General features: G+C 45.6%; 2 protein-coding genes and 1 long non-coding RNA gene across 5 annotated transcripts; 1 reads left to right on the forward strand and 2 right to left on the reverse strand.

Moving 5' to 3' along the window:
* Positions 1 to 21,701: 21,701 nt before the first annotated feature.
* Positions 21,702 to 23,412, reverse strand: LOC135376481 (uncharacterized). Its single transcript, XR_010417705.1, has 2 exons — positions 21,940 to 23,412; positions 21,702 to 21,876 (listed from the first exon to the last, which is right to left on the reverse strand). It is a non-coding gene; the product is annotated as an uncharacterized LOC135376481 (long non-coding RNA).
* Positions 23,413 to 24,083: 671 nt separating this feature from the next.
* Positions 24,084 to 53,735, reverse strand: LOC135376482 (ensconsin-like). 3 transcript variants are annotated; one of them, XM_064608996.1, is made up of 8 exons: positions 53,624 to 53,735; positions 46,914 to 47,194; positions 45,652 to 46,255; positions 45,182 to 45,245; positions 43,108 to 43,271; positions 41,199 to 41,315; positions 32,599 to 32,784; positions 24,084 to 24,291 (listed from the first exon to the last, which is right to left on the reverse strand). In XM_064608996.1, exons 1-8 carry the CDS (start codon positions 53,645 to 53,647, stop codon positions 24,217 to 24,219), a joined length of 1,515 nt encoding a protein of 504 aa, XP_064465066.1. In that variant the 5' UTR covers positions 53,648 to 53,735; the 3' UTR covers positions 24,084 to 24,216. The 3 variants fall into 3 exon arrangements, with proteins under 3 accessions (XP_064465066.1, XP_064465067.1, XP_064465065.1); XM_064608997.1 differs by having other exon boundaries at positions 32,599 to 32,717; positions 45,182 to 45,248; XM_064608995.1 differs by having other exon boundaries at positions 45,182 to 45,248.
* Positions 53,736 to 59,339: 5,604 nt separating this feature from the next.
* Positions 59,340 to 59,903, forward strand: LOC135376483 (uncharacterized). Its single transcript, XM_064608998.1, has one exon. The coding sequence runs from the start codon at positions 59,340 to 59,342 to the stop codon at positions 59,901 to 59,903; it is 564 nt and encodes a 187-aa protein (XP_064465068.1).
* Positions 59,904 to 72,089: the final 12,186 nt, after the last annotated feature.

Raw genomic sequence — 72,089 nt, forward strand, 5'->3', positions numbered from 1 at the left:
GTGCGCGTTAAGTGCTGGAGGAAAACAACATAGCTAGATAATCAGAACGACGAGCCATCCCTTTAATGGCAAATACACGTAACAGTTATAGCGAGTGCTGAACGTTCACAGGACGGCGACGCGTGAAAGCTCTGTCCACTGATCCAGTGGCTCGAACGGAAGAATGTGAACGTTAGGAAAGAATATGACATAAGGCGCACCCACCACGTCATTGAACAGTATTTTTGCAGAGGCTGTAGTTATGGATAAATGCTGTAAAATAATTTAATTTCGCAGCCCTAAATTTTCGCGAATCGAGTAGGGATATATTCGCAACAACTAAATTTCGCGCGCTCCTCGAGTTCCTCGAATTTTCTCCATTCGCAAAATTCGCGAAAATTAAAGCTCAGCTACGCCGATTTTCGGGTGTTACAGAATGGAATGGTACTCACACGATGTGTTCATAAGGGAACACTGATTATGTATGCAAAATAGTTATCCCAAACTCCTCGCGGTTTTCGAAAAAGTGAATTTTTAGTTTCACTGACATCCCGTCTTGTGGCCCGCAAACCCTGTGTCGACGACACATTCGTGGTCTGCCCGCGCTCCGGCTTGGCATGACTTTTGGCTTGGCTTCTTCCGCCAAGCCGGCCAGTTTCTTCTGTCGAGCCGTCTGCGACTATTCTCTAGAGAGCTGGCCTGAGATTTTTCCTCTCCCTCGCGCGCCACGCCCACCCGGAGCGCGCCAATGGGAGGACGCGTGAGCGGCGTCGGCTGAATGCCATCTGGGGGCAGAGGTTCGAACGTAGACGGGGACGTGCTTTTACCGATGCTACATCCACTGGGTTGTTCCATCCACCACGGCCGTGAGTTGGCCCGTGAGATGGCGCTGCTCGATCTGGGACGCGCGTTCCTTAGAACCGCGAAAATGGTAGGGGATAAGTACTGAGTCATGGTCCCATTTCTGTCTTTCTTTTTTTGCTTCTTTTTCTGTTTTCGTGGAATGAATTGACGGATTTTGACGGGTCCTGTGTTCGCTTGTTTTTGCTTTTAATAAACGTTTCGGGATCGGCGTCTTTGAGAGATGCCCGCGTTTGTTTGTTTGTTTTTGCTTTTAATGAACGTTTTATGATGGCTTGATTCATTGCCTGTTAGGCGCGGACTTCGAATGGCGCATTTGCAGCGTTTTTGAGCGTTGCCCGCGTTTGTTTGTTTTATTAAATACATGGAACACGCGTTGTTAGAGTGATCTTGATAAGACGTCCTCGGAATCGTTGAGCCCGTGTTTGGGTGATAGTAGGGCGTTCTTTGGCGTGTGTGGGTGTCTGTGCCTTCCCTTTTATTGAGCATGTCATGCGATTCGTGTGCGATGCGCTGTGGACCGGGACACCCCAAGCAGCACAATGTACTGAAAGTCGAGTGCAATAGGGGTGGTCGGTATTCGTCTTGTCAGAGTACTTCGGTTTCACGACCCTGTTCAAGGCCATCCACCTACCCGTCCACCCCTATTGCACTCGACTTTCAGTACATTTTACTGCTTTGGACGGTCGGTGAGAGGTATACCCCGTTTTTGTTTCTTTGTCGTTTCGCGGGACAATGCGTCATTATGGACTGTTTCCCTCTGCGTTTCTTCATTTTTTTTTCTCTCTGTTTCATACCCCATTTTTGTCTTCACTGCGTCAAACGACACGTGTTGTTACGAAAGGAATTTGATGAGATGCCATGCCCGTGCCGTTTTTGTGCGTATGTTTAGATAATGCCGAGAGAAGACTCTGGTTCTTTTCCCCCTTTTACTGAACATAATGCCACACATGTTGTTACAGAAGGACTTTGACGAGACGCCCAGGCCGTTTTTGTGCGTATGTTTGGTAATGCTAGCTAATGACGAAAGAATACTACTTTTTTGATGGTTTCTTTCAAACTTTCTTTCAAACTTTTGGTGGCACCGTACCGATGTCAATCGACTGGGCGCGCATCATCTTTCTATGTGAAACCAGGAGACGCATGCCACTGACCACAGCAGGCTGCGAAATTAATGCACATGACATTTATTGCAAGGAACTGCATGGACAGGCTTTTGTTGGCGATGACAACAGTACATGTGGTCGAGGGTGGTCCTCTGAAACCCGTGCCGTAATGCCTCGGTAGTGGAGTACACTGTTGTTTTTATATGCTCTAGCATGTCATGATGCGCCCTCATGCAAAATGACATCCCACTGTCATTTTATAGGATTAATGGTTCCGGGACATTTCATCGAACGTCGTTTGGTCGAAAGCCGTTTGATCGAACGCGGGACATAATGGTCGAAAGCCATTTGATCGAACGCCGTTTGATCGAAACGGTAGCGGTCGTTTGATCGATTTTTTTATTGGTTCGCTTGTAGCGTTGATGTAACAAAAACATGAAGAAAAACAAAAGAAAGCGTCAGTCCTAGATGCTGTTATCCTAAGGAATATTTAACTCTGTGCAATACGCTTGCGCATAAACATATTCCTCATCCTAACATACTTCTTCGCATCCAGAAAGCGGTCCAAGGGCCTGGGTTGTTCACCCTCTCCCGTTCGAGAACTTGATAGTTTTTTCCTCTCTGACAGATAGTGACTAAAAATGGCATAGATGCCTTTCACCCCTAGTCCCCCAACACGTTGTCAAATAATAAACAACTTTGACAAATAAATAAATAAATGACATTCTTGAATGGTTTATTCGCGTCGAACGTGGACAAATTTTAACAATGTATTATTAATGTTTGTAGTCAATAACTGATATTGTATAGGAGAAAGAAGTTTTAGTTTATTTACTTTGCGCCTATGTGCAAGTGAATCTCAATTTGGTTCTTGTAACGTACATGGAACCGAAGAAGTCCCTCGAAACCCAGACAATATAAGCCGGGGAGCTGATCTTTGTACACTGTCTACTTTTTTCCTTCTTCTTCTTTTTTTTTATTGCGTGCATGTGTAGGGATCCCAGACTGCAGATGCATACTCTAACCAAGGTTGAACTAAGGTTTTATATGGCTGTTAATTTAATATGATTATTTTGTACCATGACGAAACTTCCTTCTTAGCATCCACAGACTTCGAGTGGCTTTCGCGCACATATGGCTATCCCATTTCAGATGGTCCCCTTTAAATTTGTCGCAAGCAATGAAAAGGGTGCCCAGAAGAGGCACAGACTATCGGCTGCTCGTAACCTGAGGCCATTTGCTTCAATATGTGTCCTACGGTTCGCCAGATTCTTCCGCATTGTTCTATTCAGCTGTGCTGTTCGTGCATGACAAAGGTCTGCAAATAACCAGAGGTCTCCCCTGTTTAGTTAAAAAAAAGCAAGACACTGATTGCCTGCTTCCGTATGCTCGAGTCAAAAGTTCCAGAAAAGAGGTGCTATAAGGACACGCTGCGAGCTTTGAACTCCCTTCGAACAAATGTCTTTCGATCAAACGGCTTTCGACCAAGCGGCGTTCGATCAAAAGGCATTCGATCAAACAGCTTCGATCAAACGGCGTTCGAACAAATGGGCGGACACCGGAGTGGTTATAGGAATGGCCCTATATGGATAACGCGTCGCATGCCGATATCCCGTAAGCCGAACCCCCAACCGTTTTATAACCACCGGCTTAGCGCCGATATCACGATGTTGGAAATCAGTGCTTTGTCGCCGGATAAGTGAGTGACAGAGGACGAAGCATCAGAGATAAAACGTGAAATTTAATTTAATTCAGTTAACTTCCCCGCGCGCAAACAGCTTTGTGATCATGTATCAGCGTCAGCCTGTGCTACATTCAGGATATGATTGCGCGATTGTTGCGAATATTTGCATTGTTGCGATTGCGAAGAACTGCAGAACACGCCTTCGCCAAGAACCTAAAGTGCGGATAAACTGATTCTAACATAACAACAACAATAATGACGTCTAAAATGCTAATACGCAATTTCTAACGTCTATATTACCCACACTATAATTCTAACATGACCTAACGTCTAAACTGCCAGCAGACTAATTCTAAACTGACCTAACATGTAGTATATAGTATAATAGTATAGTATAGTAATAGTAATAATAATAGTAGTAATAATAATATAGTAAGTATATAGTATTAGTATAGTATAATAGTGCATATTCCTCTTGTATCATGAAGCGTAGCAATGTATATATCACTCCTCATAGCCTCATAGATTGTAAATGGAGGCGCTGTCTATGTACTGACCGTTCCACGTCGTATTAAATTTTCCTACAACAGTAAACATCTAAAATGGTGGCAAATTCATTCTAACGGTGAGCAGTTGTCCTACGGGCAATTGTCTGGTGAGCAACTGTCCGGTGGCGTTCCATGAAACTGCATTCGATAAAATGGCGTCGATGAAACGTTGTTCGACGAACCGGCGTTCGATGAAATGGGCGGACACCCGATATGCTTGCATTGCTTTTCTCAGTGCGCCGTGGTACGCAAGAGGCAAATAGGCGCATCCCAAACTAACGAAATCATAACAGACATTAGTCCAGCGTCCTTACGTCCAGTACGTACATCAAGTGTACTACAGGAACTCACGGCAACAGGACATCGGAGGGAGTTATAAAGTTTGAGATAGGACGAGCTTAAAAAGGCACGGTGCTAGGCACGTGTTATACTTGAGCATATAATGGAACCAAGAATTCGTTCTATTTTTTCCTCTTAAGCCGTTCTGACCTCTTATCTTTGCACAACGAACTTTTTGTCAGTCAACTTTGTGTTGTGAAGTCCGTCTTTGGGTCGCTCAGTGAATGCGAATTATTGTGCTACAAGGAGAAAAGAGGGGTCAAAACGCCGAAAATGGTGGGTGGTTTACGCGGAACCGGCGCTTTCTCTGTTTCAGTATCTCTTCAGCTTCTAGAACTTGGCAGCGTAGCGAATTGTAGTCCATCGTTTCCGGTCTGAACTGGTGACTTGCAATGGCGTATGTGCCCGCAGTGTTATTCAACATTCCGTCCCACACAGTCGAAAGAAAGGAATGTCATGCCATGAGGTAGCGTATTACACAGAGTTAAATATTCCTTAAGATAACAGCATCTAAGACTGACGCTTTCTTTTGTTTTTCTTCTTGTTTTTTGTTACATCAACGCTACAAGCGAACCAATAAAAAGTCGATAAACGACCGCTGCCGTTTCGATCAAACGGCGTTCGATGAAATGTCCCGGAACCATTAATCCTATAAAATGACAGTCGGATGTCATTTTCCATGAGCACCATGATATGCTACAGCATGTAAAAACAACAGTGTACTCCACTACCGAGGCATTACGGCACGGGTTTCAGAGGATCGCCCTCGACCACATGTACTGTTGTCATCGCCAACAAAAGCCTGTCCATGCAGTTCCTTGCAATAAATGTCATGTGCATTAATTTCGCAGCCTGCTGTGGTCAGTTGCATGCGTCTCCTGGTTTCACATAGAAAGATGGTACGCGCCCAGTCGATTGACAGCGGTACGGTGCCACCAAAAGTTTAATGAAAGAAACCATGAAAAAAGTAGTCTTCTTTCGTCATTATCCAGCATTACCAAACATACGCACAAAAACGGCCTGGGCGTCTCGTCAAAGTCCTTCTGTAACAACGTGTGTGGGATCGTGTCCAGCAAAAGGGGGAAAAGAACGAGAGTCTTCTGTCGGCATTATCTAAACATACGCACAAAAACGGCACTGGCATGGCATCTCATCAAATTCCTTTCGTAACAACACGTGTCGCATGACGCAGTGAAGACAAAAAGGGGGTATGAAACAGAGAAAAAAACAGAAGAAAGAGTAGAGGGAAACAGTCCATAATGACGCATTGCCGGGCGAAACGACAAAGAAACAAAAACGGGTCATACCTCTCACCGGCCGTGTCCCGGTCCACAGCGCATCGCACACGAATCGCATGACATGCTCAATAAAAGGGAAGGCACACACACACACACACGCCAAAGAACGCCCCACTATCACCGAAACACGGGCGCAACGATTCCGCGGACGTCTTATCAAGATCACTCTAACAACGCGTGTTCCATGTATTTAATAAAACAAACAAACGCGGGCATCATCAAGGACGCCGCAAATGCGCCATTCGAAGTCCGCGTCTAACAGGTAGGGTTGCCACCAGGCCGGTATTATACCAGCACGGCCGGTTATTTGCTCGCTCTGCCGGTTGCCGGTAGGAAGGTGATACCGGCAGCCTTTTGCCGGTATTTGTGGCTCAACACCATTCATAGGGGCTTTTACGGGGTTTTCCTTTTAACATTCCACTACAGCTTGAATAAATCGGGAACACAGACCCAACTCCGTAGTCACCAGTCCTTTTCTTAGTTATTCATTATTATTATCATTGTTGTCTTCAGCCAGTACGCTCGTTCTTTCTCTCTCTCTCGCTGTATACTCTTCACCCATCACTTACTTTCCCGCGAACAGTTCCCCCTTTCCCTTTAGTCCACCTCCTCTCCCTCAGCCGGTATTTTTCACTACAAAGGTGGCAACCCTACTAACAGGCATTGAATCAAGCCATCATAAAAGGTTCAGTTAAAGCAAAAACAAACAAACGCGGGCATCGCTCAAGGACGCCTATCATAAAACGTTTAAAAGAAAAAAACTAGGCATCATAAAACGTTCATTAAAAGCAAAAACAAACAAACAAATGCGGGCATCGCTCAAGGACGCCGATCATGAAACGTTTATTAAAAGCAAAAACAAGCGAACACAGGAGCAGTCAAAATCCGGCAATTCATGGAACCACCCAGTGGACGTAGCATCGCCAAAAGCACGTCCCCGTCTACGTTCGAACCTCTGCCCCCAGATGGCACTCAGCCGACGCCGCTCACGCGTCCTCCCATTGGCGCGCTCCGGGTGGGCGGGGCGCGCGAGAATGATGAATTAATTTTCGTAATAGGAAGACAAAATTGAGAAACGAAGGTGCGTTTCGGGGGCAGTTGGATGTGCTCGTTCTGAATATCACAACCGTTTCAACACATCGGGAAATCGGCGTAGCTGACCTTTAAAGCTCAGCTACGCCGATTTTCGGGTGTTACAGAATGGAATGGTACTCACACGATGTGTTCATAAGGGAACACTGATTATGTATGCAAAATAGTTATCCCAAACTCCTCGCGGTTTTCGAAAAAGTGAATTTTTAGTTTCACTGACATCCCGTCTTGTGGCCCGCAAACCCTGTGTCGACGACACATTCGTGGTCTGCCCGCGCTCCGGCTTGGCATGACTTTTGGCTTGGCTTCTTCCGCCAAGCCGGCCAGTTTCTTCTGTCGAGCCGTCTGCTGCGCAGATTGACATTGGGGAAGTGATAAACAGTTCGCTATTAGGGAGCCTGTATATTTCTGGACTTCACTAAACCCACGAGGAACGTGAGTTTTGCTTCCTTCGACTGCAAAGCATTTGCTAGGCCAGTACAGACTTCCTGGTGTGATTCGTGTTCTGTGCTGCGTGCCGAGAATGTGTGAGCGTTTTGCTCCCGTCTGCAAGAACACTTCAGCATGCAGTTCCAATGTTTCAAACCACAATTTTCCGAAAGGCGAAAGAGAAATCTATTGACTGCAACAATCGGTTACAACTCCGACTGGGTGCCACCTTCGAAAGCAGTGATTTGATCTGTTCATCTGGCTCATACGAATGTTACGGAAGCAATGCGCAACTTGTTTCACAAGAAGCCGAAGATGTCTCGTCCGGGATGCTGTGCCAACCTTATCGGCAGCAGGAGATTGCAGGGGCAGGACTAGGCAGCAGATAGAGGTAAGACGCGTAATGTTAGACAAGTCAGTCATGCGGTGCAAATTGCATCACGTAGAAGAGAAAAATACGCTCAGCTGTCAGTTACTGCTTCATCCTTTAGAGATAACGCCCCAGCGGGTGTATTCTCAGTACAGATTTGGAATTGCCTTATTTGTTAAATGATTTCGCAGGCATTCTGGCACCACCGAAAAGCTTGCACTCCACGTCTCAACTATCACCGTCTGGGTTTCAAGCTGAAGGCTGTCACCAGTGCCAACCAGACGCCCCTTCAAAGTTCATCTGTTTTTGTTGACGGAACAGTGACACTTGGTACTGAGACATTTCATTTTCTGATTAATCAAGTGCATTCCATCACTTGTGCTCGACTTCTTCTGTTCGTATACCCTTGCTGTTGCTCGCTAGCTTAGAGCAACCATGCCTGAGGTACCAGCGCTTTCAAAGTACATTTAAGCAGTATCATCGTATCATATGCACGGCAGCACATCTTGTGTATTTTGAGTAAGGTATAAATTCAATGTTCGCTCAGCTGTTGTATTTTGGTCACAAATAAGGTTGATTGATTGATTGATTATGTGTTTAATGGCAAATAAGGTGTTCTTCCAGAGCGCTCAAGGGCAGTTCAAGCAGTTTGATGTGTGCAACAGCACATACTTTTTCTCAGTTTTGACTAAGGTAAATCGAAATCTTCCAGTTGATGTCTTTCGGTAATAAATTATGTTTTTCGAGACATTCAAACAGCATCATGTGTGCAACAGTACATACTTTTTCTCAGGTGCAGCAGAAGCTTGTGTTGCATTCAAGTGGTATCATGTATACAAAAACTTGTTTTATGCCTTTCTGTAGCTGCTGTACTAATATTGTGAGTAGAGAGACATTCCTGCATAACATATCGGAGCATCTTGTGTGCTATTGTTGGTATGATCTGCAGCAGTATATTGATAATGTTAATTATTCAATGACTTCAGCTAACATTTACATTCTTACTTCCAGGTAAACCTGTCACGCAGATGCCCTACCCCTTGGTATACATAGTTCAAGATTGTACCGAAACAATCCACCTTGAGCATTATTCTTCAATTGGCAGTGGCATTACTATCACAACACACCACATACTGCATGTGTATGGTGCGTGTACAATGCATCAAACCTATTCTCAGGTACAGGCCAGCTGGTACGCAATTACAACATGAAACAACTGACACAGAGACTGTAAAGTCATGCCTTTTCCTCCGCGCCTCGGGTTTCATGTTATTATCCTCACATGCAGCTCAATTCGCCTGTGCTGTGCAGCATGAGCAAAAGCATATATTGTTTGTGGTCACATGACACCGAACACAAATACAGTGAAACCTTCCTATGTTGGACACCCGCGGTGCAGCCGAAGCGTCTCCTACTTATAGAGGTGTCCGAGTTACAGAATATGACGGCAACAAAAAATGGAAGAGATCGCAGCTGTGAGAAATGTCCCCCTTCTTCAATTTAAGGTCCTTAGTGGTACCTTGTGGTGGTGCCTGGTAGTGGTACCTCTACCCACTCTTCACTGATAATTATTACTGATTTTAGTATATTCAATTCTGTTCAGATTCTACTCAATGGCATTACCTCTGGAGCTTTTCGAGCAGCAAGGACTTGTCTCTGAAGCGTCAGCCCACCTCTGATAGCTTTGGTGCAGTGCTCGTTCAAAGGCTCTAGACAAACTGAAGACAAGTGCTCACATAAAGAATTACAATGTAGACTGACAGCACTTGTTTTTGGACTCTAAAAACTAAAGCAACAAAATGTTGTGACCAGTATAGGGAAAAAAGGGGCAAAAGTCAAGGCCACTGGCCCATTTGGGTTTTTTTGGTGCAAAGATGGGCCGATATTGAGGTAATTTGGCCAGGATTTTGTCCGACTTTGCAGGTAAAACCCTATCCTACTTCCAAGATAGGGAGGTGTCCGACATAGAGAATTTCGTCCCCATGTAGTTTCAATGGGAGCCTGCCCGTGCAATGAAATCGTGGGGAGTTGTCCCAGGTAGGGAGGTGTCAGACTTTGGAGGTTTTACTGTACTATAGAGCATTCTACATCATGTAATCTAACAGTTGTTCACGTTTGTATATTTTAACCATGGAATTTACCCTGCATGCACCATACCATGTCCAAACACGAACAACTGCTAGAGAGCAGCATGTACTGTTTCCGTATAGCACTTATGGCTTGCGTCCTGTGATCGAGAACAGTGATGTCTTTTTTCTGCTACAACCAGTAAACTACAGTAAAGATTTAGAAATACTGTGTCATACCATAAAGCACTATGGGAAATGGCAGTTTGAAAAACTGGAGAAGACTGTCATTAGAATGGGGGACATGTTCTACGGTGAAAATTTTTACAGTGTGTGCTGTACCACGTATTGCACTGCAGGCCTACCACAGTATGGTAACGCTCTGAATACTAATTTGCTCAAAAAAGGAATGTGTGCGTTTCTTGTACTAACTTCCCCTTATGCAAGGTTGTAGAAAAATGTTTTCCGCTAATGGGGAGGGAGAGGACATCATTCTGGAGTCTCGTTGACCTACAATGTGTCGTGTGTGAAGGTCATTTTGAAGAGTGTAGGTGGTAAAAGACTGTGTTCCCACATTCTTGGCAGTGTTGACTAATAACCATAATGAACTAGAGAGTACATTTGTTGCTTCATATATTTGTGTCATGGCAAAGTATGTAGAGATACATCTGTCTCAACATGCAGGTGCCAAAACTGCTTTTTGTGCCTAAAATATGATGAATAGTCGTCTGTTCAACACCACTAATCATGTGCCAGCCTCCATGACAACATGATTAACATGTCCCATAGATGTGTGCAATGCTGAAGATGATTGTGTACCTTCTATGGATTCTTGTTTCAAGAAAAGTACTGTGTGATTTGCTAACAGCACCTAGCTGTACCTTCACAATTCTACATAAAAATATGTCAAGTTTCCGGAAGGAAACATCATGAAGGTCCACAGCGAAAAACCCTGAGACGAGGGATAGGAAGGGACATACACAATGTCTCAACATAGCGTGTTTATGTCCCTTCTTGTATCTCCTCTTCAGGTTTCGCCATCATGGACACTATCACCAGCTCGCTTGCTGTTGAACCGTTCTTTCAACGATAAGGGTCACTTTCATGGACTGGATGGCAGCCAACATGCTGTCAATAAAAAGAATAATGGAAAGAGCTAAATATGATCCTTAGGCTGTGTGTGGTCATTGCTTTCTGACAAATGGTGACTTAGAATTTCAGGACAGTGCCTGCAGTGGTAGTATTCTTGTGTTCTCACCCTTGACGCCCATTGTGTGTCATCGGTCACCTGTAATCTGCTAATATGCACATAGCTAAAACAAAGTATATTTGTATTTCTTTGAATACAGTTGGTACAGCACATTGTTTTTTACATGTTCCATGGAAAATATAAATAAAAAATTCTCTACTCTGCAAGTCTCCTGTCAGCTCTACAAAGCAGCTTCGAACTTCACTAGAAGCCACGTGTGAAACCTGGACCAAACTAGTGGTGAGGGTCCATATAGGTCATAGATAGATACTATTGTTATTATTACATCATAGGTCAGGCTTAGGTCCTGGTTGGTAGCAACGCATTTGAATCTTATTAAAAATTGGTGCAGGAGGTGACCAACATAACTAAATACACCAACTGAGTCTCACAAATTTTGTGGTGTTATACTTTTGAAACAACATTAATACGCCGCAGTGGTCTTTTCTCCTTTGTTCCTTTTAACCTAGAAATATTAGGTCTTCGGCATCACCAGCCTTAGTTGCTGAGCATGCAGTTATTTACGTTGAGCACTGCAGTTTCATATTTGTTTCTCTGGACAAGCAAGCCCGCTTCCCCATTTTGATAAGAGTCTTTCAGCTTTGACAGGGCATTTGTGGACAAGGAAAACATTTGGACTATTGTGTATTTTGCTATGAAGTGCACCGTACAAGGCAGAGAACACCATCAACCATTCCCACCAAGGTTATTAAATTTGTGATAAAGTACATATACCTTTTGTCACTGACTAATTTGGTGGCAAAGTTACTTGAGTGGCAGTTGTGGAATTTTAAGCACGTGTTTAAAAAAAAATAGGATATGGGAAGTGCTGACTGGTTGAACATGTGGAGTACCCAATATAATAATTGGGGGTTTACGTCGCGAGACAACTGAGTGTGGAATACACAGCACAGTGTAATGTTCCTTATTCTGGCAATGTTAGCATGGTTCAAGAAGTGGGAAATGTTGCACTACCCTTAATAACATCCGTTGGGCCCAGCAAACAGGATACACATACCCTGATCTGAAGACACTATGCCTAACTCAAAAGCAATATGAGATCGACCCGTACGTGTTTATTTGCGAAACTATTATGAATGAAATATGGCCTGTGTGGTATAGAACAATGCGCACACTCAAGTAAACATGCAAAAAATACGTATAAGGGCTCTCGACCTACATGCCGCGATGCGCTCTACGAGATAAACAACACACTACAAAACTACATCCAACACTTTTTGTGCGGGGCAACTCTATTGAGCACTTTCATATAACCCACGAATGGTTCAACGAGTGCAGTTCGAGTGGTCACGATACATTCCTACGTCGTTCATTGCAGTCGCGTTATGATGCTGCACAATATATGTATCTCGTGTAACAAGCCTGGCAATCGCACGATGTGCATGGGCAGAAATACGGCCTTCTTTCTTTGAAGACCAGTCCTCTGCAGGTATATGCTCAAACGATCACCAAGTCTCACATTGTTGCTCAATCGCTGCCTGCACTTGTAGTAAAAGCAGCAAACGGGTTGACGTGAATAGCAGCTGAACGGTTGAACTGCGAAGCTCTCGAGCACATAATCATAATTTCACGCCGAAAATGATGTTGAGGTGAGTTCGCGGTTGTTGTTTCCATCGTTCAATAGTTCTCGGGATTACCTCGGGCGAAACGCTCATCGTAGCCGGCGGCCATAACTGGATTTCCTCGCAAACGGGAGAAGACGCCAGGGAAGTCAGAGAAAGCCTCAGCTTTCATCCAATCAGACGCACGATTCTCTATCTACGTAGATGGAGCAGGTTTATCCCATCTACGTCACAAAAATGGCTGCGCCCATGGCTTGTTTTGGTTTCTTTGATGAATTAATTTTCGTAATAGGAAGACAAAATTGAGAAACGAAGGTGCGTTTCGGGGGCAGTTGGATGTGCTCGTTCTGAATATCACAACCGTTTCAACACATCGGGAAATCGGCGTAGCTGACCTTTAAAGCTCAGCTACGCCGATTTTCGGGTGTTACAGAATGGAATGGTACTCACACGATGTGTTCATAAGGGAACACTGATTATGTATGCAAAATAGTTATCCCAAACTCCTCGCGGTTTTCGAAAAAGTGAATTTTTAGTTTCACTGACATCCCGTCTTGTGGCCCGCAAACCCTGTGTCGACGACACATTCGTGGTCTGCCCGCGCTCCGGCTTGGCATGACTTTTGGCTTGGCTTCTTCCGCCAAGCCGGCCAGTTTCTTCTGTCGAGCCGTCTGCTGCGCAGATTGACATTGGGGAAGTGATAAACAGTTCGCTATTAGGGAGCCTGTATATTTCTGGACTTCACTAAACCCACGAGGAACGTGAGTTTTGCTTCCTTCGACTGCAAAGCATTTGCTAGGCCAGTACAGACTTCCTGGTGTGATTCGTGTTCTGTGCTGCGTGCCGAGAATGTGTGAGCGTTTTGCTCCCGTCTGCAAGAACACTTCAGCATGCAGTTCCAATGTTTCAAACCACAATTTTCCGAAAGGCGAAAGAGAAATCTATTGACTGCAACAATCGGTTACAACTCCGACTGGGTGCCACCTTCGAAAGCAGTGATTTGATCTGTTCATCTGGCTCATACGAATGTTACGGAAGCAATGCGCAACTTGTTTCACAAGAAGCCGAAGATGTCTCGTCCGGGATGCTGTGCCAACCTTATCGGCAGCAGGAGATTGCAGGGGCAGGACTAGGCAGCAGATAGAGGTAAGACGCGTAATGTTAGACAAGTCAGTCATGCGGTGCAAATTGCATCACGTAGAAGAGAAAAATACGCTCAGCTGTCAGTTACTGCTTCATCCTTTAGAGATAACGCCCCAGCGGGTGTATTCTCAGTACAGATTTGGAATTGCCTTATTTGTTAAATGATTTCGCAGGCATTCTGGCACCACCGAAAAGCTTGCACTCCACGTCTCAACTATCACCGTCTGCGTTTCAAGCTGAAGGCTGTCACCAGTGCCAACCAGACGCCCCTTCAAAGTTCATCTGTTTTTGTTGACGGAACAGTGACACTTGGTACTGAGACATTTCATTTTCTGATTAATCAAGTGCATTCCATCACTTGTGCTCGACTTCTTGTGTTCGTATACCCTTGCTGTTGCTCGCTAGCTTAGAGCAACCATGCCTGAGGTACCAGCGCTTTCAAAGTACATTTAAGCAGTATCATCGTATCATATGCACGGCAGCACATCTTGTGTATTTTGAGTAAGGTATAAATTCAATGTTCGCTCAGCTGTTGTATTTTGGTCACAAATAAGGTTGATTGATTGATTGATTATGTGTTTAATGGCAAATAAGGTGTTCTTCCAGAGCGCTCAAGGGCAGTTCAAGCAGTTTGATGTGTGCAACAGCACATACTTTTTCTCAGTTTTGACTAAGGTAAATCGAAATCTTCCAGTTGATGTCTTTCGGTAATAAATTATGTTTTTCGAGACATTCAAACAGCATCATGTGTGCAACAGTACATACTTTTTCTCAGGTGCAGCAGAAGCTTGTGTTGCATTCAAGTGGTATCATGTATACAAAAACTTGTTTTATGCCTTTCTGTAGCTGCTGTACTAATATTGTGAGTAGAGAGACATTCCTGCATAACATATCGGAGCATCTTGTGTGCTATTGTTGGTATGATCTGCAGCAGTATATTGATAATGTTAATTATTCAATGACTTCAGCTAACATTTACATTCTTACTTCCAGGTAAACCTGTCACGCAGATGCCCTACCCCTTGGTATACATAGTTCAAGATTGTACCGAAACAATCCACCTTGAGCATTATTCTTCAATTGGCAGTGGCATTACTATCACAACACACCACATACTGCATGTGTATGGTGCGTGTACAATGCATCAAACCTATTCTCAGGTACAGGCCAGCTGGTACGCAATTACAACATGAAACAACTGACACAGAGACTGTAAAGTCATGCCTTTTCCTCCGCGCCTCGGGTTTCATGTTATTATCCTCACATGCAGCTCAATTCGCCTGTGCTGTGCAGCATGAGCAAAAGCATATATTGTTTGTGGTCACATGACACCGAACACAAATACAGTGAAACCTTCCTATGTTGGACACCCGCGGTGCAGCCGAAGCGTCTCCTACTTATAGAGGTGTCCGAGTTACAGAATATGACGGCAACAAAAAATGGAAGAGATCGCAGCTGTGAGAAATGTCCCCCTTCTTCAATTTAAGGTCCTTAGTGGTACCTTGTGGTGGTGCCTGGTAGTGGTACCTCTACCCACTCTTCACTGATAATTATTACTGATTTTAGTATATTCAATTCTGTTCAGATTCTACTCAATGGCATTACCTCTGGAGCTTTTCGAGCAGCAAGGACTTGTCTCTGAAGCGTCAGCCCACCTCTGATAGCTTTGGTGCAGTGCTCGTTCAAAGGCTCTAGACAAACTGAAGACAAGTGCTCACATAAAGAATTACAATGTAGACTGACAGCACTTGTTTTTGGACTCTAAAAACTAAAGCAACAAAATGTTGTGACCAGTATAGGGAAAAAAGGGGCAAAAGTCAAGGCCACTGGCCCATTTGGGTTTTTTTGGTGCAAAGATGGGCCGATATTGAGGTAATTTGGCCAGGATTTTGTCCGACTTTGCAGGTAAAACCCTATCCTACTTCCAAGATAGGGAGGTGTCCGACATAGAGAATTTCGTCCCCATGTAGTTTCAATGGGAGCCTGCCCGTGCAATGAAATCGTGGGGAGTTGTCCCAGGTAGGGAGGTGTCAGACTTTGGAGGTTTTACTGTACTATAGAGCATTCTACATCATGTAATCTAACAGTTGTTCACGTTTGTATATTTTAACCATGGAATTTACCCTGCATGCACCATACCATGTCCAAACACGAACAACTGCTAGAGAGCAGCATGTACTGTTTCCGTATAGCACTTATGGCTTGCGTCCTGTGATCGAGAACAGTGATGTCTTTTTTCTGCTACAACCAGTAAACTACAGTAAAGATTTAGAAATACTGTGTCATACCATAAAGCACTATGGGAAATGGCAGTTTGAAAAACTGGAGAAGACTGTCATTAGAATGGGGGACATGTTCTACGGTGAAAATTTTTACAGTGTGTGCTGTACCACGTATTGCACTGCAGGCCTACCACAGTATGGTAACGCTCTGAATACTAATTTGCTCAAAAAAGGAATGTGTGCGTTTCTTGTACTAACTTCCCCTTATGCAAGGTTGTAGAAAAATGTTTTCCGCTAATGGGGAGGGAGAGGACATCATTCTGGAGTCTCGTTGACCTACAATGTGTCGTGTGTGAAGGTCATTTTGAAGAGTGTAGGTGGTAAAAGACTGTGTTCCCACATTCTTGGCAGTGTTGACTAATAACCATAATGAACTAGAGAGTACATTTGTTGCTTCATATATTTGTGTCATGGCAAAGTATGTAGAGATACATCTGTCTCAACATGCAGGTGCCAAAACTGCTTTTTGTGCCTAAAATATGATGAATAGTCGTCTGTTCAACACCACTAATCATGTGCCAGCCTCCATGACAACATGATTAACATGTCCCATAGATGTGTGCAATGCTGAAGATGATTGTGTACCTTCTATGGATTCTTGTTTCAAGAAAAGTACTGTGTGATTTGCTAACAGCACCTAGCTGTACCTTCACAATTCTACATAAAAATATGTCAAGTTTCCGGAAGGAAACATCATGAAGGTCCACAGCGAAAAACCCTGAGACGAGGGATAGGAAGGGACATACACAATGTCTCAACATAGCGTGTTTATGTCCCTTCTTGTATCTCCTCTTCAGGTTTCGCCATCATGGACACTATCACCAGCTCGCTTGCTGTTGAACCGTTCTTTCAACGATAAGGGTCACTTTCATGGACTGGATGGCAGCCAACATGCTGTCAATAAAAAGAATAATGGAAAGAGCTAAATATGATCCTTAGGCTGTGTGTGGTCATTGCTTTCTGACAAATGGTGACTTAGAATTTCAGGACAGTGCCTGCAGTGGTAGTATTCTTGTGTTCTCACCCTTGACGCCCATTGTGTGTCATCGGTCACCTGTAATCTGCTAATATGCACATAGCTAAAACAAAGTATATTTGTATTTCTTTGAATACAGTTGGTACAGCACATTGTTTTTTACATGTTCCATGGAAAATATAAATAAAAAATTCTCTACTCTGCAAGTCTCCTGTCAGCTCTACAAAGCAGCTTCGAACTTCACTAGAAGCCACGTGTGAAACCTGGACCAAACTAGTGGTGAGGGTCCATATAGGTCATAGATAGATACTATTGTTATTATTACATCATAGGTCAGGCTTAGGTCCTGGTTGGTAGCAACGCATTTGAATCTTATTAAAAATTGGTGCAGGAGGTGACCAACATAACTAAATACACCAACTGAGTCTCACAAATTTTGTGGTGTTATACTTTTGAAACAACATTAATACGCCGCAGTGGTCTTTTCTCCTTTGTTCCTTTTAACCTAGAAATATTAGGTCTTCGGCATCACCAGCCTTAGTTGCTGAGCATGCAGTTATTTACGTTGAGCACTGCAGTTTCATATTTGTTTCTCTGGACAAGCAAGCCCGCTTCCCCATTTTGATAAGAGTCTTTCAGCTTTGACAGGGCATTTGTGGACAAGGAAAACATTTGGACTATTGTGTATTTTGCTATGAAGTGCACCGTACAAGGCAGAGAACACCATCAACCATTCCCACCAAGGTTATTAAATTTGTGATAAAGTACATATACCTTTTGTCACTGACTAATTTGGTGGCAAAGTTACTTGAGTGGCAGTTGTGGAATTTTAAGCACGTGTTTAAAAAAAAATAGGATATGGGAAGTGCTGACTGGTTGAACATGTGGAGTACCCAATATAATAATTGGGGGTTTACGTCGCGAGACAACTGAGTGTGGAATACACAGCACAGTGTAATGTTCCTTATTCTGGCAATGTTAGCATGGTTCAAGAAGTGGGAAATGTTGCACTACCCTTAATAACATCCGTTGGGCCCAGCAAACAGGATACACATACCCTGATCTGAAGACACTATGCCTAACTCAAAAGCAATATGAGATCGACCCGTACGTGTTTATTTGCGAAACTATTATGAATGAAATATGGCCTGTGTGGTATAGAACAATGCGCACACTCAAGTAAACATGCAAAAAATACGTATAAGGGCTCTCGACCTACATGCCGCGATGCGCTCTACGAGATAAACAACACACTACAAAACTACATCCAACACTTTTTGTGCGGGGCAACTCTATTGAGCACTTTCATATAACCCACGAATGGTTCAACGAGTGCAGTTCGAGTGGTCACGATACATTCCTACGTCGTTCATTGCAGTCGCGTTATGATGCTGCACAATATATGTATCTCGTGTAACAAGCCTGGCAATCGCACGATGTGCATGGGCAGAAATACGGCCTTCTTTCTTTGAAGACCAGTCCTCTGCAGGTATATGCTCAAACGATCACCAAGTCTCACATTGTTGCTCAATCGCTGCCTGCACTTGTAGTAAAAGCAGCAAACGGGTTGACGTGAATAGCAGCTGAACGGTTGAACTGCGAAGCTCTCGAGCACATAATCATAATTTCACGCCGAAAATGATGTTGAGGTGAGTTCGCGGTTGTTGTTTCCATCGTTCAATAGTTCTCGGGATTACCTCGGGCGAAACGCTCATCGTAGCCGGCGGCCATAACTGGATTTCCTCGCAAACGGGAGAAGACGCCAGGGAAGTCAGAGAAAGCCTCAGCTTTCATCCAATCAGACGCACGATTCTCTATCTACGTAGATGGAGCAGGTTTATCCCATCTACGTCACAAAAATGGCTGCGCCCATGGCTTGTTTTGGTTTCTTTGATGAATTAATTTTCGTAATAGGAAGACAAAATTGAGAAACGAAGGTGCGTTTCGGGGGCAGTTGGATGTGCTCGTTCTGAATATCACAACCGTTTCAACACATCGGGAAATCGGCGTAGCTGACCTTTAAGGTTTCGCGAAATTAAAAGGGCAATCCACGTGAGACGACCAAGTGCTTCGGAGCGATCGAGCTGATTGGTGTAGGTGCTAATCTGTTGGCCAGATAGATCGCTTTCCAACCGAGATAAGGCGAAGCTCGCGTCATTTCTACGCTCGGAAATTGCTTCTTGCTTCGGCTCATTTGCATAGCGACATTCAGCCTCGGACACTTCAAGACAGTTGCGCGTTTAAGAATTTCTTAAACATGGAATGGTTTTCAACAATGAATATCTTCCGTTCTGCTATCCCGTTTTTACGCGAAATCCCTTAATTAAAGAATTAATGAATTTGAGGTAAGTAATAAACTCAAAAGCGGCATCTATTTCGTTCCGCTATTTTTTAAACAAAAATTTTGTGACGAATAAAAAAACAAAACACCCTGTATATGGGTAATGACCAGTGCTATGGTGTTGGTGGATGACCGGCAAACAACCTGCAAGAATTGAATGACAAGTGTTCCTGGAGTTGTGCCTCCAGGAAAACGAAAACTCTAAAGCATAAACAGCATATCAGGAGATGAAATTGTTACTGCTAAAAACACCACAAATGAAGCCTGGAGCCTAAGATGAAAGAAAAACAAACAAAATATTAGGTGTGGGAGATATTCGTTTATAGAAAGTGAATCAAAATGGGCACATTACACTGCCGCGCCGATTTTTCAATATCGGCGGCGGCGGCGGCGCTTCGGCGCGGCGGCGCACACCTGTGCCGCTGCAGCGCTTTGCAACGAAATGTCCGTGCACCGAAATGTCCTAGACTCCTACACACTGATCTCTATAGTAATAGGCTGGATAGCGGATTGAGGGTGCAACCGTACGGTCGCCGGCCGCCATCTTGGGAAGCTCAAAACATTGCCGTCCGCCACTCAGCTGCATTATGTGCATGCGCCTTTGCATAGCACTTTTGTGGTGTCATGCCCGCCTGCTGTGGTTATGGGTGTACTGACCGTACTGGCAAGGCACCGGGGACGACATTTCACAAGTAAGTGACATGGTTTTACAAATAAATGTGATTTATTAGTCCACGAGCGGAGTGACAAAACGTTGCTGTTGATGCATGTGCGCGGCACTTTGTGAATCGTATCTCAAGATCTAAGCGTTAAACTTTAAGCCGTACGTTATCTGCATAGAGTCATTGTGATAGTCTAGCCTTCCTGCAGTTCACGGGTATGGTCTCGGCACTCAGCAAGCGTTGAAGTGCGCTTGTCAGCTGTGATATCTACGGCTCAGTTTGTTGGTCACGGTATCGACGATTGCTTGCTTGGATTAGCCTTGTCATCCCTTCCGTAATTGATGGCATAAATTGTTCAATGCAGGTTCCCTCACGGCCGCCCAGAACATTTAAACAAAGTGTGCGGAAAATGTCAGGCGAAAGGACTGGACGCCGTCGACGACATCACTGGTCTGCAGCAAACATTTTAAAAACAAATGCTTCGACAGAACGGGCCAAACCGTTCGACTGAGGCCTGACGCTGTGCCCAACAAGTTCGACTTCCCAGAACACCTCCAGAAAGTAATAATGCATGCGACATATGTAGAGGCCAGATTTATATCCACTAAAAGCTAGTTGAACACACATGCATGAAAAACTCATTTATCTTGCTCAAAATATGTACCTCTAGGAATTCACTTGCATGCATTTAAAATACGCAACAAGCTCACTGGGGCAAAAGTATCTTACTTTATGTTACTTTATGTAGTGTACAAAAAGCATGCAGAGTTGAAAGCATAGATTGAGAAGTTGCCCGTCAAAAGGAACTCGTTACAAAGTTACCGTGTGAAAAATGCAACTAAGTTATTCAGCCCGAAACGTAGCTTGAAACGTTACAGAGTTACTTAAAAAAAAGAACGAGTTGCTCCCAAGTTACTTCGGACACAAAATAACACTACACAGGTGCAGCTGAGTTCGACCCTGAGTTGCCTGCGTTGAGTTTTCGTTTATGTCCAACAATTCGAACGTGTTACATCTTATTCCCTGTCTGCACACGATGGTTCAGCTTCATTTCAATAGCAGCAGTTCTTACTTCCTGAACAGAATACTGTCATTGACTGGACATCATATTTTATGACATAAAATGCTGTGGAAGAACCGTAAAGAAAGCAAGGAAATAAGTGGACGTGAGTGAAAAGCGAATTAGTAACTTGGAACGTAGCTTAAGTTACTTTGGCAAAGTTACCTGAAAAAGGAGTTCCTCTGAAAATTAACACGGCGCAAAAGTTGCGAGTTAAGTTATATAGTTACCAAGAAAAGGAACTTAGTTACAGTAACGAGTTACCTCGAACTCTGGTTGAAAGTGTGTATTTGCATGAAAATCTAGCCTCTAGAATCATGTTCCCTAGTTAAGAGTTCCAAGCGATGGTTGATGATTGGAATCAGTACTACACGAAGAGCACCTTAAAGCTGCAGCTAGTCCAATATATGAAAACACTCCTGAATTATGCATTCATATGCAGTTAAAAGCCACTCCATATTGGATAGGACAATACTAAGACGGGCAAAAGCATATAAAGAAAAAATTATTGCATGAACATGTTGACTAACGTACAAACTCGTATTAGTGGGACATAAACACACCAGCCACATGTCTCTTTGGTGCATTCCAGCATGTTTACTTTACTTAGAGACAATAAATAATTTTTCAACCTCGAATGTCTACTCTTTATTCTCGCTGCTTAAGCTTGCGACAACACATGTTTGAATGCAGCCCAAATGAAAACAATGTGATCCGTCTGATCAAAGAAGTTTCCCAGTGCTACAGCAGTATCGGACTGTACCACCTTGCCAAAGAATATACAGAGAAGGTGACAGCCAGGCCTCAGCTGCGAAAGAAATTGTCAATGTTGATCATATTCAACAACCAGTAATGCACTCTGCCCACTTACCTGCTTGACTGCTTCAAACTTGCTGTTGCAACTGGACTTGTGATACTTTGATGTTGGAACTTTCACCACAAGACCTTGCTACTTAGCCTTTTTATGACTTATTCACTCTACCTCTAGTCATTTTGAACTGTCTTTACCGCCATTTATTTCCCCAGTGCACATATTTCTAGTCGGTATGTTTTTACCGTCATATAGCCTTTATATCACGTATCATTCTAGTCCTTTGGAAGTGCTTCAGTGCCGTTCGGCATTTCGTGTCATAACCAGTCATATCTAAACTTTCTGTGCAAAGCATAATGTTTATACCCAAGCATATTAAGGTAATTACATAAACAAACGTGCCAAACATTCCCTGGCATTCCGCACACCCGAGCAGAAAGGAAATGGGAGAAACACGGGAAGCAACACGCTGACGGACGACAAAGGAAACGTAACACAACAAATACAACACCACACAAAACCAGCAAATCACATAATCGTAGTTCAAAGTACAAGATTGGAACGACACGCGCTCACACGAGTACAAAATAGACAGGAAATAACATGTATGTGACAGGATTTCACACAAAAAACGTAAGGAACTCAATCACGAGGGATTTCTGCAGCGATCCGTGGCAAAATTTTAGCGAAGCAGCAAGGGAAGCGCTCACAAACAGCAAAACTTGTCACAGCTTACATGCATTCCTATGGGCTGTAATCGCTCTTTTGAGCACCGCAATATGGCGGCCGGTGGTCGTACCCTTTCCCGCGATACCCTCACCCATCCGCTATCCAGCCTTTATACATAGAGATCAGTGCTCCTACATCACAGAAGGCAAGTGTCTCCCCCTGTGACAGAAAGTAGATTCATTTTCGCCTGCACTCCCTGCACACGGTAAAATACTCTGTGTAATTAAACTAATTGAAGTAATTAAGTTATAGGAAAAGATACTTAGACTGATTTTTACCTCAGTAATAGTTACTTATCAATTACTTCCGGTTACTCATGTTCAAGGTGACCAGATGTAAAACTTTGGAACACAGTTTCACGTCCCACAGTTCCAACGTTCCACCCCAGGGCATAACAGTTAACAGTAATTAAATTAGTTAAACACGCGCCTGAGAAAGTAGTTGTTTACAGTAATTAGTTACACAAAAGCAGCTACTTACAGGAGCTCAATTACTTGTAGTTAGTTACAGCTGTGGTGGTGACTTCATCTGTTCCCGACGATATCCCTCGCGTGTGTCCGTGACGGTACAGGCACGCAACATAAAATCGGTCGACGTCGTGATGTCGTTCTCGGCACGTAGGAATATTGCAATTGTATTGACAGGAGACATAATTTCACGCCTGAACACATTGAAACACATTTGTGATTTGTGTGATTTGTGAAACACTCCAAACACATTGAATGATGCTTGTTTTCTACTGACTTCAGTGACTTCAATAAGAAGACGTGTGCACGGTGTTCCAAAATAATTATTACCATGCGATCAGCGCTGTTTTGTGGATGCCAAAACCTCCATATTTTTCTTCTTCTCTCGCTGTCTGTGTTAAATCTTTGCAGTGAAACCGATGGATGACTTCAGAAGTTATAATACAAGCGTATTGTCACCGAAGTGCACGCGATAGACTAGGAAGGGAGTTGCCTCAGGACAGAAGCCACCGATATTTCGAACAGGCGGCGAATATCGGCGGCTTCTGTCCTGAGGCAACTCCCTTCCTACATTCTACCGGTTCGCTGGATTTCTACCCATCTACGCGATAGACTAGTACGTTACCGTAAAGCAACCAATGCTCACGACATCGCTCCTAGTGCCAGTAGTGCAATATTGATCGCGCCTATATTCCGAGAAAATTCGTACGTTTCGGCCGCTTAGTGACTTTTTAGGCGCCCGAAACGCGACCTTTAGTGCCCTAATATCCGCTCTGTAGTCATGGCAAGGGGACACAAAGAGGAAGGTACGTTTTGCTGTGGCTGCTAATACACAGCGTATTTGCATGTTACCATGCAGATCCCTTCCCTTCGATCCCTTCCTTAAAGACGGGAATGACAATCGTTATACAAGACCATCTCTCTTCGGAAAGAGATCAAGACTCAACTCAACATACGATTTTGTCAAGTGGTTCCAAAGGTTTCTTTCTGAACATATAAACAGGCACGCACGATCAAGCGCTTTATAATATACGTGCAATAATGTTTCGTAGTGTTCATAACATTACTAGGCATAATAAGATCCGTCCAACCAGTAATGAGTAATACTGGGTCGACAGAAGAGTCCTACGATCGCATTCTGTTACTTCTTCGTAATAGACTCGAAGAACGGCTTCAAGGAGTCGAAAACCGTGTCCTCGTCTTCTTCGGCGGACACCTGCAGATGTCAAGTGAAGTAAAACATTATCAACAAAGCTACCTAGGCTTCATTTCTTGTTAGTGCCGTGTGTACTGGCGTGCCGACAACGGCAAGCAGCTCCATTGTCACCACCACCCCGGCCTGAGCATGTTCGTCGAGCTCGTAATTTCTGAAACTAAGCACGCGTTTTTTCGCTATTCTATTGTAGATCAAAGAGTGATATTAAACGGTAGGAGCAACTTATTTATTTACACATGGTAACACGAGACTGCACTTCTTCAGGTTACAAAAATATGAACATGGTACAGGAACATATATACAGTTGACGGGGGAGTTTTGGTATGAGAGGGAAACAGGGTGATGGAAAGGATGCAAATACAGTTAGAAAAGAAAACAAAATAAATGCAGAGAACACAAATACAAACGTAGGGGTTTCCCCTTCGTTTGTATTTATGTTCTTTTCATTTCTAACTGTACCTCTACCTCTCATACCTCATACCTCTCTACCCTACCTCTAATACCAAAACTCCCCCGTCAACTGTATATATGTTCTGTATATGTGTATATATATATATGTATATATATACACACATATACAGTTATATATATATATATATATATAACTGTATATGTGTATATATGTTCCTGTACCATGTTCATATTTTTGTAATCTGAAGAAGTGCAGTCTCGTGCACGGAAGACTTGTTACCATGTGTAAGTAAATAAGTTGCTCCTACCGTTTAATATCACTCTTTGATCTACTCATCACCGGCAACTTGACACCGCCTATTTTTCTGCCTTCGTATCTTCTATTCTATTGTACACAGCTTGATCGCATAGCACCCCGTGCGCCAACTATTGCCACAAATAATGGGGTTACCGCTTCTGATTCGAAGAGAGAAGGGGTGTACACGATAATTGTCCCAAAAAGGCGTCTCTTAAACCTTATGCGGTGAGGTTGTGTTTTTAGAGTGTACAGTACACAGAACTTGACGACATCACACGGCGAGGACCACTCATTGCACAGAAACTAGCAAGCAAGAATTAGCCGTCTTGCCCTCGCAAGTGAATAAGATACGTTTTAGAGAGACTGAAGCATTCAGGTAATTTATTTTACTAAACGCAAACTTTCGCAGGTCAGGAAGCAGGTAACGGCAGGTCGCTTCGTCAGGTAACACGTGTCTTGATAACTGTGTTGATAATAATGGTGTTGATAATGTTGTATGTTGATAACACGTGTTGCTACCAACACACGTGTTACCTGACGAAGCGCGGGCTCTACGGGAAAGCTGGTGTTTAGTTAAATAAATGTTCCAGTCTCTTTAAAGCTCTCAATACACTGAGTGATACCGTTGAAGGAAGAGAGAGAACCTAGTTGAAGGGTGGAACGAGAATGTTTTATTGCAAGAGCGCAGCGAGCGGGGAGTGTGCGCTAGTGATGTGTCGTTCGTGGACGAACCCTTCAAACTGAACTAGTCATTCGGGTGAACTGAACGAACTAGTTCAACAACAACCAAAACATTAGTTCCTCAATTCAGTTCATTGGGCCTTGACACCCACAACGCATAAGCTTTGATACGCTTCCAAGTGTGACATCTGCGCCATCTGACGAACGTTTTGTAAAGCTAACAAAGCACATGCGCGCAAGAAGAAGGGCGGGAGACCACGGCGCATACGCTGTGGCCTTGAGTGGCTGTGACGCTGCGCTCAAGTGGACTGTGTGAAGGAAGAGAACTGGATGAACTAAAGAACTAAACGACGTCGCGACTCGCGAGTCGTTTCGAAGGACTCGCAGAGCCTGCCGTTGCCTGTCAGAACTGCTGCTCGTCCACAGCGCATGCGCTTACGGAAGAGCGCGGGCGGTGCGGCGAGGAAGAGCCTCAAGTGGACTTAGTGAAGGTGTGAAGGAAGAGAACTGGATGAACTAAAGAACTAAACGATGCTGCGGGACGTTTTGAAGCACTCGCAGGGTCTGCCGTTGGCCGTCAGAGAAGGTGCTAGTCCACAGCGCATGCGCTTAAGAAAAAGCGCGGGGAGGGAGAGCTTCGAGTGGACTGTGTGAAGGTGTGAAGGAAGAGAACTGGATGAACTAAAGAACTAAACGATGCCGCGGGTCGTTTGGAAGTACTCGCAGCGCCTGTCAGAACTGTTACTCGTCCACGGCGCATGCGCTTAAGGAAAAGCGCGGGGAGGGAGAGCCAGCAGAGCGGCTTTGAACGCCGTATGGATTGAAGTACTGTGGCAAGTGAACTATATGAACGGCGAACGCTGAACAAGAGTAAATCATTTAGAACTGATTGCGCTGAGATCGCTCTGAGCTCCTTCTCGCAATTGTGGACTGCTAGTGGCGCCGTTATGTTCTGACTTCTGGCTGACTGCTTGTGTGACTGGCACACCCTGGAGCGGGCACGCTATTTTTGCGGCAATACACTGCAAGCTTCCCAATTTTTCCTCCACAACGCTAGACGTTGTACTTTTCTTCAAGCTCTCTCATGCATTTGAATGAAATGAGTTGAAACTGCGGTTACTCTATCACACTTCTGTGTTCTCAAGTTCGCAGCAAGCAGACGTAAGTGATCAGAAATACACGATTGTAACATTGAACGACGACGGCACCTTGCATATTGATCTGTGCAATACTTTTCTCGTTAAAAATATACGTAGAAAATTACAGCAAAATAAAAAAGCGACCTAAAAGATTACGTTTGCTATGCATTTTTCCACATACAGTTTTCCAAAGGTTCTCGAACCTTTGGAAAACTGAATTGCAAGATCATTTTGTTGTATCTCTCTTGGTCGATCCACTTTAAAGTTTGGGACTATATTACTTGATTGTGTTTAATTGCGAACAGGTGAACGAATGAACTATTCTTTTAGACAGTTCAGTGGAGTGAACTGAACTAAATGAATTAGTTCACAAAAATGAACTGACTTGCCCATCACTAGTGTGCGCAGAGGCCGACGACAGAGCGCTGTGCCTAGCTGGGTCGCTACAGCTGCTCCCCCGCTTAGCGCGTTGATGAAACGCAAGAGTGGTGCGTCACCAGGACAGAGGCCCAGTGGACGGATTTTGCTGAACGGGGAACGGCAGGCTGGTAAACGGAGTGAGGGGTGGAGACCAGAGCGGCCGTCAGGGCAGGAGCAGGAGCCTCAATGTATGCAGGCTTTAATCGGTCGATGGACACATGCTCTTGCTTGCCGTTGATGATGAGGGAGAAGAACTTGGAAGTGTGGCTGACGACTTGATAGGGATCAGTATAAGGGGGCTGTAGTGGCTTTCGGACAGCGTCGACGCGTACAAAAACGTGTGTGCACGTCTCCAGGTCGTCGTGCACGTAAAGCCTGGAGGAAGATTGTTGACGAGGGGGTGCTGGGCGAAGCTGGTCGAATATGGCTTTGAGCCGGGAAACGTAGTCTGTTGTATCTGGCTGGGGAGTAGCCTTGGGGGACACAAGGAATTCTCCAGGTAGTCGCAGAGTTGTCCCGTAAACGAGCTCTGCTACGGTGCACCCCAAGTCCGGCTTGAAGACTGAACGGAGGCCGAGCAGGATGACAGGAAGAAGTCCAAGAGGTGGGGGTGGGGTGTGCCTTGAGGGTGGCTTTGAGTTGTCGATGGAATCTTTCCACCATGCCGTTTGACGCCGGATGGGAGGAAGTGGTCCGAATGCGTTGAGATCCCAGTAAGGTGGTGAGGGCGCTGAATAAACACGACTCAAACTGCCGCCCGCGGTAAGTAGTTATAGTGGAGGGCACCCCGAAGCGGGCAACCCACGTGCTCGTGAAGGTAGCGGCGACAGTTGCGGCGGAGATATCAGGCATGGAGGCCGCGACAGGCCACCGCGTGAAACGGTCTACTACCGTGAGTAGATAGCGGTGACCTTGAGAAGGCGGGAGGGGGCCCACGATGTCCAAGTAGACCTTTTCAAACCGGGTGTCAGGTGCAAGGAAGGGGTGCACGGGAGCAAAAGTGTGCCGCTGTATCTTAGCTCTCTGGCACTGCTGGCAGCCACGTGTCCAGTGCTTGATCTCGGCTTGCATGCCGGGCCACACGTAGCGCGCACTGGTTAACTTCTGCGTTGCGCGTATGCCCGGGTGCGATAATGCGTGAAGGGTATCAAATACCCGCCGGCGCAGGGCTGCTGGGACAAAGGGTCGTGGATGCCCCTGGGATACGTCGCCGACAAGCGTGGTGGCGGTACCGGGAAGGAGGACGTCTTCGAGACGAAGCGACGATGTAGAGCTTTCGCGGAGTATGCGGAGGTCTTCGTCTGAGCGTTGCAGGTCAGCCAATGTCTCTAGGCTGAGCGGAGTACTGATAGCTTGCGGAAGACGTGGTGACAGTGCGCCGATGCGGCTGAGAGCGTCGGCCACGGGGTTGTCGTGACCGCTGACGTGCCGAATGTCCGTGGAAAACTCGGACACGAAGGTAAGTTGGCGAATCTCCCGTGGTGAGTAGCTGTTGCCGGATGAAGTGAACGCGTGGGTCAGCGGCTTGTGGTCGGTGTATATAGTGAAGACGCGACCTTCAAGAAACGGGCGGAAATGCTTCACCGAGAGGAAGACAGCAAGCAGTTCACGGGAAAAGGTGCTGTATCGAGTTTCCCTGTCTTTTAATTTCCGAGAGAAAAATGATAGCGGCTGCCACGCGTGGTCGATCCCTTGCTGAAGCACAGCGCCAACGGCCGACGACGAGGCGTTCACCATGAGCGCGGTGGGCGCGTCGTGCACTGGATGCCTCAGCAAGGTGGCTTCAGCGGGAGCCTGCTTGATACTGCAAAAGGCATCGGTGGCGCGCGATGTCCAGGCAAGAGGGGCATTGCGGCCTTTGGAATCTGTTAGCAACGCTACCAAGTGTTGGAGGGTGGATGCGCAGTGCGGCACGAATCTTCTGTAAAAATTTACTAGCCCGAGGAACTCGCGGAGCTTTCGTGAGGTAGTCGGCTGCGGAAACTCTTGGATGGCTTTCACCTTGGACGCGAGAGGAGTGAAGCCCGAGCGGGTGATGTGGTGGCCCAGAAAATCGAGTTCTTCCACTCCAAACTCGCTCTTGGCAGCGTTCACGATGATACCAAACTCCTTGAGGCGGGCAAAGAGTGTGCGAAGATGGTCGGCGTGTTCTTCCGGGGTGGCACTAGCGACGAGCAGGTCGTCAATATAAGCAAATGCGAACGGCAATCCTCTGATGACTGAGTCGACGAACCGTTGAAAAGTTTGTGCCGCATTCCGGAGTCCAAAGGGCATGCGCAAAAATTCAAACAGCCCGAACGGCGTGGTTATTGCGGTCTTACCGATGTCCTCGGGCGCCACCGAGATCTGGTGGTAGGCGCGTACTAGGTCGAGTTTCGAGAATATTCTTGCGCCATGCAGATTTGCCGCGAAGTCTTGGACGTGTGGTATCGGATAGCGGTCCGGTACAGTAACCCGGTTTAGCTATCTATAGTCCCCACATGGCCGCCAGTCACCTGTTTTTTTTTTTTTTGGACCATGTGGAGAGCTGAAGACCAGTCGCTAGATGGCCTAATAATTCCGAGCTCGAGCATGTGCTCGAATTCTTCTTTGGCCACTTTGAATTTCTCTGGCGCCAGCCTGCGAGGGTGAACGTGCACTGGCGGGCCCGATGTCACAATGTGGTGCATGACGTGGTGTTTGACCAGGAGCTTCCAATTTGGTGGTTGAGTGAGGTCTGGAAAGTCGTGCAAAATAGCTTCGAAGTCAGTTTTCGGTTCGAGTCGACGGATGGTAGGGGTAAGTGGCGAGGTGACGGCAACTCCTTGAACTGAAAGGCTGGTGGTTCTATCAGTTAGCCTTCTTCGACTCATGTCAACCAGGAGCCCGAAGTGGGCCAAGAAGTCGGCACCGACGATGGCTTGGGGTACCTTGGCAATCACAAAAATCCACCGAAAAAACGCGGCGTGGACCAAAGTTGAGTGTAACGAGTTTTTCTCCGTAAGTCGTAATAGGGGATCCGTTGACAGCTTGAAGACTGGCGTTAGGCGGGGTCCGCTTCTGATCGTCTCGAGAGGCGGGGATGACGCAGACCTCCGCGCCCGTAGCAACCAAAATGCGGGCGCCAGAGCCGCGGTCAGTGATGTAAAAGAGGCGTGGGCGACTTGGGGCTGCGTCAACTAAACTGGCCGTCTTCAGTTGTTGACGCTCCCGTTTCCCTGTCTGGCACAGGGAGGCTGGCAGCGGCGGGCACGGTTTCCAAAAATTTGGTGGTACCAGCACTCATCGGGATTTGCAGACTGTTGGAGAGGCGATGGTGTGCGACGACGGAAGTTGCCGCGACGAGGGCTGCGGTGTCTTGGGCTTCGCGATCGGCCGAAGCGTAGGCTTGATGCAACAAAGCCAGAAAGGCGGCTGACTTCGTCACGCAGCTCCCGGAAGTCTGACGGTGATGGTGCAGAGGGTTGTGGAGATATGGCACAAACAGTTGGCGGCGCAATGTCCATCATCTTATCCGCCATCTCCGCTAAAGCCTCGAGCGAAACGCTGCTCGACGTTGTTAGTATCATGCGAACCGTGTTCGGAAGCCGCTGCAGGAATAATTCGCGCAGGATGGATTCGTCCAAGGATGAGGCCCTATCGCCCAACAACTGCTGCATCCGACGCAGCAGCTGTGAAGGCTTCTTGTCGCCGAGGACCTCAGCTGTGAGCAGTTGTCGCAGACGTTCCTGTTCAGAGGCTGTCGTTCTCTTCGTGAGCGCGTCTTTTAACGCGTCGAAAGGGTTGGCTGCTGAGGGGTTGGTGATGACGTCCTTGACCTCTGACGCTTCGTTAGGGCCAAGCGCTCCAACGATGTGAAATAACTTTGTTTGCTGTGCAGATATGCCTCGGAGGGCAAACTGCTCTTCGATGTTGGCGAACCACAGAGCCGGGTCGGCTGGCCAGAAAGGCGGAATCTTCACGGCTACAGCATGAAGAGTGGGAGGTTGCGACGCCAGCGGTGCGGGGTCCGGCATCGTCGGCGCCGGAGAGGTCATGGTAGCTGTGTTCTACGTCCGGGTCACCAGTGAAGGAAGAGAGAACCTTCTAGTTGATGTTTTATTGCAAGAGCGCAGCGAGCGGGGAGCGTGCGCAGAGGCCGACGAAGATCGGCGTGCGCCGATGACAGAGCTCTGTGCCTAGCTGAATCGCTACACCGTTATCACTCTTGATTAGTGGAAAGCACAGGGCGCACGCCTTCTTGTGGCAATTGATACAATTGCATAAGTGTCACAAATAGGCAAATAGCTCGTGTTTTCAGAAAATCAAGGGCAAGACTATGTCACTTGGACTGGTGGTTGCATGGTTAGGAGCGGGCTATGCGGTCAAGTTCCGTTGAAGAGCATACGGTGCAACATAGCAAAGCGGTTATCTTATCTGAAGCGCCGTCGGCAAACATCACGTTGTGCTAGGCGAAACAATCAAAATCGCGATATATAACACGAAATGAGACGACGTTTCAAGATTAGCCCTGCTGGCGTTTGCTATTAAATGCATTAGGGAGCACAGCTTCCCTAGATCCCCGTGGTCGGTGCACAAGCAACAGTTTGGACCACATGGACGGACTGCTTGTGATTCGGGGAGTGATGCGCCCGTCCAAGCCCCCAGTCACGGGCATCTCTAACGGATAATGTTGCTCGTTTCCGCTCTTCTCACCAGAGGCGCGCGCAAAGAAAGGCCAACTCTGAACACACATCCCGCCACTGCCCGACGCGTTAAGGGCAACCTCAATGGAGCGAATGTATACAGCGAAAAGCTGCTCAGCGTCGAAGTCCCTGCGCGAGGCGTCAAAAATGTGAGCGTCCGCCGCCGATCTGCCCATGCTAGATATTTTCGCCCAGCGTCCGCGATTCCGGAGGCGTCAACTGCAGATTAACCAATCAAAGTGCTCTTTCGCTACGAATCTACGCCAGATCGTCTGCACGTGGCCGTCTGCTCTCGTGAATCATCGTCGTCGTCTTCTTCTTGCAACTGGATGCTGTCGTCTGCTCGCTGTTTCGCCAACTGCATCGCTAGAACGTGAGGCATTCTCTGCCAAGAAACATGTTTTCCTTTCGCAGTAGTGAATATGCCTTTCGTTACATTACTGGGCGCATCTTTTCAGACAGTTGTTGGATTTATTTGCAAAATTTGTGACATTAAATGCATTTTTTCGAGCAACTGATTTCACTAAGATTTCACCTTATACTCTGGCAACAGTGACATCACAGCATGACTTCCCGGCGCCGTCCGCTGGTTTTTCGTCCCGTGGAACGCGCGTGGCAGTCTGCCGCGCGAACTTCATTGCAAAAAATTCGCTCCATGGAGGTTGCCCTTTATGCTCCAGCATTGAGGACTTACCCTAGTGACTAGGTCTTCGTACTTTTGCAGTACAGGCTGCGATTCCTCGTGGAATATCTCGACACGACGTTTGATGGTGTCAACTTGGTCATCGATTCGGCCGCTGGTTTTGCCGCGTTCTGCGAGACGGGAAATCATCGTTTCGTCCTTGGCTTCGAAGTACAAAAGATTCGTGCATTTGCACACCTGCAACCATCGAGCATCAGTGGCCGTTCCGTTAAAATTGATACGCTTTGCATCATGAGCCAAATTCTGGGCAAGAATTGGTAATAATTGAACCTAAGTCTAAAAATCCCAAACCGAGAAAAGGGGCCTGATCTGATTGTACGTCCAAATGACACACATGCATTTCCTGTTTCTTACCCTCCTTTAGGGAAATTGCAGAACGGTCCTAAATTTTCTATGGCAGGTACATACTGGTATGCACATGTCACTGCTGCAAAAATACTAAAGAAGGGGGGGATATGTTTAATGCAAAGTTAAAAGAGAGAAGGGATGTCGACTAAAGAACTAAAGATGGGTTATGTCGACTTATCCCCTTATTGCACACAGAGCTTCAATTATGGAACGGTGATATTATAACTTTGAAAAAATTAGACGAAATATGAAACCGTGTCAAAGCAACGCTGTGGGCGAGTTGGTACATATGCTGACAAAAAACAGCTCGGAGACACGACGTGAGTAGACAAACAGCGCTTTGTTTGTCTATTCACCTCCTGTCTCGGCGCTGTTTTTTGTGTCAATGTGAATATGTCTTTCCCAGTTTATGCAATTTGTACCGCGCTAAACAATACCGACCAACAAACAAGGAGATGTTTCTGTAAGTTGAACGTGAATTCATGTACTGAGTGGTTCCAAAGCTGTTCGGGGAGTCCATAGGTTACATATGTGTGTAACCCTCTTAATTTCAGCTAACATTATTACGGATTTCTTTATTAATGCTACAGAACTATTTTGCTACAAAATTCTTCGTGCACTTAAAACTCAGTTCGGACGATAGATGGCGCCACGCGATACGTGGGCGCAGAAGTGGCATAAGAAGTGGCATGACCCGCTCGTGGCTGCCTGCCGGCGCCCGACTGCGCGACGAGCTGTGCCAAGTAAAGCATAGCACCCTGCGTGTTTGCTAAATACGGTTATCACGAGGCAGCTGCGGGCATTGTAATGCTAAGTTATATTACATCTTGCAAGCTTAGAGCGACGTCGAGCTTCGTCGTGACGTGAGGACTGCCGACACGAACAAACGGTCGTTCTCTGACTTCCCATGTGGGTGACTGTTGTCTACACGTAGCAGCAAATCTAGTTAGGCCTGTCATCATCCTCACCGGTTCCGTATGGATGCTTCAGATCGTTAAAATCGAAATACACGACACAAGAAAAACAGCACGATTTATGCATCATTCACTCCATGTGCCTGCCACCAGCAACAGCAAGACAATCGATTTTGAGAAGCTGAAACGTACCGAAACGCACCACGCTGAAACGTACCGATTCTGAAAAGTATATCAGCACTTATTTTTATGCAGCCAGCTGGCTGCATAAAAATAAGTGCTGATATGCTGACCAGGCAGCACAACTGAAAGCCGAGCGCAATAGGGGTGGACGGGTAGGTGGAAGGTCTTCAACAGACTCGTGAAACTAAAGGACAGTGATAAGACACATACCGTCCACCCCAATTGCACTCGACTTTCAGTACATTGTGCTGCTTGGGAGTGTACAAAACGAAGGAAGAAACACAAGATCGGCGCCTATCTTATTTCTTCGCGCCAGATCCCAGAGTGCGTTTCCTCTCTTTTGATTTGATTTGATTCGGGTTTTATTGGCGCATCAGCTACAAAGGCCATAATGCGCCAAATACCACTGAAGACTAGTTAGTTAAAAGGTACGTGTGTAGGACTAAAATGTGAGTAACTGTGCATTAGTATTTAAAATCACAGATGCTTTAAAAACCCAGTATCTTTAAAAAACCTATATACGTTTTCAAAAGGAACAAAGCTGTCATCACCCAGCAGAAGCATTGGGTGGAGGGGCAAGAAGGTTCTATAAAAAGGAGCAAAATGATGTTGACGAAGATGTTGGTGCGCTGGACACGTGATGAGGATGTGAATGATTGAAAGCTGTTTCCCACAGTGGTTGCATTCCGGTGGGTCTTCTCCTCGAAGAAGATACCCATGCGTCAAGTATGTGTGTCCCAAACGAAGGCGAGACGATAGCACTTCATATAGTCGACTGGACATACCAGGTGAACTGGAGCCTACATAGGGCTTGATACTGTGTAATTTATTATTGGTTTGCTGGTCCCAAGATGTCTGCCAGTCGTTATTGATGCATCTTTTTAGACATAGTTTGAGGTCTTGATATGGAATTTCGAAAGGGGTTATGTCACTTATTAGCGCAGCCGTAGCAGCATGATCAGCTCGCTCATTGCCAGGTATCCCAACATGACTGGGTACCCAGCAGAAGAGTAGCTGATAGGCCCTATTAGCTATAGTGCGTGCCAGGCTCCTTGCACGAGCAACTACCAGGTTTTTAGTGGGGTGTATGTTACAAATAGCCTGCAGAGAACTGAGGGAATCTGTGTATATTACTGAGGATCTTATGTGATTTTGTAGGATGTAGTTCAGGGCTAAAATTATTCCATACACTTCAGCAGTAAAAATAGACATGGTGCTCTTTAGACGGTGTGAACGTGTAACTATTCCAGTAACCATAGCACATGAAACCCTGGTATTTGTTTTTGATCCATCAGTGTAGAATTCGATATGGCTGCCAAAGGTTCTCTTTAGGTGCTCGAATTCCTGTTTCAATACAATGCTGGCGTATCACGTTTGTCGAATCTGGTCAGTGATTTATCACATTTTGGATAAGGTTGCCATGGTGAGATTTTTTTGCTGCACTCAAGAATCAATGAGTTATATTCTGAAAAGCCATAGTGCTCAATTTCCTGCGACATGCGCATACTAAATGGCAATACCGCTGAGGGTCTGTTCAAAAAGAGTTGTTTATATTGTGTCTCTCTTATAGCAGGGATCGCCGGGTTTTGTGGGTAACCTCTAGTCCTTAATGCATATGACGTACTCAGGTAGAACCGCCGTCTTTCGAGAGACCACTCATTGGCTTCTACGTAAAGACTCTCGACTGGCGAGGTCCGGAATGCTCCAAGTACCAGGCGCAGTCCCAGGTGATGTACAGGGTCCAACATTTTCAGAGTAGAAGGCCGTGCTGACCCATACACCACACAACCGTAATCAAGTTTTGAAAGGACAGTGGAGACATAGATCCGGTGTAATGTATCGCGATCTGCGCCCCATGATCGGTGTGAGAGTACCTTTAAAATGTTCAAAGACTTAATGCATTTTTTCTTGAGAGTTTTCAGGTGAGCCGAGAAAGACAGTTTTTCGTCGAAAATAAGACCGAGGAATTTGTGTTCAGGTTTCACGCTTATACTTTGGTTGCACATAGAAAGGGTGGGCTCTGGGAACATTCCCCGAACCTTCGAGAAACGAACACAAACTGTCTTGTCGGGAGAGAATTTGAAGCCATTTTCCTGAGACCATCTAACCAGCTTATTTATTGTTAGCTGTAGCTGACGTTCGCACACCGATAGGTTAGAGGAGCAATAAGAAATCTGAACATCGTCGACGTACAATGAATACTTGATTGTTGTAGGGATAACACTTGCTATAGAGTTCATTTTTACGATGAAAAGGGTCACGCTAAGTACGGACCCCTGCGGGACACCATTTTCCTGGATGAATGGACGAGATAGTGTTGTCCCAACTTGTACCCTGAAAGTTCTCCCCTGTAGGAAATTGGTAATACATTGGAACATTCTGCCACGTATACCAAGTGCATGCAAGTCTCGAAGGATACCATATCGCCATGCTGTATCGTATGCCTTCTCTAGATCGAAGAAAACAGACATACAGTGCTGTTTCCTGACGAAGGCTTCTCTAATCGTAGTCTCCAAACGCAAAAGTTGGTCGACTGTTGAGCACGCAGCTCTAAAGCCACACTGATATTTATCTAAACAATTATTTTCTTCTAGAAAATACATAAGACGGTTATTGACCATGCGCTCAAAGGTCTTCCCCAGACAACTTGTCAGCGCTATGGGTCGGTAACCGCATGGGTGCGAGGGATCTTTCCCTGGCTTCAGCAGTGGAACTATGGTTGCCTCCTTCCAGCCAGAAGGGAGAACACCTTCTCGCCAGATAAAATTAAAGAAATCCAGGAGAGACTTTAATGAAGTTAAAGACAGATGTTTAAGCATGGAGTACACTATGCGATCAGGTCCAGGTGCCGAGTTTTTAGGGGATGACAGAGCCCTTTGTAGCTCCGCCATTGAAAAAGGTGAGTTGTAACCACACTTCTCATCTGACCCACTGTCAATTGCTTGCCTTTCAGCAGATGATTTAATTTTTAGGAAATCTCTGCTGTAATGCGATGAACTTGACACTTGTTGGAAATGTTCCCCGAGGGCATTGGCCTGCTCCTCCATACTTTGACACACTGTACCATTTATTTCTAACAATGGCACACAGAAGCTTGTATAGTCGCCCTTTATTTTCTTTAGTCTGTCCCATATTATTTTTGATGGAGTTGTAGCATTTAAGGATGATACGAAGTTTCTCCAAGATTCTTTCTTTGCTTGCTTTCGCGTCCAACGTGCTTTTGCTCTAGCTCTCCTGAAAGCAATTAGGTTTGTTGTAGTGGGGTGCCGTCGAAAGACACCCCACGCCCGGTTTTGTTCTTTGCGTGTGCTTCCACAATCGCTCGTCCACCAAGGCTTGGAGCGCTTGGGGAGTCGGCCAGATGTTTGTGGAATGGACTGTTCAGCGGCATTTATAATTGTATGAGTGATCAACTTATTTGCCTCCTCAACATTTAAACCCTGAAAAGCAGAAGATGGGAAACTGGCTTCTCTTTCAAATATTTCCCAATTTGCCTCTTGTAATTTCCACCGTGGTGGACGTGTTCTTATGTTGTTAGTGTGACCACGAAATTTAATAATGAGCGGAAAATGGTCGCTACCTCGGGGATTCTGTTCGACTGTCCAGTCAAGAAACTGGAAAATGGATGGGCTGCATAGTGAAATGTCTATGCAAGAGAAATTTTGTGTTGAAGAGTTCACATATGTAGGTAACCCAGTATTCAGAAGACAGAGTGACCCCGAAAGGAGGACCCTCTCCAACATTTTGCCCCGTGCATCTAGTTTTGAACTTCCCCACAAAGGATTGTGGGCATTCAGGTCGCCTAAAATCATAAACGGCTGGGGGAGTTGATTGCATAAGTCTTCGAAATCTCTTTGCTCTATTACCACTGATGGGGGCAGGTACAGTGAACAAACCGTGAAAGTCCTGTCGAGGCATACTTCGACTGCTACTGCCTCCAAGTCTGTAAGGAGCGGAAAATGTTTTGCAGGTATGCACTGTGGAAGGACTACAGCCACACCACCAGATGCACGTGCGCTGTCTGTGCGGTCCTTCCTGAAAATATTATGTCGGCGGAAAGGGTTTAGGTTTTCTTCGTGTAGGTATGTCTCTTGTAGGCAGAAACAGACGGCTGTGTACTTTTCAAAAAGATCGTGTACATCATCAATGTTGCTGTAGAGGCCTCGACAGTTCCACTGAAGGAATACCTGTCCCATAATTAGAATGGAAATTGGAAAGAGCAGAGGGACTCTGTACATTGTGTGTTAAGGGGGTATGACCCTTGGCGGGGGAAGCCTCTGTTTCTCCTTCGACTTGCCTCTACCGCGACCTCCGTGCTTTTCTCTTTGCTCCTTCCCTTGAGAAGGAGCTCTCTGGTCCAGAGTACTTGGAAGACTTGACGACGATTTCTGCGACATGCAGTCATCGTCGTCAAGCTCCATTGAGTGTGTGGCAGTCTGGGATGAGCTCCCAGTGAGCCCATCCCAAACTGAAAACGCACCATCAACCTCCGTAGAGATTGTGGCGGGAGCCGGCGGAGACGAACTCTCCGCAGACTTTTCTTGTGTTTGGGGAGTGTGGAGTGGAGGCCCACAAGTTTGGGTCCCCACGGATACTCTGAGCGATGCCACTCCCCGGCGCACCGCTTCAGAGAAAGATCCTTTTTTCTGAAACTCCAGTTGCGTTTTCGCTGCTTTGTAGGTGAGCTGCTGTACAGTCTTAATTTTCAAGATTTCTTTTTCATCGCTAAAACGTGGGCAGCTTCTTGAATAGGATGGGTGGTTGCCTTCGCAGTTGACACAACGGAAAGTGTTCTTACATGACTCTGGAGTATGGTCATTGCCGTCACCTGCGCACTTGGGGCATATCAGGCGTCCACGGCACACTTGGGAATGGTGGCCAAATCTCTGGCACTTGAAACATCGACGTGGGTTGGGTATGTAAGGTCGGACGTGACAGTTTACATACCCAGCCTTTATTTCTGTGGGGAGTGTGTGCAACTGGAAAGATAATATGACGTGCCTGGTAGGTATTTCCTTGTTGTCCCTGCGGATGGATATTCGTTTGGCACTGATCACCCCTTGGTCTTTTAAACCCTCCTCGATCTCTGTCTCGGAGCACTGCAGTAGCTCCTCACAAGAGATAACACCTCTGACTGTGTTGAGCGTGCGGTGCGCAGTCACTAAGACTGGAATATCACCAATTTGCTTTAGCGACAACAGTGCTGAGCTCTGTTGCCGGTTCTGTACCTCAATGTGGATGTCACCAGTTCTCAATTTTTTTTGCATTGTATGCTTTACCAATGACTTGTTCAAGAGTTTTAGCAACGAGGAACGGAGATATACTAGCTAGTGCTTTTGACTGATCCTCAGCCTGAAGGATGAGAATCTTCGGGAACCATGGTTCTGCAGTGGAGTTGAAGAACTGCAACGTTTGAACTTCGGTGCGGTGCCTTTTGTGGCGCCGATCAGGGTTTTTCGAGTGAGTGCTATCCATAAAGTGGAGGAAGTGATTCGGTGCAGAAGTGTGTCACCCACCATGGAGCCCAACGAGGGAACGTGTCCCACACGTTAACACTGCCTCTGCACTATACCCGAGTGCAGTTTTCTAAAGGAAGAAGTACTGCCCAAGGTTGACCCTTGCCGCCAAAGAAGGTGAAAAAGGAAAGAGAGGGGTTGAAGAAGTAGAGAAAGAGAAAGCAATGAAAAGGGAGGTGGCGACTAGCTGAATAGTCCTGGCCGGGCCTTCCAGGATCACCCGTCTATGGGAAGCAGGGGCCAAAGCGGTGTGTTGCATTCCCGGAGGGGCCCCGAAGGGTCCTAAACAACCTCCGGGTCCACTCAACCGCCAGGATCCCCTTTTCCCCAGACACGGGAAAGCCACGCACAGCTATACGTGGGGGTCTCCCTCCTGCGGCGACCCAACCGTGAGTGCAGGAGGGGGCTACTGCGGCTACTGCCGGGCGATGGGGGCGCCAAGTTCCCGACGCCGGGCGTTTCCTCTCTATCATTACATCATAACCCATTGCACTTTGGCTCTTACATTTGACCCATATCTGGAAACCATTACAACATTTCATAGGTGTTCAACGATTGTTGTCGCATTATTCCTGGTTGCATCAGCAAGAAGAATTTAAATGGATGATATCGACTGGGGATCTTGGTTAGACAAGGTCAGCACGACGTAAATGGCACTATCCTATGACAGTGGATTCGATCCATTTTTGTGTCTTTCTTACTCTCCGAATTATTGGGAGCTTCCTTCACAGACGACGGCTGCGATCTTCCTCAAAACTACTCCGCTGCACGCACAACAACATTAAGCGGCGTCATGTTGCTGTGATGTCTGCTTCTGCTGATCCGGGGATTTGGGTTCGAACTATGCTCACAAGCAATTTGACATGCCGCGTGATGACATCGCCAATTGGCATCGTATAGGCAGTGCCGGCTAATATGGAGCACAGAGCTACTACAGTTGTATGACCTGCGCGGCAGGTTATCCTCATGATTAAAGGAGCAGTGAAACGCATGTTCATATTTTTGTCGGTTTCCACTGCGGCGGGTTCTATAAGAAATAACGAGTTCTAGTAAAGGAACGACGACCGCAACTGACCTGTAGCACGCCCGAGAGGACTCTGACCTCCCCTCTACAAACTGTCCAATCCTTCAAAGAGCGTGTAACTGGATGAGGGAAGCACACGTCACTTCCGAGACATATGCAGTCCTGATGACAGCTCCCGTATTGGATCAGTCAGCTCCTCACGCACGCCTGATTGGCCCGAGATGCCACGCGGGTCCCCTGACGTTACGCGAAGAGACCGGGAAGGGCCGATCATTGCTTTCTCGTGACGTTTTCATAAATTTGATTGCGCACTGTGAAACATTGTGCACGGTGCCTCCTAATAGAAAATACATTTAGCTCCTGAGAAGATAGATCCTCCTTCCTCCATCCTTCTTCTCGTCCCTTTAATGCATAGCGATCTGAAGCGCTCGAGTGGAGGCCGCCGTTCACAAATAGCAGCATTAACATACTCCAACGTATTTTCTATTTAGCCCTATGTATTGACCTTCACTGCGTATTGGGAGTTGTTCTTTCTGTGGCAAATATTACGCGTAAGTTGCGCGATAACTGCTCTCTGACCACGCACCTCCGTGTTAGCAACATTACCTCGTTTTCAAATCTCTCAGCCTGATCCACGTTTCTGGGGTAGCCATCGATGAGGTACCCTTTGCTTGTCTCCAGCTTACTCTTGATAGCTTCTTTCAAAAGGTACAGCACATATTCCTGAAACGATCGATACGAACTCATTTCTAGGTCTGAGGATAATATGAAACTTTCGTTGCATCGAAAGGAAAATAGCATTGCGTCTCATAGAATCTGGAAGAAATCTCCCGGCGACAGCGAGGAAGGCGACAAAGGCAGCTCAAAACCTACTCAAGAAAACGTAACCTTCCTATTTATACTTTCTAGAAAGAAAAAAAAACTTTCTATTGTTTGGTAGCGCTTTGGGTTGTCAACATTGTACTTGCCGTCACAATCTATTTTGCCAGCTATTTTACCATGCGTGTATCAACTGTTAAGATGTGCACAGGACGTGCCATGGAACGCGCCATCTACACGTAGCATAAAAAATATGAGCGCATCAAAGTGGTCTGAACGAAAAGCGAAGGTCCGAAAGACAAGATGCCGCGCTAACCAAGTGGTTAAAGTGTATACGAGGTCATTAAGGAGACCGAACTTGTCGTCGAAGGTGATGACCAAGCTTCGTGAGAGAACTAAAATTTTGAGGCATTCTGAGAAGGGGCTTACGCTTTTACTTGGAGTTTCTAGGGTTATTAATTATTAATTAATCTATACCCATTTCCTGGGTTGTTTCCGTTTCCCTTTCCGCGCATTACCACCAACAACAGGGTAGAGCATGGAAACTCAACAATCATCAGCATTCAAATAAAAAGTTTTAGGAACAAGCTTCGCCCCCGACATTGCGCTCTCTCGGAACAGTCTCGCAATCTACTCGTGACCCTGCAGCAAAAAGAACAGTGGCCAACAGGAAATGGGTGCGAAAGTAGCCTTCCCAAAAGAACGTTTTGCCATATCCTGTATGTGCTCACAGCAGAATTGCTCATTGAACCAATGCTTCCTAACTCGCGCCCTGCACTCAGTTCGCGCTAACCATCATCGCATACACTATTCGGACGCTGGACGGAGCGCTTCTAAGGCGCCCTTATACTAGTGCCCTGGGCGTACACGGAAGGGAGCTAGTATCGATGCACGGTAAGTGCCTCCATAGCAGAAAAACGTCACGCTGATACGTCATAATATAGGGGCAGACTCATACGGAGATACGTCATGCCGCAGCGAAGTCTCCCAACACCACCTATAGGCAGAGAAAGCCTGCGCGACGTGACGTAACAATTTAGTCAGCCAATCAGGATCGTTTTTTCGACGGCAGTATCTAATCACGGACGTGCTTTCAGCGGTCGTGGCCATGGAGAAGAACCACTGTCGTCTGCGAGTTGTGATTGACGGTCCCCGCATACTACCCTGAATGGGAAAACTTGGAAATAAAGCGCAGAGCGGTCTCAATCTTTCTCAAAGCTGATTTCCTGGAAAGCGTTTTGCACTTTCTGTCTAAGTATTATAGGTCTGCTGGTTCCAGGTAAGCTGCAATCATTTGAAGGCTGGAACCGGAGACACGGAGGCGACAAAATTTCGAGAGAACTTTTGTCGTCTCCGCGTCTCCGGTTCCAGCCTTCAGTATGCACCAGCTTGTTTGCGACCTCTCTCTTTTGTCTGCAATCATTTGCAGGTTCTTGGATACGCAGAACGGTGAATCGCAGTAGCAGACGATTCTGCTACTTCCGAATAAGCATTGGGCTATAGGGTTGAATCACAGTAGCAGACGATCCTGACTCTTAATTGAAAGAGGGAGAGGAGGCAATGCGCAGAGTCTCTCTGTCTAAGTGTGTGTTGACAATCCGCAGGGCTGGTACAGCTTTGGAAACAACAGCCGAAAGTGCTGCCTTATGCTTTCTCTTATCCTTCCAACTTAGCCAAGAAGTATAGAGAGACATACCAGAGGCACAAGTTCTCCTTTCCTCATGATTTCCCTAATTTCCTTCCCGCGATCGCTGTCACTCTTCACTTCAGCTCGAAGAAGATCCCCAGAGGAGACGTGAGTGAATTCGAAAGTCTTGACGATTTTTTCGCACTGGGTCCACTTGCCGGATCCGGGACCACCTGGTTCAAACAAGAAAACGTATTCGGTGACCACTGTACACAATCACCAGTGTTCACATCTTGAATTTGGCAGCGTCGACTGAGTCCTTCGAAGGTTTGTTAGTGTTAGACGTTATGCAAGCATCGCCACAAGAACCGGGTATCGCAAGATGTCTGTCATCTCTTGTGACAAACGTTCCTTAGAGCAGCAATACTTGAGAATTTCTCAAGAGTGCCACAGTCCTCCATGCTGTCTGCGGGACTGTAGAAGCTTTGCACGACGTTCGCACCGATATGCAAGTGTTTCAAGATAGGAGGCTTCTATACAGCTGTTGGAAGCGCAGAAAGCGAACAGGAAGTCTCTGTGCATATTTCATATATTCAGCGTGGATTTCACTTTGCCAAACGAAGCCAGTGCCGCCTACTGGTTGCTCATGTTATAGTTGAAGACGAGGAGGTGGAATATCTCACGGGAGACGGTGTTCCCATCAATGTGGAAGACAACTGGTAGCGAAAGCGGGAGAATTTAAAAGCTCAGCTTCACCGAAGCGCATTCGATGCGCTTTAAGAGTACTAGAAAACGCAGCTTAGAGAAATCTAGAGTTGTCACAGGATATAGTGGTCCTAAAGTCAAAGCTAAACAATGCTCACCTGCAGTACATAGTCGACAACTACAATGATCTTCAATTTGTAACCTAGGAGTTGGACACCTGAACTACGAACACAAGTTCTCCCAGGAGGTTTCAGTGGCAGTTTCATGCAGGGAGGTTTCATAGTTAGAATGGTGGCACACCCGCCTACTATACACGCCGTTTTCACCGCTTCCGGATTGATGCCAGAACAACATCCGGTTTCACAGCAAACACACTCTGCTCCAGCCACTGTGCTGATTGATACAGTTATCGCTTCTGATTTGAGGAGAGAGAGGGTCATATACGCTTTTTTGCGGCAATCCAAATTGCTACAAAAAGGCGTACGCCTCCCGTTTTCAACAAATCAGGACAGCGAAAGATTTAATTGTGCGTAGCGGCTGGTTCCGAGCATCTTTAGCAGCGGAAGGACCGGAAGTCTTCGTGGCAGCAGAAGTTATGGCGGTGGCTTGTGTAAGTTTACTCGAGAATGTCATGTACATAGATGCGAGCATTGGCACGCGCAGGTTCTTTCGCTGACTGCTGTTCTACGATAAGATCTACGAGCAGCGATAGGTTGCTGTTGGAAAATTGTGGAGAGCATAGCGTTCGACCTCATGTCAGCTGGACTCTCGCCCCTTCTCCCTATCGAAATTGCTCGGTCTCTGGCCTAATCCAGCCCAGCAACGCTCTGCGCTCAAAGCTCTTCTGACATTTCTGGACACCATCGGACTTCGATCGTTATTGTGAAGGGGCTCGTTATTTTATTCCCCACATTCCCACCAGCAATGGGGTAGAGTATCGCCTGTGGCGACGAAGCTTCCCCATCTCCAAAGCCAAAATAAAGTTGTTGTTGTTTCACCTCATGTCATTACGCTAGCTTACAAAGTAAACCACGGAAAGTAACGTAAATAGAGAATGCCGGACGCGTACTAACAACGTTAAAGTAAACTTCGTCGTGATCAGCCTTTCCTTAATCTCAATGGGAGCAGTTGAAAAGTCATAGCCGTGACGATGCTTACTCGTGTGGGGCCAGCAACGGCTACCTATTGAAGGAAAGTCAACGAGTACCGGTAGCTGGAATCGGACCCACACGTCTCTGGCCAGGTGTCCTACCATTGCACTATACGCCGACACCGCGCGTGCGTGGGTTCGGTTCCCGCCACAACTGCAGTGTTCAGGTCAATTCCGTGGGCGTTCGTGAGGCCACGTACGTTACCATGATAATTTTCTTTCATCCCACATGACAGTCGCGGACTTTCAAATGCCTCTATCCGAGTGAGGTTTTGAAACGTTCCTTACCAAAGACAAACACCACTGGAACGTCTACCACTAGCGGCTCTCCAAGTACTAGTGGTGGATACTCCTGCTGGAGAAATGAGACAACGACTGCATAAGTAAGACACACACGTAGCGCGGCTTACAACACTCGCCTGGCATGCCATACGGACATTGTCTCTTTATCAGTGCCTCTATTCGTTTCTCGGAATAACGACTGTGTTGCGTTGTGTTGATAAGCCGTTATTATGCAAGTTTTCGTCCATTAGAAGAATTCTACGAAAACGATACGATAAAATACGTTAACAATGCTGGCGCCAAGCTGAGTAACGTGACGTCAATCGCTTCAAAGAAAGTGAGTGATTGGTTTATGTTGTTTTCGGGACTGTTATCGTGAACACCTTCCGATGTGCTAAAACTCCGACCTTTCCCATCGCATCCCTCCACACAGCGTCGGACTGCGTCTATTCAGAGTTCAGCTCAACGAATCTTACCAAGATGCTTGGTTGCTGAGGGAGATCCGCAGGTTGTTCCTTTTTCTCAACAATCTGAGCAGTCACTATCTTTTCTTCCACTTCCTCCACTTTCTCTGCTTCTTCCTCCACTTTCTTTTCGGTTACCTCCACTTTGTTTTCGGTTTCCTCCAATTTCTTTTCGGGTTCCCCCGCTTTCTTCTCTGCTTCCTTCGCTTTCTTCTCTGCCTCGATTCTCTCCATTTCCTCCTCTGCCCTTCGTTGTTCCCGCAGTCTACGTTGCACCTCTTGCATTTTCCTGAGTCGCCTCCGTAGTTTTCTCTCGATTCTATCCTCTATCATGCGTCTTTCAGCTACTTCTTGTTCCATTTCTTGCCTCACCAAGCCCCTTAGATCAATTTTACGGCAAAGACGATCCATCTGTTTGCGGTCCAGGCGACAGATTTCAAATTGCTCTCGCAGTTCGTCTGTATCAGAAGACGAAGAAGGGGCGGTGGAGGTGGAGGACGACGACGATGCCACCATTTGAGTTGGTGGGGACGGTGCAGGTAGAGCACCGTACGAAGGCACAACGATGATAGCCTCCGATGGTGAGGGCTCTGGAGGTGGCGCCACGGGAGCCCGCCTGCAATGAGACATTTCCGTTGTGATCCATGCCAAACAGTTGCTAAGAGCGTGTACCATAGAGTGATGGGGGTCATTCGCGTTAAAAGAATGGTGCTGGCACTGCCCTCTTAGTGCCACAGAAACTTGTGAAGGTTTGTTATCTTCTATAAAAGTTAATAACTTCACATAACATAAACTTCACTTGTAACATTTAGCAGACTGGTACAACTTTCAGCCACGACCTTTGAAGGACCGTAAAGGAAAGACGTGATGTGGGGTTGTACCTCGTAAATTTGGCACGAGAGAGAGAGAGAAAGAGATTATGTGTTTAATGGCACAAAGGCGGCAAAGGCCAAAGAGCGCCAGAACTATGGTGGGTGAGCTATGGTGGTGGTGGTGGTGGTGAATTTGGCACGAGAACAAATTTGTTTTCCTGTTGTCTCTGTTTCGTTTGCATGCATTACTAAGTGATTCCCCTACTTTCAAGCAACCGTGGCAGCGGTTTTTTTCACAGGCCACTGAATTATACTGGGTAAATTAAAGAAATGTGAAAGGGACAGGGCTGGCGGCTTCCTATACTGTTATGCGACCAGCAGGCTCTAGCCTTATTTATGCAGCACGCTCTATGCAGCACGCTCTAGCAGAGCGCTTCTAAGTAGTGCGATGCGAAAACTTGCCTGAAAAGGATCTCCGTCAGCAGTTCCCAAAACCCGGGCGATTTCTGTTCTTCCTGTGTGTTTAATGTTTCGTCATGATGCGCTTCCTCCTGAAGCTCTGAAGCAATGCTAATGTCCACCTGGCTCGCAGATATTTCGCCCTCCACAGTAGTGACTCTTTTAATATGGCTTCCCCTGGACGCAGAAGGTTCTGCCGGTGGATCTGGTGACGTCGGCTGAACGTTCTCGGTACGTTTATTTGGCTTGATGATGAGGGTCGCAGCAGTTTGGTACTTCACAACCTGCGTGCCCAAGGGGACATCAGAGATTGTTCTGTATGTTATAGTCACAAGTTACAGGTCATGGTTACAAGTCACAGTTACAAGACACGGTTACACAAGTCACAGGTTATGTTGTAGTCACAGTAGTGTTAGTCACAATTACGTGTTAGCGCTGTAGGAAATAACATTTTAATGCCTGGGCATTTAGTGGCCTCTCCTGCTATCCCCTTATTTTTTTGCCTCCTCTACCACGTTCCCAGAAAGCTTGAATCTAGCCCTGGAATTATTGAATATGTACGAGCCGGGCTCGAGCTTTTATCTGTCGTTCACATCGTTCACATGGATTGGTGAATGACGACTGCCCAAAAATGATTATATCGAAAATATTCAGCTTCCGACCTTGTTGTTGATGATGATGATGATTCGGGTTTTTCTGGCGCATTAACAACTACGGTCATAATGCGCCATTGTAATGGTAAGAGTGAACTTGCTAAAAGAAAACAGCATGTTTATTTAAAATATCTCATGAGTGTATAAAACCATTATTCTAAAACTACAACAGGTGAAGAGTCCCGATGTCTTTGAAGAAATTAAGGCGAACTCGCTTCTTAAAAAAGTCTATGGGGAATTGTTGTTCACAGGGTTCTCGTAAACCTCGCTAAATTTCTACACGAAACAAGTACAGGCGTGTTGTCCTCGAGTTCATCCAGAGAATGACACGTTTTTGAAGGCCTGACGCGATCCACTGAATTTTGGCGAAATAAAGTTTCTCAAATTTTCAATACATGGGAGCCTATGTGAGATGCAACAAAATCGCTTCTCTCGGCCCGCCCGCCCGTGATATTTGGGCCAAAATGATGTCATTCCCTAGAGTTGCAGTCTGGGAATTGATTGCAATCAATAAATTTGACAAACTTACTGCAGTTTTCCTGATCCCTGCGAATGAAAATAATGGCTTTGCCGTTGGCTATCATGTTCTGCACGCTGGCGCCGATTATATTACTTCCTTAGAATGCGCGAGAAAACCAAAGCGAAGAAAACAATTTTGTGACGGTGCAGCCAACCCTCTCAGAAGTGAACATTAACTAGATCGCATGAGTCCGCCTTAAGTACTGCACTAAAAGGGACGATACGGTGGCTGCTTTCGATGCCGAGACTGGGATGGGAGGTGACACGCGTTCGAATCCTGTCACCGGCTGTGCTGTCTGAGGTTTTCCCTGGTTTTCTCGAAGACTTTCGAGACTAATGTCGGCACAGTTCCCCCTGAAGTCGGCCCAGGACGCATACTAACCCCTCTGTCCCCCACTCCTTCCTGCTGTCGTCTCTCCATCTGTCCAAGTCTGTACGCCTCTCATAGCCACAGCCGCTTCGCGGCGCTAACACGGAATTTAAAAAAAGGGACGATAGGCCAGAACGGGCTCAATAGGCCCATGAACGGCCGAATTTATAAAGGTGAAAAAATAAATATAAATATAATAAATATCGCAACAGGATTTTGACTCCTGCAAGACTGCGCAAACTCGCATATAACTTACACGAAGCTTACAAGCAGCCACTGAAAATGTTAAGAGAACAGTCTACAGCTTTTTTTTTTTTTGTCGATTTATCGACAAAGAACTGCTCGAAATGGCAACTTTGTATGTGACTTCCTAGCATATATCAACTCTCGTGCCGTACCGTGTAGCACACAAAAGCCAGTTTATTCGATTGGTTTCATTTAAAACCCCATACTTTTTCTTGAGAAACCCAGTGTACCTACACCATACCCCACCAACAGCAGCACATTACATGGTAATTGGGAGTGTTTAATCGCACCACTCGATAGCTGTGGAGTAGTGGAGCGACTCACGGCCAGCAGCGGTTGTCTAGTCGTCGAAAAACACTACCGCGTAAACTAGACATTTGTAGAAATTATCTGGGTGCGGATTACCGCACCGCAGCAGCGATAGAAAAGAGACTGTCACGGCTTTCGCTATCTGGTCACTATATTCACGCTGGGACATGAATAGTGGCGGAGGAGCAGTCGGAGCAGACGACACGGTTAGAGGCCAACAGATGGCGCAACAGACGTGGTTGGAGACTGCTCCAGACGGCATGACATTAGTACAGGTTACAACTGCTGAAACCAGGTCCCCCAAACTCACCTCGGAAAAGCGTGCGACGAAGAAGGCCGCCACTAGATACCCCACTGTTGCCGTTCTGGATCACTTCAGCGCGCTAAGTTTAGCGGCAAAATATTTTTGTTGTTTCGGCGAATGAATCTAGTCTTTATACGTCCAAATAATACGCGTATAACAACTTTCTCTGTCGTGTTTCACTTTTTGGTCCCGTTTTTAAACGTGTTGAGCGATCGGAAGGATCTAGTGCACGGCTGCGTGCATCACATAGCGTACCTGTCGTACCAGGCGCCGCAGGCGCTGCAGTCGTCTATTTCTCCTTCGGTGACTTGGCCTGGCTTGGATTGTGCTTCAGCTGGATCTTTAGCGCGCTACAATCCACGCAAGCCAACGTCTGGTAACAATGGGGTATGTAAGGGCGGCCTCCGGCATTGCACGCATCGGGATAGGAACAAATACATGGGAAAATGGCGACCTTGGGGGACCTGGCTGAAACCACGATTCAGGAGCTGCGGCCACATTTTAATTTTTATCTCTTGGAATACATGTTTAATATATATAATAGTGATTAGTAATGTGCCTCGGGGACTTCGGGGATTGGGCACCAGAAAAGTTTCTGGGGCCCAATCCCCGAAGTCATTTTCTGACTTTACGCTTCGTTACTTAAAAAATGCATCGGCTGTAGTTTAGTAACGATCCCGGAGCGCACGGATGGGTGTAGATTTAGCAGGAGTACAGTAAGGTCATTGTTGCCAGACGACACTTGTGAATACGGACGTCCAGTGCATGTTACGAAATGAATATCGTCTTTATGTCATTGTTGCCAGGCGACATGCGTGAATACTGACATTAAAAGCAGGCTACGAAATGAATATCTGCCTTTGAAAGGCAGAACAGGGTTATTAGAAGAGTTAAAGCTCCTAGGGCCAACTGTGATGTAAAACAGAAAATTGCTTGCCAAGCAAGAACTTTACTATGAGAAATAGGCGTATTTTGAGCGTAGATGTCTGGAATACAGCATTTAATATTGAAATGTGCACAAAAATATTGGAAGTCATTAGCAGAGGCACAAATGAATCAGAGGAAAAGTGATGTTTTACGTGGGGAGTACGCTATTCTACATAGAATGTTCACGCATCACAAATGTCACGTCAAATTACACATACATACACATGTATATATATATATATACGGAATACATTAGGACTACAATATCCGTTGTGGTTAGGTCAGCTAAATACGTAATCCATGTGCACAGAGCCCATATATATACTGTGCATCCGTCATGACTGAGGTTAGGTTACGTCTGGCGAATATGTATTCCATGTGTCGAGAGGGCCCATGTAGACTGTGCTTCCGTCGTGACTGAGGTTAGGCTAGGTCTGGCGAATACGTATTCCATGTGTCGAGAGGGCCCATATATACTGTGCATCCGTCGTGACTGAGGTTAGGTTAGGTCTGCCGAATACGTATTCCATGCGTCGAGAGGGCCCATGTAGACTGTGCTTCCGTCGTGACCGAGGTTAGGTTAGGTCTGGCGAATACGTATTCCATGTGTCGAGAGGGCCCATGTAGACTGTGCTTCCGTCGTGACTGAGGTTAGGCTAGGTCTGGCGAATACGTATTCCATGTGTGGAGAGGGCCCATGTACGAGGGGTGTTCAAGTGAAACCGGGACTTTGTCTCCTGAGTGTACAAATGGCTCGCGCTACTTCTTTTTCGTCATTTTCACACGCGACAGGCCTCCGCGTTCACCACGTGGTGGTCCAAAGTTTGTGCAAAACAGAAGACAAGTGCTGGACAAGATGGCCGACAACGGGGTGAGCGCGCACATCGAACAGCGAATTGTCATGAAATTTCTCGTGAATGAAGATGTAAAGTCATCTGAAATTCACAGAAGACTTCAGGCGCAGTATGGTCACGATACACTTAGCCACAGCAAAGCGTTTGAGTGGTGCAAACGGTTCCGAGACGGCCGTACATCAGTGCAGGACGATCCTGGCCGGGGCGGCTCAGAGCCCAGTGTCAGAGTTCCTGAGGACATCCAACTTGTGCAGCGCCTGATCCTCAAGGACCGACGGATAACATGTCTCGAACTGGCTCGAAAGACGGACCTTTCTGTGGGAACGTTGAACACTATCATTCATGAACACCACCAGTTTCGGAAAGCCGGGCCTCCTCACCAAAGGAGTCCTCCTCCTACAGGACAATGCACGCCCGCATACCGCGCATCTCATGACACGCACCTTACAGGAACTTGCCTGGGAGTTGCTCCCACATCCCCCTTACCAGACCTCACCCCCAGCGATTTCCATCTCTTCGGGCCACTGAAGGCGTTCCTTGGGGCCGCCACTTCAGCTGCGACGACGAAGTCAAGAATGCGGTCCGATCATGGCTGCTACGCGCCGGTAAGGATTTCTACGCTGCTGGCATCCAAGCCCTCGTGAAACGCTGGGACAAGTGTATTAGCGTAGCTGGAGATTACGTTGAAAAATAAAACTAATTTCTCGCCTGTAAGTGCATTTTACTTTCGCGAAAAATGAAAAGTCCCGGTTTGACTTGAACGCCCCTCGTAGAATGTGCTTCCGTTGTGACTGAGGTTAGGTTAAGTCTGGCGAATACGTATTCCATGTGTCGATAGGGCCTATCTATACTGTGCATCCGGCGTGACTGAGGTTAGGTTAGGTCTGGGGAATACGTATTCCATGTATCGAGAGGGCCCATGTAGACTGTGCATCCGGCGTGACTGAGGTTAGGTTAGGTCTGGCGGACACGTATTCCATGTGACGGGAGGGCCCATGTAGACTGTGCTTCTGTCGTGACTGAGGTTAGGTTAGGTCTGGCGAACACGTATTCTATATGTCGACACGGGCCCATGTAGACTGTGCTTCGTGACTGAGGTTAGGTTTGGTCTGGCGAACACGTATTCCATGTGTGGAGAGGGCCCATGTAGACTGTGCATCCGTCGTGACTGAGGTTAGGTTAGGTCTTGCGAATACGCATTCCATGTGTCGAGAGGGCCCATGTAGACTGTGCTTCCGTCGTGACTGAGGTTAGGTTACACTGTGAAAAAAAAGGGTGGCGTCACGACTCCCTTAAGGGAGTAAATCGCTTGTCCCAAGGAACGCTCCCTTTTGGAGTAAAAGTTACACCCCGTAGGGTGAGTAACATGCTACTCCATTTGTGGGGCGTAACCGTGACACCCATTGGAATAGCTGTAACAACGCCACCAATGGGGGTCAGGCCAGCACCGCAGATGTTGTCCTGACGACCTCCTTCGGTATCGTCCAAAGGGAGTTCTCTTAATACCGGGTAAGGTATGAACATTGCCTTCGCTGTGGGAGCATAGGTCTAGGGAATACGTATTCCATGTGTCGAGAGGGCCCGAGTAACCTGCATCCGTTGTGACTGAGGCTATGTTAGTTTAGGGGAATATGTATCCCATGTATCGAGAGGGCTCTACGTCATGATTGGGCACCAAAACCTGCGAGTGTATCGAGGATACCGTCGTTTGTGTGTCCTTCAGGATGTGGCCCAACTTGAACAAGTTTGTGCTTGTGGTTTTGGAATCAAGCACTTGCGAAGTGTCGTCTGATACACGTGCTTGCAGTGTTTGGCGACATTGCGAGATTGGTGTTTCATCACTGTTTCTTCCTAATGTTATGCATTACTTGTAATAAATTTACGTTTTAGTTACATGAAAAAGATAAAAAGTCTGGGAAAACTTTTATAGTTTTGTGTTTGTGTCATATTTTCGTTCCATTGGGTTGGTGGCGCTGAAGTAGTGGGATGTGGGTTGGAGATAGATCGCGTTAATTATCCGTTGTCGAAAGAGGTAATTTCGTTCCAAAATTAACAAATCTTGCAAATATGTAACACTTTTTAGGCTGTAAAATAATAAAATTGCATGTAGAGACCGGACGCATATCGGTTTTCCGTGTTTTTCATGATTTTGTCTTCGTAGAAGCCGCGGTATCGTTACTAAACTATATCCCAACACCCATTCGCTTAACTTGAACTTACGACGCTTCAATAACACCCCGACAGACAAACGAGAACCACAACCATCACAACCGCGCTGATGGTTGTGGTTCTCATTTGTCTATCCGTGCGCGGTGTTGTTCAGTCGTAAGTTCAAGTTAAGTATGTACCAACTACACTAAGCATCGACATTAGTCCCATTGGCTTAAACGAATTAAATGATACTGAAACCCTAAACGGCAACATAAATTCACATGATGTCGTACAACCTCTGCCAGCGGTGCGACAGTCTATGACAGGCGATCTATTTGTTCTTGCAACTACAGCGGACAAAAGATTACAAACGAACGCACCGTTTTCTTCTTGGGATCAGCCATGGTCAACCGCAGAATTAATCCAGGGACGCGAATTTGGTTTCTTCTTCTTCTTCAGCCAGGAGGGCGAATTTGGTTTCTGCTGATGGAACACCACGAGCGCCTTCTTCTTCCGCACAAGCACGCGGAGGACCTCTTGACATTATAAACTACATTGCCATACAAATGCAACTTTCACATTACAAATGCAAAATACGCCTGGCAGCGAAGTGGTATTATTATTTATTTCTTTAATCACACGTGTGATAGGAAAGAGATGCAAAAAGTCAATGTCGTGACTTGACGTGGCATCTGCTCCTCGCACATGCAGCAGCACCCAACAGTCACAAAGAAGAAGAAAGAAAACCTTAGAGGGGCACTAAAATACAAATACAACTTGTTCTCAAATGAAAGTCCGTGTTTTAATTAGCATAATTCAAACAAAATCAGTTCACAGGACGCTACCGTTTAGAAGAAAAACGTGGTGGTGGTGGGTGGTGAAGAAAAACGTGATGAAAACAGAGCCGCCTTTGGCGGCAACGAATAGGATCCCCAGGAGGCAAAGATTGGCGACATATAAGGGCCGGGTCCCATAGTTTTATGCGAGCAGCAGCAGCAAAGCAGCAGCGGTGCAGCACAGGAGCGGCCGTTTCGAGCAGATTTCCGTGGGACCCCTCTGGCGGTCGCTCCTGTCAAAACCGCCATTACTTCCTGTCCACCACGTGATCCCCTCTAAAGTGTCGGTTTGGCAACGCTTTGTTGCTCGCTCTGCTTTTCGTGCTTTTATGATTTTCCAAAGTCATTTGCTCTTAAAATGTGAACCCCACTGCGAAAACAACGTTTTGTTAACGTGTTCTTACCGCGGTTGCGGCTGTCGTTCAACAGAAAGCAGCTCTGCCACGGGAATAACGTTTCATTCGTAAGCACTTACTTGACCGGTTGTTTCGTACCCCTGTCTGTGATAGAGTCATCTTGAATCGTTCCTTTGCAAGCTGCCGCTGTGCTACAGCTGCAGATTCAATTGATTTTCTCCATCGTTGTACAAGTTTTGATTACTGGCATGCTTTACCACTTCAGCAACAAACACACAAAACGCGGCCACGTCGCCACACAAACATCGCTGCCACGAATGATGTTTCTGGTCCTGCGTGCGTGGTTGTCCTGCAGACCCTGACCAGTCTTGTAGTAAACAGAAGGGTAAACGAAGAGTAAACCTCCGAACACACACAAATAAAGCTGGACGTGCGGCGTTCATCACAATGCAGACATCTGAACTGCAAGACAATCACGACTCCCGTCGTCTGCTGTGACAGCTGGCCTGCGCATGCTCTTGGGGTCACGTGAGCGGTTACATGGTAGACAGGAGCATTCCAGTGCGAAACTGGCACGCCCGTCCCAATGGCAAAAAGTTGGAAGGGCGGCTCCTGTGTTTCCTTCCTCCAGAGCAGTTTTCTGCTGCCGCGGCTCTGCTGCTGGAGGCGTCCCATAGCTTCGTGCGGCAGCAGGCAGCAGAGGCGTAGGAGGTCCAAAACGTGTTGGCAACTACGGCATTGTTTACGTTTCGAACATTCCGAAGGCGTACGCAGTAGTTAAGCCTTTTAGTACACACGTAGGAATGAAATTCTATAGGTGCAAGGCTGACGTGTGTGAGATATATTATGGATCTGTAGCTCACAAGTGGACTGTGAAATGATTGTGGTGGTGGTGGAAGTCTCGTGACATTCTACGTATAGGTTCGTCCTTTCGCAGTGCTGAGCAGAACAGCCTCTGCTGCGCGGTTGTACGGAGACACTTCCCAGTCAACCACAGCTGTCCTACGGATGTCCGGTTATTATCCCAGAACAAACTGCCTCAATCGATGTCCTATAGATCTCCGTAGGATACCCTTAAAGGATATCTAATGTCCCAAAATTATACAATGAACTACGGACGTCGGATGGACAGAGGACGTCGTGTGGGCATCCGTGTCAGAAGACTTCGCAGTGAAATTCGATTAGAATTAGTGCTGCGACTTCAATAAGCATTAATCTAGTGTACCTGGCTCACAAGTTGGCTTTATTGGTACTTGTGATCCCAAAATGCAGTTCATTACCGCGACGCATTTTTGACTGGGGTAAGAGATCATGCACGAAATCGAGAGCAGCTCACGGCTGGCAACAGTGGGCAGGCGGCTGTGGCGGTTGGTTTTGACCAGTTTGCCCGTCGATGAGTGTGTCAGCTACACAAGTTGGTACTTGTGCACGCTTCAGTTAAAGTATCGCTGAAGCAGCAACGTGTACGACAGGTAAGCTATGCAAAAACAGAACGTGAGCAGACGCCGCTCACAGTCGTCTTCCACAACAGGTCAGGCAGCAGGGAGCAATTGAGCCGGCCGCCATATTGCTGTCTCCAGGTTATCACAACAGCTGAGGACATCAGCTATGGATATGTCAAACAACAAACGGTGTTCGCTCAAGCGGTGGCATCGCTGATAGAGGTGGGTACTGGGTACACCTATCCTGTCAGAGTGCAATATATTTCGGATAGCGAAGTGTTTTCAGGTAGTATTTCTGATTTGGGTTCAGAGGTGCATTTTGCGTTGTGACATATGTATCTGCGTAGGTCTAGAACGACGCATGGAATTAACTGACGGTGACAAAATAAAGCTATGCTCAGTGTTGTAAAAGCTATAGCTAGGATGCTCCAGAAAAATCTTAAACCTGTTCTTTTGCAGTGAAGAAGTGGGAGCTGAGTTACACGCCAACTACATTCCTCCAGTCTAAGGGTCTGTAGCACTCGCAGATGTGCCGCTTTGAAGTTTCTTATTGTGTAATAAACGTTCTTTGTTCTGTATATGCTGTCTGTACTGTGTAACCACCACAAGTAAATAAAATAAAATCATATACTACCTGTAGAACCCAATAGAAACCTGCCACAGCGTCCACAGGATAACCACAGAACAGCCCCCTACATGCCTCAAATTATCCAAAATGTGTCCTCTGTCCGTTGGCCAGGATGTCCTGTAGACCGGTTCGGGCGGTAACATTGAACAAACTATGTTAGTACAATTTCCATCCGTGGGAAGTTTCCCGACGTCCTGCGGATGTCTGGTTATCCGAGGTCGTTACTCCATGGGACATCCTAAGGTTCTATTCGCGTTTTCAGTGAAGTGGACGGCACCTGGTGGGCGGACGCGCAAGCTCGGAAAACAGGTGCAAATACACACAGTCCCGCCTCCGCGCTTCACGTGTGCGTAGCGTATTGACATGCGTCCAGAGAAGCGATATCGAAACGAAGGCTCGGCTAGCGACGAATGTTCGAAAGAAAATACTTGCGAGGACGATGCCGCTCGAAGTAATTCCAGAAAGGAAAGTACAGAGCCAAATGAACTTAACTTAACTGGACCGGCTCTTCGCGCTGCAAAACAGAAGCGAGGCTCGAAGGACTTTTGTTGCGTGCCGCAGTGTTCTTCTGCAAGGTGGAAAGATAAAACCATATCTTTCCATCACTTTCCACATGACGACGAAACCTACCACAACGAACCGCGCCGTCGTACGAACCGCCGGAAAGCTTGGATACATAGGCTCCGAATTGGAAAGCCAGTGACGAACACCATGCTTGTTTGCTCGAGGCACTTCGAGCCAAATGACTACATCCTGCCAGGTAAGGTGTCTACTAAACAAAACGGTAATTAGAAAACTCAGTGAAAAACTTGTTATATGGGGCAAACAGTTTCGATTACAGTGGATTACTCCTACAGCTACACACTTTCCCTAGTAGCACACACTGTTGCCGTGACGTTGACATCGCACATTTTTCACGTTGCGACATTGCAAACGTTGTCCAATGTGGAGCAACGTTTTGTGACAGGATTGTGAGCATATTTTTCCAACAAAAATACAATATTGAGGCAACATTTGTGTTATGCTGCTGCAACATTGACACAGGATTACAGCCATATTTATTCAACACAAATACAATATTGAGACAACATTTGTCTTATGTTTCTGCAACGTAGAGACAGCGTTACACCCATATTTCTACACATGACTACATAGACTAATTGCAAGTTGCATCATTGTCACCGTCAAAAATGTTTTATGCCCCACTACACTTAATGAAAGTAACCCAACAGTTTGTTTCAGTATATGCTCCATCCTGTTGGACACCCAAGTGGTTTCCCTCGCAGGGTCTACCTCCATAGGTAGCTCTCTTGATTGATGACAATAGGGGGGTCCACCACCCCCATTCAGGCGGGAGGGGCAGAGCACTTATGTAGTCACGCATTGAAAAATGTGTACACACAGTGCTGCAATGTTGTTGCAGTGCTGTGCACAAGTTGCTCGAGTGTTACAAATGAATGTTGCAAATGAAGTTGTGGACATTAGCAACATTGCAGTATGACATTGATGAAATGTTGCTATACCATTCGGCACTACCTGCGGTGTGTTCAACAAATATCATTGTAACGCTTTACAATGTTGTAGGAACGGCACATAACCGTTGCCTAAATGTTGTGTTGTGTTACAGAAATATGGCTGTAACACTGTCATAATGTAGCGAATACATTACCCAAATGTTGCCACAACATTGTGTGCACGTTGAAGAATATTTCTGTAAAGGTGTCACAATACTGGGGAAACGTGACAAAAATTTTGCCTCAATATTGTATTTCTCTGGGGAAACGTTGTTCTAATGCTGTCACAATGTTGGAGAAATGTTTTCCGGCAATGTTACTGCAACAGATTTCCAAGTGGACATTAGCCAGTTTCTGCAAAGTTTGAGCAAAACATTGTCACAACATTCCTGCAAGAAATTCTGCTACTAGGGTTGATATTTTCTCTTTTTGAAACCAGGGATACCAACGAAAACGAAGCGACTGAAAAGGACCACAGTGCCGAGTGTAAATCTTCCTACGACATCAACCTTTGATGCTTGTCGGGCTGAAAGAACTGCTACACTGGGTGCGGAAAGGCTTTTGCGGAGGCACCAAAGGGATGAGTCAAAAAGACAAGACAACGTATGTAACTTTATGCAGCTTGTTCTTGGCATAGCTGGTTGATAACTGACATCAAGGTTGATAGACTGCTTGGTGACCTAAATTTTATACATGAAATCAAGTAAACAGCCTTCAAATATTGCTTTTTGCCTTTCTTGTCGGGGTTGTGAGCATAAAATTATGCATGTTTGACCGTTGTCAGTGTCTAATACCAATTTTTGCGTATTGCAGGGGCAGTGTGCAGGTTGCACAAACACTACTGAAAGTAGCATTTCACATAATGATGAAGAAGTGACCGAACATTCCACCATTGAGAAAGAAGTTGCAGAGTTGTTGACTGGATTTGGAAACATGATAACCAGTCAGGAGGATACCATGACAGAAGAAAAGGGTATTCAAGTTTCCTCAGGGGACATTAGTGTAAAATTTGTTTCAACGTTGAATGATGCAAACATTGTGTCATTTACTGGCCTTCCATCTGTGGCTCTTCTGGACGCACTAATATCATGCTACGAACAACTTGTTTCACTCTCAGGAAAGCATCAGCTCTCAGCAAAAGAAAGAATTGTCCTCACTATGATGAAGCTGAAGCATAACATGTCGACTACATTTCTAAGCAACCTCTTCGGCTGCTCTGTTGCCACATGCTCAAACATAATCACACAAACAGTGAAAGCATTATCGAGGATCTTATCATCAGTTGTAGTACTGCCATCTAAGGATGAGATTTTAATGAACATGCCTAAACAGTTCAAGCAGTACCAGAATGTTAGAATTATTTTGGATTGTACTGAGATACCTGTATCTCAGCCAAAATGTCTAACCTGCGCGCTGAATGTGTATTCCTATTATAAAAAAGGCTTCACATGCAAGTATATGATAGGAGTCACACCTGGTGGAATCATAGCACTAGTCTCTAAAGGATACGGTGGAAAAGCATCTGACAAAAAGATTTTTGAAGATAGTGGCCTCGTTCAGCAACTGTCGCCATTTGAAGACGCAGTCATGGTTGACAGGGGTTTTCTCATAGATTCTGTCTGCGAGGCCCACTTAATACCTGTTGTGAGGCCGCCATTCAAGAAGCAGCAACGTCAGTTACCAAAACATGAAGCCCTCAAGACACAAAGTATTGCAGCCGCGAGGGTTCATGTTGAGCGCATCATTCAGAGAATGAAGATTTTTAAGATATTATCTACCAAGGTATTGTGGAGCATGGTCCCCATTTTGGATGATGTTTTGATAGTTGCTGCTGGTCTTACGAATTTGTCTGCACCAATCTTTGCAACGCATAGATTTCTTTGACATCAAGGTTCATTATGGGAGAGAAGTGCAATGTTTGTGCATTAACATCCAAGAACAAAATATGTGATATCTGTGACCTGTGCAGTAGATTTATGTTCATTAGTCTACAAAGTGAAGAAAACCATCCATGTTTAGCCCTGTGTTCATATTTCATTGACTTTTCTATTCTTTTTGTGGAATAAAGTGTGCCACAGCCTTCATTCATGCACGGTACTGTTGCATCAATTGAAATCTGCACAACAGCAGGAGAGGCAGGACAACAGGACATTTATCAACACCACAAATATATTACAAGGACAACTGCGCCATACTTATATACAGATGTTTAGCATTTTCACATACAAACCCTACTGCGCAGCTCATTAAGCACATATTCCTCATACACCTTGCAAATTACATCACAGAATAGGTTGAAGGCATTGTCATCAAATGTGATGTTCTCATATTCAAAGCATGTACTGCTCACGTATACAAAGAAGTGTGCTTGATAGATTCCACATACTCCCATCTGTACATTCATTTGAGTAAGGTACTCTCGCTTAATTTTTCTTTTTTCGTAGTTAACGAATGAATTCGCAATCCTTGCTGGACACTTGATCTCTAAGACAACTTGTTTGTTCGCACAGCATTTGCAGGTAAAGACTGCAACACCATCTGGAGAACATCCGATAAACGGATTGTCTTTCTGCACTACCAGACCAACCCTTGTAATGTGCACGTCATGGTCCAGAGCACGCATGTAGTCCACATAAGCTGCTTCTGCAAGCTCCTGTTTCCTGATGCCTTCTTGCATTTGTTTTGTGCAAACAGTCTTGGTGCGCAGGACGATGTCAACAAGTGGTAGCAAGTTCACAGGCTTTGGTCCATTCAACATAGTAGTAGATCTTGTCATACAGCTGTGAGCTATACTAGCTGTTACAATACCTCTCCTGTAATCGTGCCACTCCTTTGTATCAGCTTGTCCTCTGGTCATGGACTCAATCCGGTCAATGGCTGCTTGAGTCATATAATGGGAGCACATATTCTCACGCAGATCTTCAACTGTCATGTTCAGCACATGTGGCTGGGCACGGTACCGTAGGAACGGCATAGGTGCCTGTGGCTTCTGGCCTGCAGAACACAATTGTCTATACTTGCATTGCCTTATCGGCAGGCATACTGTACAGAATGGGTGACTGAAAGAATAATTGCTTACCTTGGCTTTGGCAGCCATGATCTTCAGTAATGTGGGCCTCCAACCTGACTCGCTTTCTGCAGTGTAGCATAACATATCATACAGTTACCGCATTTTAATCAACACATGCAAGATGACAGATCACAATAACAGGCTACAGTGGCCCTCCTGAACTGTCAATTTATTTTAAAACTAAAAGAGAAATTAACTGATGACTCAACAGAGGGTTCTCTGGAATCAAACAACAAATCAATAACAAACAATATAGTTTTAAGAATATAATTATATAGTTAATATATATATATAATAATATATAATTATATTATATATATATAATATTATATATTATATAATATAATATATAATATATTATATATATAATATAATATATTATATAATATTATATATATATAATAATAATATAATTAATATAGTTTTATATATAATTTATAGAATATAAACTGTGTTTATATTCAGGATTCTGTGTTTGTGCTTTATTGTTGTTTTCCTCGCCACTGTTACATTCTCCTGTTTCCAGCTTTGACAGAGGTTCAGTTTTCTTTCCTACGCGCCACACAACGTGCAACTTGTAGTCATACCCTTAATATCAGAATCAATAGAAAAATTATCATCCCCCGAAGTCAGTGACTTGAAGACACAGAACATTATCCAACATTTATAAAGTACTTTCTTACCGGTGCTCCTCTATGGCTGAGTCAGGACATGATGAGCGCAAAATGAAACTGAAGTTTGCTGACAATGCGGGTGGCAGAGGAGAAGGTGCTTCTGCTTTCACATGACAGAACCCTTGAAGCGGGACAGCATCGTACAGGTGCTTCACAGACTTCTTTTTTGAGGCCCATGCACATTCTACGTCAGTGCAACTAACATTTTCCAACGACGAAAGTCCAACGCTGAAAACAAGAATTTTGCAGATGAACAAAGACTAGAAGAGAGCAATGCAGGGGTGTATTAGCTACATAAGTGGACTATACGATAATTGCGGTATTCTTAAGCATTCAGTGCAAACCCGAACGCACCGAATTATGTACGAAACATGGGCAGGCACTGAGATCAGGAAACTATGTCTCAGCAAACCTTATTTACGGCTGACCACTCGAGAACCCCTAGAAAGCAAGCAAGCGCGTTTCGAGATCATCACACTTACTTGTAACAATGAAGCAGCAGTGCAGTGATGTGCTTACACTTCTCAGAAAGCCCTGCCGTACACGAACAGGACGACTTTTCGATGACTGGCGCTCTGCTGTCTGAAGAGTTTCCAGCAGAGAGAACAACTTCAACGCTGTGAGGGTCGTCGTGTATCCCAGCAGTTCGCAGGCAAAGTGCGATTACTTGCATGCTACTGCCGTTTCGAGACTTTACCCCGGCGAGTATAAGGTGCTTAGCTGCTACCAAACGTTCGCCTTCCACAAAGCAACGCGATTCTACTCCGCAATCGAGGAATTTTAATACAGCTGAAAGCGTCAGCACCATGTCGAACCTGTTTTTGGCTGCCATGTTCGAAAGACGGTGGCGCCGCTAGCGGTCGGCGAAAACGCGAATATGGCTTACTGGGTTCTACTGGATTTTGTCGTATAAATATCGCCTCATTACTACTATTCGTTATTTTGATTTATTGTGACTGTCAAATGTGTACGTTGCTGTTAGTGAAATAAATCTGTCTAACGAAAACAAAGGCTTCTTCTGCTAGTCATCACTAGTTCCTGCCTGTTTTCATAAGGTAACGAGTTCATTGTCTATCTCTACCGAACCTTTTTGTAGCCTGAACATTGTCTATCTCTATCGAACCCTTTTCAAGGGTCAGTTTCATTTACAACCTCGCAAGTCGTCGATCCCCACAGGAAATGTGGTTGGTATGGTTTTCACGCACGATGGATGTGGAAGTAATTTGCCTGAACGTTATCAGGTCACGGGTAATCAAGTACTTACCACAAAACAAGCGAACATGTTATCTGCAACTCTGGCACAACATATATTTAACGCAAGTTTTGTCGAACACTTTATTAGCTGCAAATAGTAAACTAAATGAACTGAATTATGTCCTGAAAGCGCACTTCATGCGGTACCGATGGTTGAACACTCACTCCAAACCACTGGTAATCACAAGCCTGTTAAATTCTTCAGGAACAAATCACAAAACAACCAGACACAAACCTTCAGCCGTCACCGCCCTACTAGCCCTAAACACCGTCGTATGAAAACAATACACACGAACCACCTGATTGGCTTGCGAGACCGGCTGCTCAGGCTGCAGAGCAACAAGGCTGCACAGCAACCAAAAATTCGGATACGAGAGCAGCAGGGAATTTCTGCAGCTCGGCAGCGCTGCTGCTCTCGCCCAGTGCTACACTCTAAATCTTTTCACACCTTTAAAGGTGTAACAACGTGCATGGCGCACGCCTTTTTAGGTGTAATTTTGGCAACATCATAATGGAGCACGGTTTCGCACAAATTTTCTTTACTCGAGTGTTGTCTGTCCTCCAAAAATTCAGTCTTGCAACATCTCAACATTGTTCAACAGTATTGTAGACACTTGCGCGTGCTCGATTATCGATAGCGATGCATATATGCATTAGCTCGTACCTACGATATCCAAGGCATAATGAAAGCAAGATTTGCACTGACACTTGATCTTTAGTAATGCTTTCCAAATTTTGTAAAATATGATCCTGGAGATGCAATGTTACGCAACCAGGTTGAATGTGCATAGCGCACACCTTTAAAGGTGTGAAAAAGTTTACAGTGTATGGACCGCTCGTGTCGCTGTAGCTCTGCTGCTGCTGCTCAAATCGTAGCTATGGGACCCCGCCTGAGACAGCAGGAGAAACGCGCGCACATCTATCGTGGGCTTGTGGATTTGGACCAGATCCGGTCGTAGTGTCCGTGTATGCGCGGCATGATGCGCACTGCTAAATTTTTCATTGCCGATTCACTGAATTGTAGCCCACAACAATTCTGGCGAATGTTCCACTGACAGCATTTATCTTCACATCCTTCGGACAGCGACGCCAGTCCGCTTCGCAACGCGCATTATGTTTTTCACCGGGACTGCTCCATGGCGTGTCACGCGCGTGCACGCGCCGCATGGACTGAAAACACCGATGCACGAGCTGAAGCTTCGTTCACTGCTTAGCGCCGAAGCAAGAAAGAGTTCGGTATAATTTTGGTTGTAGCTTCGTAGCGGAATCAAAGTCTTGAATTATGATAACAAATACGAAATTAACATAGCGTGTAACGGAATTTGAAGTGAACTTGTTTTTGCATTTTAGTGCCCCTCTAACAAAATCAACATCAACGTAGGGCAAAGACATTGACATCACATTGGGCCAAAAATCATCTACATTTCAATCAGTCAATGAAATAACAACGAGGTATCTACATCACAGCTGGATTGCGGAGTATTCGAACAAGAGATGTTAATATGTTTGCCACGATTGCATCTCACCTTCGTTTCGATTTAGCGACACGTTACTTTGTACACTCTTGGGAGAGCAATTACTCGCTGCACGCGCCCTTGAAGCAGGTTTGGTTCATTGGTGGTGTGTTAATCCCAAGCTATCTGCCTGCCGGTGTAACTGAAGGCATGTTGCCCGGAAGAGAGCGGGCGTACTGAGCCGCAGGGATCTGGGCCGAGATTTACCCCTTACAGCGTCTGAAGAAAAACCCAGGGAAACACCCATATAAGGCACAAGGCGGTGTCACAGTTCCAATCCCGGTCACATCCTTACCCAAGCAGCACAAAACATTGTCCCAATATTGACTGTTTATCGGGTATAATGGCCCAGCATGCCTAACATTTTACCAATATTGGCTAATTACTGGGCAAGCCGGCTCAATATTCCCAAGACTTTCCAAGTATTGGCTACGTATTGGCATATTAGCACAACGTTTCCAATATTTTCCCAATATCGGTGAAATATTGTGAATAATAGCCATTGCTGAATAACTGGAAAATGGAAAAAGTTGCTGTTCACACCACATTAACCCACGGCGGGAGAAGTATTACAGCTTTTTCCGCCGTTATCATTCCTCTTGTCGTACATTTTCATCCTTATACCTTGACATTTAATCCCTTTTGCCATCCGAATTAATCCTCCTTTCAATCCCTATTTTACGTAATTTGCAATTTAATCCAAGTGACTATGTGTGGGCTACGTGACTTTTTTTTTCTGTTTTGGGACAATTCTCATGTCTACGGGTATTGCACATGCTTTTCATTAATAATGTGGGTTTCTGCACAATGATGGGATACTCTGGGACTGTGTATCTGGATTACGATATTGTGGAACTATTCCCATGCGTGCGGGTTTACCCATGCTTTTCATTAAATATGCGGGTTTCTGCACTGTAATGGGGGTACTGTGGGACTGTCGATCTTGATTACGATATCCTGGGATAATAAGCATGTCTACGGGTATTCCCCGTGCTTTCCATTAAAAACGTCGTTTTTGCACTGTACTGGGATACTGCGGGAACCTCAATCTGGATTACGCTATTGTGAGACTATTTTCACATCTATGGGTATTACCCACGCTTTTCATTCCAAATGCGGGTTTCTGCTATGTAACGTGATACTGTGGGACTGTAAATATCGATCACGATATTGTGGCACTATTCCCATGTCTACGGGTATTGCCCATGCTTTTCATTAAACATGCGGGTTTCTTCATTGTAATGGGATACTGTGGGACTATCCTGATTACGATATCCTGGGACCATAAACATGTATACGGGTATTCCCCATGCTTTTCATTAAAAACGCTGGTTCTGCACTGTAATGCGATACTCTGGGACTGTGTATCTGTATTACGATATTGAGACACTATTCACATGTCTATGGGTATTGCCCATGCTTTTAATTAAACATGCGGGTTTCTGCACTGTAATGGGATACTGTGGGACTATCTTGATTACTATATCCTGGAACTATATGCATGTCTACGGGTATTCCCCAAGCTTTTCATTAAAAACGCGGATTTCTGCACTGTAATAGGATACTGTGGGTCTGTGAATATCGATTTACGATATTGTCCCGCTATTTCCATGTCTACGGGTATTACCCGTGCTTTTCATTAAATATGCGGATTTCTGCACTGTAATGGGATACTGTGGGACTATTCCCATGTATATTGTGGGACTATTCTCATGTCCACGGGTATTGCCCACGCATTTCATTAAATATGCGGGTTTCTGCACTGTAAGGGGACACTGTGGGACTATCCTGATTACGATATCCTGGGACTATAAACATGTCTACGGGTATTCCCCATGCTTTTCATTGAAAACGCGGGTTTCTGCACTGTAATGGGATACTGTGGGACTATCCTGATTACGATATCTTGGGACTATAAGCATGTCGACGGGTATTCCCCATGATTTTCATTAAAAACGCGGGTTTCTGCACTGTAATGGGATACTGCGGGGCTGTGTATATCGATTTACGATATTGTCGCACAATTTCCATGTCTACGGGTATTGCCCATGCTTTTCATTAAATATGCGGGTTTCTGCACTGTAATGGGATACTGTGGGTCTATCTTGATTACTATATCCTGGAACTATATGCATGTCTACGGGTATTCCCCATGCTTTGCATTAAAAACGCAGGTTTCTGCACTGTAATAGGATACTGTGGGACTATTCCCATGTCTATGGGTATTACCCATGCTTCTCGTTAAAAACGCGGGTTTCTGCACTGTAATAGGATGCTGTGTGTCTGTGAATATGGATTTACGATATTGCCCCACTATTTCCATGTCTACGGGTATTACCTGTGCTTTTCATTAAATATGCGGATTTCTGCACTGTAACGGGATACTGTGGGACTATCCTGATTACGATATCCTGGAATATAAGCATGCCTACGGTAATTCCTCATGCTTTGCATTAAAAACGCAGGTTTCTGCACTGTAATAGGATACTGTGGGACTATTCCCATGTCTATGGGTATTACCCATGCTTCTCGTTAAAAACGCGGGTTTCTGCACTGTAATGTTATACTGAGGGGCTGTGTATTTGGATTACAATATCGTGGCACTGTTGCCATGTCTACGGGTATTGCCCGTGCTTTTCATTAAATATGCAGGTTTCTGCACTCTAATGGGATACTGTGGCACTATCCTGATTACGATATCCTGGGTCTATAAGCCTGTCTACGGGTATTCACCTTGCTTTTCATTAAAAACGCGAGTTTCTGCACTGTAATGGGATACTGTGGGACTGTGTATCTGGATTACGATATTGTGGGGCTATTCCCATGTCTATGGGTGTTACCCATGCTTCTCATTAAAAACGCGGTTTTCTGCACAGTAATGGGATACTGTGGGACTGTTTATCTGGATTACGATACTGTGGGACTATTCCCATGTTTATGGGTATTACCCATGCTTCTCGTTATAAACGCGGGTTTCTGTACTGTAATGGGATACTGTGGGACTGTGTATATGGATTACGATATTATGGGACTACTCCCATGTCTATGGGTATTACCCATGCTGCTCATTAAAAACGCGGGTTCTGCACTGTAATGCGATACCCTGGGACTGTGTATCTGGATTACGATATTGAGACACTATTCCCATGTCTACGGGTGTTGCCCATGCTTTTCATTAAATATGCGGGTTTCTGCACTGTAATGGGATACTGTGGGACTATCTTGATTACTATATCCTGGAACTATATGCATGTCTACGGGTATTCCCCATGCTTTTCATTAAAAACGCGGATTTCTGCACTGTAATAGGATACTGTGGGTCTGTGAATATGGAATTACGATTTGCCCCACATTTCCATGTCTACGGGTATTACCCGTGCTTTTCATTAAATATGCAGGTTTCTGCACTGTAATGGGATACTGTGGGACTATCTTGATTACTATATCCTGGAACTATATGCATGTCTACGGGTATTCCCCATGCTTTTCATTAAAAACGCGGATTTCTGCACTGTAATAGGATACTGTGGGTCTGTGAATATGGATTTACGATATTGCCCCACTATTCCAATGTCTATGGGTATTACCCATGCTTCTAGTTAAAAACGCGGGTTTCTGCACTGTAATGGGATACTGTGGGACTATCTTGATTACGATATCCTGGGACTATAAGCATGCCTACGTGTATTCCCTATGCTTTTCATTAAAAACGCGGATTTCTGCACTGTAATGGGATACTGTGTGACTGTTTATTTCCATACACCTCAAGGGCCCAGAGGGCATTACATGAGGGGGGTGGGCCAGGCAACATGTACATACTAAACAACAAGTGTACAACAAGAAAAAGAAGAAAAAGAGGACCTGGAGGGAAATAACACGAAAAAATTCTGTACAAAATACAAAAATGTTTATGACACAGCGAAGTGACGCTGTAATGCAATGCGGAACTGATGGGGGTCGATGACATTGACAGTGTCCTGAGGTAAGTTGTTCCAGTCGATGATAGTATTAGGAAAGAATGATTTACTGAAAGAAGTGGTGCGAGACCGAATACGGGAAACCTTGTAAGAATGATCGAGTCGAGCTGAAATGCGAGTAGGAGGTAATATGTAATGGGGGCGTAACGAGTTCGAGCGATAAATGTGGTTGAAGAGACAGAGACGAGAAATCCGTCGACGATGAGAGAGGTCAGCTAGCTGAAGACGTTGCTTTATCTGGGATACACTAGAGAAAGGAGAATAATCAGATGTAATGAATCGGGCAGCCCGGTTTTGAATTTTTTCGATTTCAGTGATTAAACATTTATTATGCGGATCCCAGATACCGGACGCGTACTCCAGCTGAGGCCGCACTAATGTGGTGTAGGCGAGGAGTTTTACATTAGATGGTGATGACTTTAGGTTCCTACGCAAGTAACCTAGAGTTCGATTGGCTTTTCGAGACACTGCCTGGATATGCTCTACCCACGAGAGATTCGATTGAAGGTGAACACCAAGGTATTTATATGAAGAGGAACATGGAATAGGGCGCCCGTTGATGGAATATGTGCGCAAGGACGGTGATGTAATGCGGCGAAAACAGACATGAGCACATTTATCAATATTTAATGACATTAGCCATTTTTCACACCAGTTATGGACTAAGGTTAGGTCTTTTTGTAGGGCGATTTGGTCAGTATCAGAGGATATTACACGATATAAGACGCAATCATCAGCGAACAAGCGAATAGAACTAGAAATAGAAGCAGGTAAATCATTTATGTATATGAGGAACAGAAGGGGGCCGAGGACGGAACCCTGGGGAATACCAGAAGTGACAGGGCAGAAATCGGAAGAGAACTGGCTAACAGTGACGCGCTGTGAACGGGATGTGAGAAACGCGGATATCCAGGGGAGAATAGTAGGGTCAATGTTTAGATGGGATAGTTTTAATAAAAGGCGCTTGTGTGGAACTCTGTCAAAAGCTTTAGAAAAGTCGAGAAAGATGGCGTCGAGTTGAAGGCGATTGTCAAGAGCTTGATGAATATCATGGACGAATACAGAAAGTTGCGTCTCACATGAGTGACCCTTACGAAAACCGTGTTGCTGTGGGAAAATTAGGGAATTTGCCTCCAAGTACTTAATTATGTTAGAATGAATGACGTGTTCCAATATTTTAGATGGAATGCTTGTAAGGGATATCGGACGGTAGTTTTGAGGGGAATGTCTGTCGCCCGATTTATAAAGCGGTATAACATTAGCAGTGCGCCAGTCATGAGGGACGTAACCATGGTCTAGCGACTGCTGGAATATAATAGACAAAAAAAGGCTCGACAGTTGCTTCGTACCTTTTAAGATTTTAGAGTTTATGTTGTCGAGACCACACGATGACGAATTTTTAAGTGACTCAATTACTTTCACAATGCCAGACGGGGAGATAGCAATTGAACCCATCGGTTCGGTATTTACCCTAGAAAGAGATGGTAGGTCGTTTGTGTATTCAGAAGTAAACACGCTGGCGAAGAATTTGTTGAATATATTCGGGCATGCATTTTCAGGGATCTTGTTGCCGCGATCGTCTGTCAAGGATGCTTCGGGGGTATGCCTAGGATTTATCGCGTGCCAGAACTTTTTGGGGTCAGTGTTGATGAACGTAGCTAGGTCTTGACCATAAAATTTTTGCCCATTTTGCCCTTACCATAAAATTTTGTTTATCTGGATTACGATATTGTTGCACGCTTCCCATGTATACGGGTGTTACCCATGCTTTTGATTAAAAATACGGGTTTTTGCATTGCAATAGGATACTGTGGGAGTCTACCTTAATTGCGATATTGTGGCACGCTTCCCATGTCTATGGGTATTACCCATGCTTTTCATTAAAAATACGGGTTTTTGCATTGCAATAGGATACAGTGGGAATCTACCTTAATTACGATACTGTGGGACTATTCCCATGTTTATGGGTATTACCCATGCTTCTCGTTATAAACGCGGGTTTCTGCACTGTAATGGGATACTGTGGGACTGTGTATATGAATTACGATATTATGGAACTGCTCCCATGTCTATGGGTATTACCCATGCTGCTCATTAAAAACGCGGGTTCTGCACTGTAATGCGATACCCTGGGACTGTGTATCTGGATTACGATATTGAGACACTATTCCCATGTCTACGGGTGTTGCCCATGCTTTTCATTAAATATGCAGGTTTCTGCACTGTAATGGGATACTGCGGGACTATCTTGATTACTATATCCTGGAACTATATGCATGTCTACGGGTATTCCCCATGCTTTTCATTAAAAACGCGGATTTCAGCACTGTAATAGGATACTGTGTGTCTGTGAATATGGATTTACGATATTGCCCCACTATTTCCATGTCTACGGGTATTACCCGTGCTTTTCATTAAATATGCGGATTTCTGCACTGTAATGGGATACTGTGGGACTATCCTGATTACGATATCCTGGAATATAAGCATGTCTACGGTAATTCCTCATGCTTTGCATTAAAAACGCAGGTTTCTGCACTGTAATAGGATACTGTGGGACTATTCCCATGTCTATGGGTATTACCCATGCTTCTCGTTAAAAACGCGGGTTTCTGCACTGTAATGGGATACTGAGGGGCTGTGTATTTGGATTACAATATCGTAGCACTGTTGCCATGTCTACGGGTATTGCCCGTGCTTTTCATTAAATATGCAGGTTTCTGCACTCTAATGGGATACTGTGGCACTATCCTGATTACGATATCCTGGGTCTATAAGCATGTCTACGGGTATTCACCATGCTTTTCATTAAAAACGCGAGTTTCTGCACTGTAATGGGATACTGTGGGACTGTGTATCTGGATTACGATATTGTGGGGCTATTCCCATGTCTATGGGTGTTACCCATGCTTCTCATTAAAAACGCGGTTTTCTGCACAGTAATGGGATACTGTGGGACTGTTTATCTGGATTACGATATTGTGGCACGCTTCCCATGTCTACGGGTATTACCCATGCTTTTCCTTAAAAATACGGGTTTTTGCATTGCAATAGGAGACTGTGGGAGTCTACCTTAATTACGATACTGTTGGACTATTCCCATGTTTATGGGTATTACCCATGCTTCTCGTTATAAACGCGGGTTTCTGCCCTGTAATGGGATACTGTGGTACTGTGTATATGGATTACGATATTATGGGACTACTCCCATGTCTATGGGTATTACCCATGCTGCTCATTAAAAACGCGGGTTCTGCACTGTAATGCGATACCCTGGGACTGTGTATCTGGATTACGATATTGAGACACTATTCCCATGTCTACGGGTGTTGCCCATGCTTTTCATGAAATATGCGGGTTTCTGCACTGTAATGGGATGGGATACTGTAGGACTATCTTGTTTACTATATCCTGGAACTATATGCATGTCTACGGGTATTCCCCAAGCTTTTCATTAAAAACGCGGATTTCTGCACTGTAATAGGATACTGTGGGTCTGTGAATATCGATTTACGATATTGTCCCGCTATTTCCATGTCTACGGGTATTACCCGTGCTTTTCATTAAATATGCGGATTTCT

This window comes from Ornithodoros turicata, unplaced genomic scaffold, assembly GCF_037126465.1.
Source record: "Ornithodoros turicata isolate Travis unplaced genomic scaffold, ASM3712646v1 ctg00001124.1, whole genome shotgun sequence".
Taxonomy (NCBI): Eukaryota; Metazoa; Arthropoda; class Arachnida; order Ixodida; family Argasidae; genus Ornithodoros; species Ornithodoros turicata.

Excerpts from the sequence above, each read along its gene's own strand:
- LOC135376482 (XM_064608995.1), bottom strand. The coding sequence starts at position 53,647 with ATGGCTGATCCCAAGAAGAAAACG. Across the intron at positions 46,256-46,913 it reads CTGACGGAGATCCTTTTCAG|GCGGGCTCCCGTGGCGCCAC; the intron begins GCAAGTTTTCGC and ends GTCTCATTGCAG. Across the intron at positions 41,316-43,107 it reads AAGGAGAACTTGTGCCTCTG|GAATATGTGCTGTACCTTTT; the intron begins GTATGTCTCTCT and ends CGATCGTTTCAG.
- LOC135376483 (XM_064608998.1), top strand. The coding sequence starts at position 59,340 with ATGCCTAAACAGTTCAAGCAGTACCAGAATGTTAGAATTATTTTGGAT.